Source organism: Zalophus californianus, chromosome 3 (genome assembly GCF_009762305.2).
Source record: "Zalophus californianus isolate mZalCal1 chromosome 3, mZalCal1.pri.v2, whole genome shotgun sequence".
NCBI classification, from domain to species: domain Eukaryota; kingdom Metazoa; phylum Chordata; class Mammalia; order Carnivora; family Otariidae; genus Zalophus; species Zalophus californianus.
The window spans coordinates 90,047,778-90,119,866 of record NC_045597.1 but is presented as its reverse complement, the minus strand read 5'-3'; the positions used below and the strand labels follow the sequence as shown (position 1 = coordinate 90,119,866).

The following is a 72,089-nucleotide window of genomic DNA, read 5'->3' as shown; positions in this document are numbered from 1 at the left end:
GAGATTAAACAAAACAAAACGATTTCCAAAAATTTGAGTACCTTTTAAAATTTTTGTATTTTCTTTCAAAAAAAACACAGAAAGAAAACATGCTCTTAAAAATGTTGAGTGAGGATATTATCTTAATATTTAGCAAGGAAATAGTTGTTCAAGTGAGTTTTAGGGTTTTATGAGGATTACCCAACCCCTATCAGTGTTTTCTAATAATCATGACTACATATCTAAATGGATTGATCTAGATGTTTTAAAAACTGAGCTAAACATTTATGTTTTTGTTTTCTATATAATACCAAATAATTTATTTGACTATAACTGATCATTTACAACCTATTTGTCTCCTCTTGGTCATCATGTAGAAATGTCTCAACAAACCTTAAACTAAGTCTGTGCTACTTTGTGTCACATCAAAATCTGTCTTTCCAGAAGGGAGGGAACATAAGCTATTATTCTTAGGCAATCTTCACAGCCTGTTTCAGTGGTCACTATGTTTAAAAATAAAGAAAGGAAGTAGAAAAAGGAGAACAATGGTAAAAAAAAAATAATGAGAGGATAGACTTCACAGAACTTAGAAATAGGATCCAACTATCTTCTGGATCCAATTTCCTAAACTTGACACAAGTATTTGCTCCATTCCTTCCCCTGATGGTGCCCCTGTAAATCATGCTCCCTCCTTGGCGCTGGCACTTTTCAAATGCCATATGTTGTTTTCATTACTGTAACTTGCCTGGGGCTGTTATGACAAGTGCCAGATACATGCAGAAATGGAAGCGAATAAGAATGCTTAAAGATACTTTACCCCCAGCTACTGCTAGGTCATAATAAACATGTTAATTCTTTCAATTTTACTTCATAAACTCCATCCTTCCAGCTTCCACTCAATCATTTTTTGGTATGAGTGATCATCAATGCCATTAACATCCAGAAGCACTTACTGGATGTATGCATGTAAATGCAATTTGTTATTCAAAGCAACTTATACAGCCTGGATTCATTCACCTTGCATTCTAATGTTAGGAGGGAGGCTAAGGGCAGGAATGTGCATCTTCCAAGCCCTCTTCCATGTCAAAAGAAAGAAGGACTGTGAGACGGTACAAGTTAAGTTGATGGACTTGTGTCTCACTTTCTGCCCTTTAGGTTCATAGCTGAGATAGTATAAAGTTGTATGAGGAATCCTTTGTAATTTTAAACAGGGGCTGGAGTAGTGGAGTAAATTGATTGATTTACTGAGCTTTTTTTTTTTTTTTTACTTAGAACTGCAGCCACACTGTAAAAGGCCCAGAGAAAACGTCCTTCCCTCAAAAACTGTACTGTATAAGTGGAATGTAACATACACTCATGAACACACAGATAAACCCTATGTCACCTCTTCAACATAATCCACATGCCATCCATATGCTTTCCCCATTTTGGAGGTGAGAAATTTAGGCTTGGAAAGCAAATTAGAAGTGGAATTACAATGTAGCAAAAATCTTGGGGTTTTGAATTATGTTTCTTCTTATTGTCTCTGCACAAAAGATAGTTCTAGATGGCAAATACCTAAGTCTTTAAAGGAGGAGAGCCGACTTTACAAATGATGTTGGAAATCAAAGGAGGGAGAAATCACAGAAGGACAAAAGAGCTAAGAAGAGAAAACAGAACCTGAGAAGTACTGAAGTTGTAGGGTTTAGGATGATTTATTTGGAGGGAGAAGCCACAGGATTCCAGATTGAGAAACTAGCCCACACAAACCCACGTATCAGAAGGAACAGGTCCCTAAGGGGGGAAAAATGTGTGTGTGTATTTCAATCTGTTCTGTTTGAAGAAAAATGGTAATGACAAATAAATACGATTTTTTTTTTTTTTTTTGCCAAGGAAGACCAGCCCTTTGAACACTGTAAACCCTTGTTTACAGCTTGAAACAAGAAGTTGTTGCTGTCTGCGAAGCTCATGGAACAGAAAGTGGATGTTGGAATTTCACGTGTCCTAAATCACTTTAGGATTGACGTTCGTGGCTTCCACTCTGCTCACAAAATGAGGAAGATTAATCCACAGCAATTCTCTTCCTACCACCCAGATGTTATCTCACTTTGTGGGAAACTCAACTATCTCTCAGTTTACCTAAGAGCTGCACAATTTTGGGTGTATGTTTCTGAGTCTGACATGATGTAGGATTGGAAGCCCATAAAGCTTCCTTTACCGATCAGGAAAGAAAATGAGAACAATGCACTGAGCAGATCTCAGATGATGAAGACTAAGTCCACACATCAGCCGCCAGACCAGAGTGCTGGCTTCCACAATCAGGCTGCCCTCCACCATCAGGCTGCCGGTCCTCTGCCTTTCAGCATTACACAGGGTTTTAAACTGCTACCTGTTTCTTCTTCTTCTTCTTCTTCTTCTTCTTCTTCTTCTTCTTCTTCTTCTTCTTCTTCTTCTTCTTCTTCTTCTTCTTCTTCTTTGTATGAAAGAGATAGCTCAATTAAAACTTGGATGGACTTAACACTACTTTGGAAAACAAAATAAATATTGAGGCCCTTTTGGCAAAATCATGTCACTGAGCATGGCTTCTGTTTAGCTAGCAAATGACCTGTGGGCCCAGGGACTTACAATTCATGACAATGTGGTAATTACAGAGAAGGAGTCTCTCTTCTGGAAGCAGTGCTCACTACAGCACCACCTGGTTAGCTGTCATCATCTGCTGTTGCTCATATAGATTCAAGTCTCAGGGGCTTTGAATTTTATCTAACAAATCCTTCTTACTCATCTGCTCCTTCCAATCTTGGTTTACTTCTCTGACTTTCAGATGACATAGCATGATCTAGGGGCACTGGGTAAGGCATGAGTGGTTTATAGACTGCCATTGATTAGCTGTACGTCACTTCTAATTTCTTTACCCCTCGAGTCCTCTGTGGGTTTAAGTTTCCTTCCCTGTATAATTCTGTGAGACCAATTCAGTTTTGAGATCCTGTGAACTAAAACTTTAGGTCCTAATCTACTGAATGAAAACAAAATGTCTAGAGGTAAGACATTTAGTTTTATAGAGGTAATGCATTATTATCAAAAATGATGTTAAATTTAGATAGTACTTTCTCCACAATCAATCATTTTTCTCTACCAAAATGTTGATTACCAGAACCATTGACCAATCTGAGTGATGTCTTTCCTCTTCCCAGGCCTAAAAAATTTTGAAAAACTCCTAGGATAGCAAATAGCTGGAGAGAGAGAGAAAGAGAGAGAGAGATATGAACACATAGCTATCCATTTCTGAAGACTTCTTGTGGGCCACTGTTTTACCATGTTATCAACAAGTACTGCAATATAGCCAGAAGTATCCCTAACTTTTAAATAAGCTGTTAGAATGCAGAAACCATATTTGAATTTGGAATCCTAGTGCCCCAATGCTGGCATATGCCAGTATTCAAAAATATTGTTTTTTGAATAAGGGATGGAGGGAGGGAGAGAGAAGAATGAGTCATTAAGTTGCTTTCTCTAGGCTAACAGGACTAGAGTCGGTGTATCCAAAATGCTCAGTCTTTAACCAGAGCCTTCGAAGTGTGGGGTTGTCCTGTCAGTCTTTACTCAGAGCTAGCTGGTAAAGCTAAGCCTCATCCTAAACAAAAGACAAAACAAAACTATGCCGTCTTCAACCTTTTAAACATACTCCATAACCAAGCATCCTATTCACTAAAAAACAGCTGGAACTAGAGGGTATTATGCTAAGCGAAATAAGTCAATCAGAGAAAGACAAGTATCATATGATCTCACTGATATGAGGAATTTGAGAAACAAGACAGAGGATCATAGGGGAAGGCAGGGGAAAATGAAACAAGATGAAACCAGAGAGGGAGACAAACCATAAGAGACTCTTCATCTCAGGAAACAAACTGAAGGTTGCTGGAGTGGAGGGGGATGGGAGGGATGGGGTGGCTGGGTGATGGACATTGGGGAAGGTATGCGCTATGATGAGTGCTGTGAATTGTGTTAGACTGATGAATCGCAGACCTGTACCCCTGAAACAAATAATACATTGTATGTTAAAAAAAAAATCTCAGGCCACACTGTTTTTGCTGACAGCAGACCAAGTGAAAAAAAAGACATATGAGGTGCATACAAACAATTCCTAATATCTCAGCTCAGTGTGGTCATATTGATATATTTTTCAGTGAACTCTACTGAAATTGAAACTCAATTATTTAAAATGCACTGCATTTTAATGGAGACCGTTGTTCTGCAGGGTATTTGGAGAGACAAATGACCTTCTGGGTAGTGCTGATGGTTTCAGGTAGAAAAATCCCATTAATATCAGCTGGCCATTTGTCCTAAAGAAATATCTTCTGTGCGAAAGTTATTGCTAATATAAGCTACTTTTAAAACTATAAACACATGGATGATTCAGGGACTTACTGGTGTATAAATTGGGTTTTTAGAGCAGGCAACATGTTGATGAGCCCGTTGTAAAGTTTGGTAATTAATATCATCCAAATGACTCAAGAATCCTCAAGTGGGGTGACCTTTGCCAACACTCACAAAGGCATTGCTTCTGCTCATGTTTTCTCACAGCTGAGAAAATCACAAGGTCTCCCATTACAGTAAACCCATGCACTTACTCATTCTGTCACTCATTTATTTTTTTCTTTTGCTTGTTTCCTTTCAACAATGAACGTCTTTTAAATATCAACTATTTTTAAAAACTTAGGGATTCAAAGATGAGAAAGGTATAATTATTTTCCCTAAAGACTCAATGCGGACAGGGAAAAAGTGATATAAACAAAAATGTATGATACAATATGGTACATTCACTGATAGAGCTTATAAATAAGATCATAGAAGATCACAGAACAGGGACAGGGACACTGAGCTCAGCTGGACTCCTATGTGTGTAGGGTGTGTGTGTGTGTGTGAGTGGGGGGAATAGCAGAGGGAATGGCTGAATGGCACAATATTCCATTTGAGCACTTCCTGGAAGCAGTGACATGTGGATGAGCTTTCAAATATATATGAAGTTGATGTAGCTGAAGGGAAAATGAAAGGTAGGATTGGCAGTCCCGATAAAGCCAATCAAAGGAAGGGACAAAAAGTTTGGTATTTCCTTGGAAATATAAGGAGTAAACTCACACAGGGGAAAACAAGGGGATTCTTACTGCTAGAATATAAAATTCAAAGCAAGAACAGGTCAAAGATAATTCTGGCTCAGTAAGATGGGATCAAAGCACAGACAATCTTTTGTACCATTTTACAAGTTTTGATTATCCATCATGCAGTAATTGGGAAGCATCCGTTGAAATACCAGAAGCAGGGGAGTGGCAGGGTCATGTGAGGTTTGTAGAAAAACAAATCTAAAATACCTTCTTATTTGTTTTTCAAAGTCAAAAAATAATATTTTTTTAAAATCTGAAAAACATTTGCTGCTAACTCATTTTATGATAACACCTGACCTGAAATGATGCAAGCTATTTATAGTCCTTATTTATTCCACATAGAATGCATGGTAATTTGTTTTGCTGGAGAAATATTAACAGGTTATAATATGAGAGGCTTCTCCAGAACTTACCAGCTTGTTATAAAATTAACGATATAACACTGCTTTGTAAACTACTAAAGATTCTGAATTCTGAAATTATCTGGCCCATGAGTATGGGATAAAGGATGTATAAGTGGACCACCCTGGAAGCTGTGTAGCTTGTGGGAAGCAAAATAGTCAGCAGTTAATAACATCTAAAAGGATTGTTCTTTCGCAAAATGATTCAGCAAATTATCGACCAAACCTTATGGAATATTAAATAAATAAAAAAACAGGTGAGTTGGCACTAATAAAACTGTGGAGTACTTTTGGAAAGGAGAATCTCATTATAAATGATACAATCCTCAATACATGGTCAGGACATTTGGAGAAGAATGGGTCATGGAGAACTTTTTTGTAATTCTTCTTGTCCTATGTGAGACAATCATATCAGAGCAATGCCCATACTTATAAAGACACTAATTTCTATTTGGTTCCTATTTTTTAAATACTTAATAATAATTAAATTTTGCTCAAATGGCCCAAAGGGGTGAGATTTCTATATGCATATTGTACCCACTGAAACTGAACTTGACCCAAGTCTGATGCACACAAATACCTGAAAATCAAAGGCAGATGACAGTGATCTGTACTGTTTTATCCATTTTCTCTGTTGGAGACCTAATTTAGAATGCATCAGGATTATTTAAACTCTCTCCTAACTGGACTTTTTACCTCCAGTATGGCTTGCCTCCAAATAATTCTTTTAGTTACAGGCAGATTTGGTGAAGCAGTGCTGTGAGTATTATGCTTTGACTTGATTGTTTTTTTCTTGTGGTCTTTTTGCTCAATCCCCTTTTTGGCAATATCTTTACATGGGTCCCATGCTGATCCATTTCTTTTTATTATACGTCTTGGGAACCTTTTATGCCCCACTCATTTAATGACAGGCAGTGAAGAAGAAAGGCCAAGGGAATGAATTGGGCCCAGAGATTATTGGATTCTGTTGCACTGTCTCTGAACCCTGTCACTAAGACTCAGCTCCATGAGCTTGGCTCCTCTCTGAGCCAACAGGAAATTACTTGGGTAGAAATGATACCTTATATGTCACAGGTCCTTTATGACACCACTTGGCATTTATTTCTCTTTGGCAAAGTAAGATCCTCAACTGATTGCTATCTTCTATTCTGACAACTTTCTTTTGCACAAATGGAGTTCTTGCCTGTTTCTTTACTCAGCTGTACCTTCCACGCTACTCAACCATGTCCAGAGATTGCTGTGGAATGCTCTGGAAACTTTTTCACTCACCTAGAGCCTGTTGATCTTCACGATGGATTCTTAATAAGCATATAAACTTTGGAGATCTGTGTTGTCCATGCCTCTATGGCATGAATTTGTCTTCAACGTCCTTACATGAACAATTTTCACTACAGTTGGCAGAACTTTATCGATTATGGTTTGCAATTGGATAGTTTTACATAGTTTTCATAGATGACATTTTCCATGTCTTATTCTTTTGATTTTGATTTGATTGCAGAGAGAAGGTCTTAGCTACCATTTACTTGTAGCCCACTTGAAACAAAATCCTGATTCCATTGTTTAAAATCCTTCAGTGACTCTACTATCTTCAGGGCTCATCTAAAGTCCTTACATTGACTTTCAGTAGCCTTCATGATCTGATCCCTGCCAACTCTCCAGCATTATTGTAAAAATTCTCCTTTCATATTCCAGGCTCAAGACATCCTGAGTCATAACCACTCAAAATTTCCTTCAAATATCCCAATTCTGTTGACCTCTAGGTCTCTGTCATTTGTCTGGAATTTCCTTTAAAGTGAGACAGACAATTTTAAGTTGCTTGTGGGTAGAATGCTGAGATAATTATTCCAAATAGTAATTTCTTTTTATAATGACATGCAAGATAGAATGAACATATTTTTATTCTCCAGGGACGTAGTTTTAAAAATTGGATTCATTTCCATTTCAAAAGGCAAAATATTATAAAAAGAATTAAGGTCCATCTACTTGTTCATTTTCCCAGTAATGTGTTAATAATAGGATGAACAGTGATACTTCGAAACAGCTGATATAAAAATTATTCCATCTTCATTTGATTTTGTATTAATTAGAGTACCAGCAACTAGCCAATAATCAAACCAACAATTTTCAAAAGTTTATTTCTTTCTTATGTATTTGTCCATTGTTGGTGTTTCCTAGTGACTAGGGCCATTTACCATCATATGGTGATTCAGGGACCCAGGGTGCCTCCATTTCAAAGCTTTGAAATCTTTTAGTCCTTAGAGTTTTCCACATCCAGATGGCAGATTAAGAAAAAAAGATTAGAGATAGCACAAACTTTTGTTAGAAGCCCTGACCACAGAGCATATATAATTTGGGATATATTCATTGGCAAGATCTAGTTACAAAGTCAAGGAAAATAGTTACTTGCAAGGAAGGGGTTGGGAAATTGATCTCATGACTGAGAATCTTCTTAGGGGCAACTTAGTAAATACTACGGAAGAGGAAACATGACTGTAATCATTTCTGGCATAGTTACATACTTGTCATATATATCTTATAACTTCATTTTTCAATAGATTTCTCCTTGAAAGTTTATGTCACCAAATTAACACTTTGCTTTATCCATCAATGTCAAAAAGTTATTTGAAAAGAAAAAAAAAAGTGTGATTATAGGGAGGAATTTTTTTTTTTTTTTTTTTTTTTTTTTTTTTTTTTTTTTTTTTACTTTTCAACCTAGCAAATCAGTGTGCCAATGTTCCTTCTCTCAAGCCAGGCTGGGGTAGTCATAGCCTTCTCCAGTCTGCAGGTGTAGGCCCTAACTGGCTTAAGCCAACTGGCATGTCCCATATTCCAGGCAATTGCAATTGACCAAGAATGGTCATATGCACCATTTTAGATCAATGAGAGCCAGGCATGGACTTTTTTTTTTTTTTTATGGATAGTCAAAGCTTGTCTTTTTTCTTTGATCTTGAGGATGAGAAGCTATATGGTGTGGAACTGATGTCCATTTTCCTGTCTGAAGGAAAAAATTAATCTAAAAGTAAAGTCAATATAGAGGAGGTGGAGCTGAGGGAAAGAGAAGGCAAGAGAAAGAGGGAGGGAGAGAGAAACTGGATCTTCTTAACATTTTGGGGGGCATCCTAATCAATTACTCCTGAAGTCTACCACTAGGATTTTTTTTTCTGAGAAAATGAATTTCATTTTACTAATGTTTATTTTTTATCCTTTTTTTCTATCATTTGAAATGGAATTGAGTGATACACATACCAAATAAATATTGTAGAGTTTAAAAGATCTGGCTTGTATTCTGAAATCTAATTAAGAAATACAAGTTACGAACAAAAACCCAAAGAAATGCCAACAAACTATTAACATTCCAGATAAGATTGCTTATGGACTTTTATTCATTGATAAAGATCGTCCATCTGAATAAGATATTGATTAAGTTGTCCAATATCTGATAAAAAAATGGGTGGAAAGAAAATAATGAATCCTAATCTATTCAAATTTGAAAGGAATGAAGGGATATTTGATCACTGTTTTCTGGTCGCAAAAAAAAAAGCTGGATAATATCTATAAATTTCTTACTTAATCCTACTTTTGTCTAGACAAGGACTTGCAGGCACACAATTAATTGGAACAAGATCAAATAAGGAATTGCATTGCAATTATGCAAGATATCAGGATATGAATTTTGTATGTCTGTATGCATTACATATTTACATATTATATATTATATATAATATATATTTTATATATGTGTGCATATATATACATATATGTGTGTATATGTGTACATATGAACAGGTGAGAGTCTTCTATATCAGTCAATAATATACATGCCAACATGCTACAATCTTTGTTGACTCACATCTGGTGTGGAAAAAAGAAGTTGATAGACAATATGAAAACACTACAAAGTATTAAATACATGACAATTATTATTACCATGGCTATGATTATGCAAGAAAAAAATTAACATCCACCAAAATTCAAGTGTGGGAATACTAATAACATTTTAAACAGACTAAAGAAAAGGAAGTCATTTCTGTAAAACCATTGAAAACAAACATTCAAATTCTTTAAAAATGAAATTGTTTGCCTTACATGCAAAGACAAGATTTCAAGATGCACTTAAACCTATAAAAGAAATTTACCAAAAAGCATTATCTTGTAGACCCTGAGAATCGTAAATGTGAATATATAATTGCATAATTAACATTATAATGTATTTTTAAAAATCGCTAAGCGTTTATGCAAAACACTCCAAAAATGACATAAAATCATACAGAAGATATGATGCTGCTGAACCACTGCAGGAATTAGAAAGAATCAAAACTTGTAAAAGGATCACTGATTAAGAGGTACTTTAATATATTTAAACAAACTGTAAAGCAGAAGAAAACAGTGTTGAAACATCTTAGATTGCCTCCCTGTGATTCACATTATGTGTGAGACTTTTCAGTCATCTTTGGTTAGCACCGGCTTCTGAGTTTCTTTTATTTCAAACCTTTATGCTGTAAGTAAGGCAATTCGGCGAACAGTTTTAAAGGTGGTTGCAACATATCCTGTTAAATTGTCTTGTTTTTTTCCCCCACAAAACACTTAAATAGCACAAATACTTTGTCAGATCAATAGTAAAATACTCTTTAAATGAAAGACTGAAAACCATTAATCAAACCTAAATCAAAGTGAATGGCTTAACTTTGCTCTATTTGGAGATTAAATGTAAGCATTTAAATACACACACCATAAAAAATACATGGTTTTCAATATTTTCCATCCATTGACTTTCTATATGACAGTAATAGTGCCAAATTTGAAGCTTTATTTTATTCAAGAACTGTCTTACAAATTACTTTGCAAAATATTTTATATACTTTAATAGTGGAGAACCAGAGTTAAAAAGTAATTCTAGAAGAGGTAGGAATTGAAATCTAGAAAGTTGAGGGCAGTAAGTCAAAATCAAACTGAGGTGGTATGTGTTTGTGGCTTTAGGGATTCCTCAGCTTCTAGACCCTCCATCTGCATGGGAACTGCATAATTCACTGTTTTGCTTTTAGTGTTTTTTTTTTTTTTTTCCCCATGCTCATAGGGCCACCTCACATAAAATTAGGTCCTCTTCAATAAAGGCCCAACAAAGAAAACTCTGGCCCAGAAACCCACCATATGTTTTTCTTGATTTGGACCCTGTATTCCTCTCCTTTCTGTGTAGTTTAGGGCTATTTGGCACCTGCCCTCCCCTTTTTTTCCAGACCTTTTGGTTTTGTCATCCCTTTCTGACTACATTCTGTTTACTTAGCTGAGAAAGGATTGATTATCCCTCCCAGTGCCTAGAGTTTTTTGTTTTTTGTTTTTTTTTTTTTTTTCTCGCTCTGACTTTAGTCATACTCTTCTCTGTATGGATCCATCTAGTTCGGGGCTAATTCCCAGTCTGATTTGCCAGAGCTTGTTATACAATACCTGCTCCCCTGTTCCTTTTATTTAAAATCAACAGCCTAGAAAGAGGTCCTCAGAGTAAACCCTTCCCAACAGTATAGAGACATCTTCACTTTCTACTAAAGATTAAAGCATGTTTGCCATTTTTTATTTACTCAAACTGAAAGAAGGCCAAACAACAAATAGATCTTTTACTTAAAAATAAAATAATATCTACAATCATTTTATTCAAATAAAGACTTATTCCCAAAAATTGTGTTACAAACTTTCTTAATGATGTTTCTAGTTATTATATAAAAGGTTATCAGCCTGAAACTAAGATCTAACTTTTAATTGAAATATATATAAGTAGATTATGGTGAAGTTAAAAATAGTACATAAGACCTATGATGAGTTTCTATCTAGTAAGCAGTAAAGCTAAATTCAAACTGGGAAGAATTTTTCTTTAGCTAGGGTTGGGGCCAGCTTGACGTAGATCTTTTGGTAACAAAAATGTCAAACACGTATTCCCATACTCATTGTTATTGAAGAAAAATTGAAGTAATCCTGAATGTGTGTTGTTGACTGAGGAGTCCAATGTGGTTTGATAAGGTACATAATTTGATATCTGCTTTAGCTGTCACAGGTAAGTCTTGGTCTACTTGGTAGAGATTTTTGTTTGTTTTTGTCTGATGGCTATATATAGTGTGCAATGTGACCTATACAGTACTGCAGGATCTTTAAACGTGTGTGCTCTTATTTGAGCAGTTACTCCTCGGAAATGAGAAGCTGAGGTAGAAATTGCTGGAGAGGGCCATGAGAGATGCTTCTCTCTTCCTGCAAGAGGAAAGGTTGTGACAAGGAGCTCAAAAGGGTTTGCCATGATTGAACCTGGGTTGGAATTTGAATACCCTACACATGGCATTATTAAGGAAAGTGATGATGTTGGACTATGCATTTTGCTGTTATTGTATTGGGACAGTGTAGGAGAACATGACTTATGGGTGAGGTTTTCTCTGAAGGAGACTGATGTTTCCAACAGAAGTATCCTGAGATGAGACTTAACTTTGGATGGGAGGTGAGAAATGGGGAAGCCAACCATAGATTAAATGGAGAGAGAAAATACTTCCCCTTTTAGGAATTTAAAGGTGGTTGAACTCCTAGAGGGTGAGTATTCTTAAAAGGATTCACTTTGGTGGGCAATAGCTGATTCTCCAAAAACTGGAAATAACTTGTTCTAAACGATTCCAGATACTTTTTGCTCCAAAAGTTAATTGGGAACAATGGCAATTAGTCCTTCCAGTTGCTTAGGCCAAAAGCTTGAAGGCACCCTGGATCCCTTTCTTTTGCTCACATCACACATTTAATCTTCAGGAAGCCATTCTGGCTTTAATATATCCAAAGTATAGACACTTCACATTTTCACTGGTACTACCTGGGCTTGATTGCATGATTATTACAATAGCTTGCTAAATGCTTCCATCTTACTCATGGACAGTCTATTATATTCACATGTCATTCAGTGTATTACTGCTAATTTTAACTCGGTTCATGTGACTATGCAGCCTGTACACCGTGGTGGCTCCCCATTTCTCTCAAAGTAAAAAACCATGTCCCTTATGGTTTAAATTGTCTAAAATGTCCTATATTATCTTATTAACTGGCTCCCCATTACCTCTCTAAACTTAAATCCCATTTTTCTCCTTTTTATTCATTCTGTTTTTACCACTTTTTGTACCTTTTTTTTTTTTTTTTTTTTTTTTTTTTTAATGCCAGGCTAGGAATGCTGTATTCAAAAGGGTGGATTGAGGAACATCAGGCCCTTGTTCTCCCATGGAGACATAAAATAAAGACCTAGACAGTGACTAACATTATAGGAGTTTTGGGCATGATTAAAAGAACTACAGCAACCAAGAGAATGCCCAGTTAAAAACAAAATTCAAATGGTAGGAAGTTTTGTTGTTTTTACTTGCCCTTGTTCCACCTCTTCTCTGGCATAGCATGGCACAGTTTGGAGATAGCAGTGGGCTGGTCCCTAGTTCCCATCCATGAGCAACAGAGAACAGAACGAATAGAATTTGCAAATATATACCTTGTGCACAGGCTGCCTGAGTGATTTGTCTCTATATCACCTAACTCAGAGCTCAAGTGGCCAAGACCTGTGATTAGCAGTGGGCCTGTGTTGTGAAAGCCAAAATGGGACTACAGACCTGCAGACACAGGGAGAAGGAAATTACACTTCATCCAACAAAGGCAGAATACACAGTTTTCTCAAGTGAATATGGAAGATTATCCAGGAGAGACCACATTTTAGGCCACACACAGAAACGAATCTTAACAAATTTATAAGGATTCAAATCGTACAAAGTATCTTTTCCAATCACAGTGGAATGAAACTTGAAATCACTAGCAGCAGGAAAACTGGGAAATCCACAAATATGTGGAAATAAACAAAACCCTTTTTTTTTTTTTTTTTAGTATTACCATTTGTTGGTGACGAACACTAAGTTTTACTTACATTCTATGGGGAGAAAAAATTCCAGCGCAAACAATGAATCAAAGCGGTACTTAACTTGCAAGGCTATGGTGCTTTTCATCTGGACCTTATGCAGGACCTTAACTGCACAGGATTCTGTGCACAGTAACACAACATCAAAAGCAACAGTTTCAGAGATAAACATGGGTCATTCTTTTCAGCCCTACAGGGAGATGTAATCAAGTACAAAGCTCTCAAGGAAATCCATCTGTGGTTTTATATGTACTACATGGAGACCATATCCTGTAGTGTAGTGAAAGCTACGTGTCCTCAAGAGCCATATGTATGTACACATGATTTTTTTAAATAATCTTTAAAACAAAGATCAAAGTTCATTTGTTTAAGTTCTGTTGCATTAACAAAAATAAAATAGAAAAGGAACCAAATGATCATTAAAGTTTAAAATTCCTAAATTGTCCTATTTATACAACTGTGGGAGACTTCATCAAGGACTCTGAGAAGTCCAGGACTGTTTCAGCTAAACCAGAGGGCACATAGTTTGCATCACTGAAATGGTCCTGGGTTAGTCCAATAAAATCAAAACGTGTAACCACATACACATGGATGTGATCTTTGCTGATTAGATTACTGATAGAGTCAGTCTCAGAGAAGGTTCTAAACTGTGCTATGTAACTAGACACAATTGAGAAACTCTCAGATGAAAATTTATATAGTGTCATTTCAGTCAAAAGAAAATAATAAAACTAAGAACATCTATCTCTTTTGGGAGAGAAAGCAGTGGTGATGACAGTGTTGGTGCCATGGGAGGTGGGGGCCAGAGCACACTAGAATAGTTAGTTGGTACTGAGTAGGAAGCATTTGATTTTCTCTGGTGCTTTCGGCTCTGGGGCTGATCTACGGCCCCGCTCCCCGGTGAGAGTGTCCAGGGTGTGTCCCAAGCGTTTGAGTGAGCCACTCTGAGAAAGGGTTGTGCTCTGTTCCCGGTTTCCTTCACACAGCCTAAAGAGCAGCGGCCACAGCAAAGCACGGAGGGGTCCGGGGCCACTTGGCAGACCCCACTGTGCCCCCCAAGCAGCTGCCTGTGTGTGAGGACAAAACAGCACCTGCGAGCGCAGCCGAGACCGCCTCCTTGTGTTACCGGCTTCGTCACCACTGCCGCCTCTGTTCTTTACCCAGCATGTCTCTCAGCCCACTGGAGGTATCAGAAATTCCAAATTCTCAAAGCTAAAGTTTCAGTATTTTCAGTATATATGTTGGGGTTTTACAATTGTTTGTGGCCAGAAAAGGTTCAGCACCACCCACACACAGACATTAGCCCATTTCCTGTTCTTGGCATCTCTGTACTCGGTTGGTCCAACTCAGACAGCAACTTTAAGATGTTCAGTGCAGCCATGTCATGGCAGGACTCTACATCCTTTCCAATACGGTGGCTGATCAGAGGTGGCTGAAAGGAGCAATTGATAAGAGATACAAATTCGTTCTTGTTGTTTTTGGGGAAGTCTTTGTATTCAACCTGGAATCCCTGGACTCTGGAAAGATAGTCCAGCTGCTCAGAGGGTCTTGTAAGAGGTCCATGGGGTACTTGGCCTGAAGAGATGTTATTCTTTAAAATGGTATCGGCTGTGGGCAAGGTGCCCCCATACAACAACTCACAGGCTATCATGGCAGTTACCCTGGCCTTGGCAGGATTTGGAGCTGCCCTGGTGAAATCTTTGGCGTGGTGTCCTTAACTGATTCCTACGGCCTGGGCAACCTCGAGCACCGTGGGAAGAATCCCCGCGGGCAGCTGCTGATGACTAAAATAAGGCATCCTGAACTCATCCTCTTTATTGCTAATTCCATTTTCATCCCCAGAGCCAGGTTCAAAAAAGGTTACTTTTCTTCCATCCCCTGGTTTTTTTATTGGTGTCTTCTCCTCTGATTTGAGGGCTGGTTTGGTGGGCTGAGCCTGTGGGACTTTGAAACCAAAGATCTCCAGCATGTTCTCAGCTGTGTTGCATTTAGCCACCTTCTTGTTGGCGCCTGTTCCTTCTGTGGTATGGTTTCCCACCTTCACCTGCATCACAAACTCTCTGCAGCGCGGGAGGCCTCGCTCTGTGAGGATCATGTATTCTGGCTCCTTCTCCTTTTTCGCCTGCTGGATCTGGGCCAGTCTGCTGATTGGTTCATCCCCTGGCCGCAGTCTGTGCTGCTCTGTAGCCTGACTATGGATTTTATTTTCTTTTTGATTCTGGGCTTCACTCGCTCGACCGTAGGCAGCGGTGGTAGTTTCTTCAGCTCCTCGAGGACGGCGATAGTAGCGTTTTTCTTTGAAATCTTCTTGCTCTTCCCTTCACCGTCCCCCACAAACTCCCCAACTTGTCACATAGCTCTTCAAATGGGGGTGGTCCACTCTCCCTGGCAACCTCAAAATTCACAGGCAAGTTCCGTTTTAGTGCAATCTCAAGCATTTGACTTATTTCCGATTTACCGAGATTTTCTTCTTCTGATTCTCTTCCATTCACCTGCTCGCCTGGCTGCCTTCCCTCCCGCCTCTCCGGCAGGGGCAGACGGGGGCTCATTCTGCAGGGTCTGCATAGCTTTTGCAGCGGTGTCTTGTCTCGCGACCTGCCTCGTCTTGCCTTTCCCGTTAAACTGCTCTCCTCCCACAGAAAGCTCAACTTGAAAAAGTAAAGGAGGTACTGGAAATGGGTAAAAGTACCTTGGGGGATAAGCACCTCCTCTCATGTAGTTATAGGTGGACTGCATCCTAGAGTAAGGGTCAACAGGCTTCTACATTGTCTTGTTTTTTTTTTTTTCCAAGTTTCATGCACAGTGCATTTAGTTCTACAGTAGGGGTTATGCTTTCTTAAAAAGCGGTGTTCCGGGAATAATGCTGTTTTGGTTCAGTTCTGAGAGGTTATGTGGTTAGGAAACTCCTGGCTGTTGCCCTGGGCTTGTCCCCCAGCCGGCGGTCCTAGGCAGTGGAGGTAGCGGCGGGGGCAGCTAGGGTGGCGAGGAGGAGAGGGAGGAAGGAAAAAGGGAGAGGAGGAAGGGAATGGCGGAAGGAAGAAGCGGAATGGCCATGGAGGAGGCGGGCGCCGCGGGGCAGAGGGGTCGGAGGAAGGGGGAGCTGAGCTAGACGCAGCTACAGCTGGCGCAAACGCTAAGCGTAAACAAAACACTTTTAATCAGTGGGTCGAAGAAACAATAAAGGAAACTTTAAAATATCTTGGAAAAAATGAAAACACAACACATCGAAACTTACGGGATGCAACGAAGACAGTGGTAAGAGGGAAATTTATAGCTGTAATGTTTACATTAAATAAAATATAAAGGAAAGGAGACCTAACTCAAATCAACAACCTGAATTTACACCTTGAGGAGGTAGAAAAAGAAGTTAGAGCCAAAGCTAGTGGAGGAAGGAAAATAAAAACAAAAATAGAGATAAATGAAATATAAAATAGATAAAATCAATAATCAAGTTGGTTCGTTGACAATAACAACAAAATTGACAAACCTTTAGCTAGACTGACACAGAAATAGAGGACTCAAGCAAATAACATCAGAAATGAAGTGGGGACATTACTACCAATTTTACAGAAATTTCACTATGATAGCTATAGCCTCACAAAATGCATTTTTTAAAAGTAATAAGACATGAAGGTCAAAATTATTGCTTGATACATGGGCTTTGGAAATGATGTTGCATTAGCAGCCATGAAAACAACATCAGTCTCCTTGTACATCTCCATCAGAGCTCTTGAGTGACTTGGTACATTGTCAATGGGCAGTCATATTTTTTTCTGAATAGTAGGTCTGGAAAGATCTCTGCACCTCTATATTTATTGTGTGTTATTCCCAAGGGCCAAGATATTGAAGCAATCGAAGTATTCATCCATAAATGATTGGAAAAAGAATGGGTTATTACTCAGCCATAAAAAAGGATGATATCTTGTCATTTGCAGTAACATAAATGGACTTAGAAGGTATAATGCAAAGTGAAATAAGTCCATCAGAGAAAGACAAATACCTTATGATTTCACTCATATGTGGAATTTAAGAAAAAAAAAGACACAGATGAAAAAGGGAAAAAAAGGGACAAACAAACAAACAAAAAACAGATTCTTAAAAACAGAACACAAATGAGTGGTTGCCAGAGGGGAGGTGGGCAGGGGGAATGGGTGAAATAGGTGAAGGGAATAAGAGTACACTTATCTGGATGAGCACTGAAAAATGTATAGAATTGTTGAATCATTATACTGTATACCTGGAACTATATAACACTGTATGTTCATTATTCTTCAATAAAATATAAACCCCACTGAATTGCATACCTAAGAATGAACTAAATTGAAGATTTTATGTTATACATACTTTGCCACAATAAAAACAATGCTTTAAATGTAAAAAACAAAAGGGGTATCTGGCTGGCTCATTCAGTAAAACATATGACTCTTGATCTTGGGGTTGAGAGTTCAAGCCCCACGTTGGGCATAAATGGGCAAGCCCCACTTAAAAAAAATATTTAAAAAATGCAAAAAAAAAAAAATCCAGCATGATTTCCACTCAGTCTTTGCACTGCCTGTTTCCTCTGCATAGAACATTTTGTCCCAATTTATCTACAGAATTAATTTTCTTAGCCCTTCCAATCTACACTCAAATGCCATTTTTAAGTGAATCTATCCTTGAGCATCCCATAAAAATTATCCTACCCAGAAACTCCCAAACTACCTGAACCCAGTCTACTTTTTAATAAGTACATGTATGTTGTCATGCCTTGACCCATGAGTATTGAGACATATTAACGTTAACTATAAGCTACTGTGTAGGTTTTACTTTTCATTATCACTGAGTCATATCAAAGGTCCACCATGACCTCAAATGATATATTTGGGAAAGAGACAAACAGTGTCCATCTAAGCTTTGAAATACTATGGGAAAAAAATACCCTAGGGAAAATTTCAGCGTAGAACTCATACATATGGTCACAACAAAGCAAACAGGAATGCCAAGAGGAAAGAGATCAGTCCTGAGTCAGATGAATGATCAAGGTGTGAAGAATAACTAGATTTTACTTATGGTTATCCCCAGGGTGTACCCAGAAATATCTGGTGTTATAGAAACTAGTGAAAAACTGGTTTCCAACAGTCAAGAAGGATGGGATCCCAAAGCCACTGTGTTTTGTAATATTACCAGAAGTATTACTTCATAACCTGGTGAAGGGGTGCCTGGATGGCTCAGTAGGTTATGGGTCTGTCTTCAGCTCAGGTCATGGTCCTAGGGTCCTGGGATCAAACCCTATGTCAGGCTCTCTACTCACCTGGAAGTCTGCTTCTGTCTTCCACTCTGCCTACTTGTGCTCGTGCTCTCTCTCTCTGTCAAATAAATAAATAAAATCTTAATAAATAAATAAATAAATAAATAAACGTGGCACTTCATTTAAAAAAAAAAGAATAGTCCACTAATCTCATAATGATGCTACTGTAAAATAGGTGTTAATATATTTTAATTTTATAAATGGAAAACCTAAAGCCCAGAAATATCCTACAACTTTTTAAATTACATTGTACTTCCATTTATCTGATTTCATCATAAAACATTCCCAGGAGCAAGAAAGAAGTTTTCTGTTTTAATTTTTCTTTCTTTCTTTTTTTTTTTGCATCTGATTTTTTTTAATTTAATATAATTTTACTATGTTATGTTAGTCACCATACAGTACATCATTAGTTTTTGATGTAGTGTTCCATGATTCATTGTTTGCATACAACACCCAGTGCTCCTTGCAATATGTGTCCTCCTTAATACCCATCACGGGGCTAACCTATCCCCTCCACCCCCCTCCCCTCTAAAACCCTCAGTTTGTTTCTCAGAGTCTATAGTCTCTCATGGTTTGTCTCCCCCTCCGATTTCCCCTCCTTCATTTTTCCCTTCCTTCTTCTAATGTCCTCCATGCTATACCTTATGTTCCACAAATAAGTAAAATCATATGCTAATTGACTTTCTCTGCTTGACTTATTTCACTTAGCATAATCTCCTCCAGCCCCATCCATGTTGAGGTAAAAGTTGGGTATTCATGCTTTCTGATGGTTGAGTAATATTCCATTGTATATATGGACCACATCTTCTTTATCCATTCATCTGTTGAAGGGCATCTCAGCTCTTTCCACAGTTTGGCTATTGTGGACATTGCTATCGTGAACATTGGGTGCATATGGTCCTTCATTTCAGTACATCTCTGTCTTTGGGGTAAATACCCAGAAGTGCAATTGCTGGGTCATAGGGTAGCCCTATTTTTAATTTTTTGAGGAACTGCCACACACTTTCCCAAATGGCTGCACCAACTTGCATTCCCACCAACAGTGTTAGAGGGTTCCCCTTTCTCTACAACCTCTCCAACATTTGTTGTTTCTTGCCTTGTCAATTTTTGCCATTCTAACTGGTGTAAGGTGGTATCTCAATGTGGTTTTGATTTGAATTTCCCTGATGGCTAATGATGATGAACATTTTTTCATGTGTCTGTTGGCCACTTGTATGTCTTTTTTTATTTATTTTTTATTATTATGTTATGTTAACCACCACACATTACATCATTAGTTTTTGATGTAGTGTTCCATGATTCATTGTTTGCATATAACACCCAGTGCTCCGTGCAGAACATGCCCTCTTTAATACCAGGCTAACCCATCCCCCCACCCCCTCCCCTCTAGAATCCTCAGTTTGTTTCTCAGAGTCCATAGTCTCTCATGGTTCATCTCCCCCTCCACTTGTATGTCTTCTTTAGAGAAGTGTCTATTCATGTCTTCTGCCCAATTTTGACTTGCTTACTTGTTTTTCGGGGGTTGAGTTTGAGTTCTATATAGATCTTGGATACCAGCCCTTTATCTGTAGTGTCATTTGCAAATATCTTCTCCCATTCCATGAGTTGACTGTTTCCTTTGCTGTGAAGAAGCTTTTTATCTTGATGAAGTCCCAAAACTTCATTTTGCTTTTGTTTCACTTGCCTTTGGAGATGTATCTTGAAAGAAGTTGCTCTGGCTGATGTTGAAGAGGTTACTGCCTATGTTCTCCTCTAGGATTTTGATGGATTCCTGTCTCACATTGGGGTCTTTCAACCATTTTGAGTTTATCTTTGTGTATGATGGTAGAGAATGGTTGAGTTTCATTCTTTTGTATATAGCTGTCCAATTCTCCCAGCACAATTTATTGAAGAGACTATCTTTTTTCCATTGCATATTTTTTCCTGCTTTGTCGAAGATTATTGGACCATAGAGTTGAGGGTCCTTATCTGGGCTCTTTATTCTGTTCCATTGGTCTATATGTCTGTTTTTGTGCCAGTGCCATGCTGTCTTGGTGATCACAGCTTTGTAATACATCTTGAAATCAGGCAACGTGATGTCCCCAGCTTTGTTTTTCTTTCTCAACATTTCCTTGGTGATTCAGGGTCCTTTCTGATTCCATACAAATTTTAAGATTGTTTGTTCCAGTACTTTGAGAAATGTCATTGGAATTTTGATCGGGATGGCAATTTGAATACTTTTATTTCTTTTTGTTGTCTGATTCCTGTTGCTAGGACTTCTAGTACTATGTTGAACAATAGTGGCAAGAGTGGGCTTCCTTGTCCTGTTCCTGATGTTACGGGAATGGCTCTCAGCTTTTCCCTATTGAGAATGATATTCACTGTGGGTTTTTCATAGATGGATTTTATGAAAATAATGAATGTTTCCTCTATCCTTGTACTCTGAAGAGTTTTAATCAGGAAAGGATGCTGTATTTTGTCAAATGCTTTTTCTGCATCAATTGAGAGGATCATATGGTTCTTCTCTCTCCTCTTATTAATGTGTTCTATCACATTGATTGATTTGCAATTGTTGAACCACCCTTGCATAACAGGGATAAATACCACTTGGTCGTGGTGGATGATCTTTTTAATGTATTGTTGGATCCTATTACCTACGATTTTGTTGAGAATTTTGGAATCCATATTCATCAGGGATATCAGTCTGAAATTCTCCCTTTTGATGGGGTCTTTGCCTGTTTTGGGGATTAAGGTAATGCTGGCCTCATAGAATGAGTCTGGAAGTTTTCCTTCTCTTTCTATTTTTTGAAACAGCTTCAGGAGAATAGGTATTATTTCTTCTTTGAATGTTTGGTAGAATTCCCCAGGGAATCCATCAGACCCTTTTGTTTTTTTGGAGGTTTTTGATCACTGCTTCAATCTCGCTACTGGTTATTGGCCTATTCAGGTTGTCAATTTCTTCCTGTTTCAGCCTTGGTACTTTATAGGTTTCCAGGAAGGCATTCATTTCTTCCAGGTTGCTTAATACATTGGCATATAGTTGTTGATAATAATTTCTAATAATTGTTTCTATTTCATTGGTGTTAGTGTGATCTCTCCCCTTTCATTCATAATTTTATTAATTTGAGTCCTCTTTTCTTTTGGATAAGTCTGGCCAGTGGTTTCTCGATCTTATTAATTCTTTCAAAAAACCAGCTTCTAGTTTCATTGATCTGATATACTGTGTTTCTGGTTTCTAATTCATTGATCTCTGCTCTAATCTTAATTACTCTTCTAATGCATGGCTTAGACATCACTTGTTGCTTTTTCTGCAGTTCTTTAAGGTGTAAAGTTAGTTGGTGAATTTGGGATTTTTCTTTTCTTTTCTTTCTTTTTTTTTTTTTTTTTTGAGTGAGGCTTGGATGGCTATGTATTTCCCCCTTAGGACCAACTTTGTAGTATCCCATAGGTTTTGGACCAATGTGTTTTCATTCTCATTGTTTTCCATGAATTGTTTAAGTTCTTCTGTGATTTCCTGGTTGACCCAAACATTCCTGAACGGAGTGGTCTTTAGCTTCAAAGTGTTTGAATTTCTTCCAAATTTTTTCTTGTGATTGAGTGCCAGTTTTAAAGCATTATGGTCTGAGAATATGAGGGAATAATCTCAATCTTTTGGTATTGGTTGAGACCTGATTGGTGACCCAGTATGTGGTCTATTCTGGAGAAAGTTCCATGTGTGCTCAAGAAGAATAAATATTCTGTTGTTTTAGGGTGGAATGTTCTGTATATATCTATGAGGTCTGTGTGTCACTCAAAGCTCTTGTTTCTTTATTGATTTTCTGCTTAGATGATCTGTCAATTGGTGAAGGTGGAGTATTGAGGTTTCCTACAATTAATGTATTATTATCAATATGACTCTTTATTTGGTTAACAGTTGGCTTATGTAGTTAGCTGCTCCCAAGTTGGGGGCCTATATATCTACAATTGTTGGATTTCTTGTTGGATAGATGCTTTAAAAATGATATAGAGGCTTTTTGTGTCTCTAACTACAGTCTTTAGCTTAAAATCTAATTTTTCTGAAATAAGAATTTTTACCCCAGCTTTCTTTTGAGGTCTGTTGGCGTGGAAGATCCATCTACATCACTTCACATTCAGTCTGGATGTATCTTTACGTTCAAAATGAGTCTCTTGTAGACAGAATATGGATGGGTCCTGTCTTTTTTTTATTATTACGTTAATCACTATACATTAAATTATTAGTTTCTGATGTAGTGATCCATGATTCATTGTTTGTGTATAACACCCAGTGCTCCATTCAGTATGTGCCCTCTTTACCAAGAATATTTATTTATTTATTTATTTATTTATTTATTTATTTATTTATTTATTATATTATGTTAATCACCATACATTACATCATTAGTTTTTGATGTAGTGTTCCATGATTCATTGTTTGCGTATAACACCCAGTTCTCCATGCAGTACATGCTCTCTGTAATACCCGTTACCAGGATAACCCATGCACCCACCACTCACCTCTAGACCCTCACTTTGTTTCTCAGAGTCCATTGTCTCTCATGGATCATCTCCCCCTCTGAGGTCCCCCCCATCATTTTTCCCTTCCTACTATCTTCTTCTTTTTTTTTTTTTTAACATACAATGTATTATTTGTTTCAGAGGTACAGGTCTGTGATTCAACAGTGTTAGACATTAAAAAAAAAAAGCAGAAAACAATGTTAGACATGTAATAGCGCTCAACGTAGTACATACCCTCCCTAATATCTATCACCCAGGCACCCCATCCCTCCCACCCCCCACCATTCCAGCAACCTCAGTTTGTTTCCTGATATTAAGAATTCCTCATATCAGTGAGATCTTATGATACATGTCTTTCTCTGATTGACTTATTTCGCTCAGCATAATACCCTCCATTTCCATCCACATCGTTGCAAATGGCAAGATTTTATTCCTTTTGATGGCTGCATAATATTCCATTATATATATATATATATATATATATATATATATATATATACCACATCTTCTTTATCCATTCATCTATCGATGGACATCTTGGCTCTTTCCATAATTTGGCTATTGTGGACATTGGTGCTAAAAATTTCAGGTTGCACATACCCCTTTGGATCCCTACATTTGTATCCTTGGGGTAAACACCCAGTAGTGCAATTGCTGGGTCATATGGTAGCTCTAATTGCAACTATTTGAAGAACCTCCATACTGTTTTCCAGAGTGGCTGCACCAGCTTGCATTCCCACCAACAGTGTAGGAGGGTTCCCCTTTCTCCGCATGCCTGCCAAAATCTGTCGTTTCCTGACTTGTTAATTTTAGCCATTCTGACTGGTGTGAGGTGGTATCTCATTGAGGTTTTGATTTGCATTTCCCTGATGCTGAGCGATGTTGAGCACTTTTTCATTTGTCTGTTAGCCATTTGGATGTCTTCTTTGGAAAAATGTCTGTTCATGTCTTCTGCCCATTTCTTGATTGGATTATTTGTTCTTTGGGTGTTGAGTTTGATAAGTTCATTATAGATTTTGGATACTAGAGTTTCACAAGTTCTTTATAGATTTTGGATACCTTTATCTGATATGTCATTTGCAAATATCTTCTCCCATTCTGTCGGTTGTCTTTTGCTTTTGTTGAATCTTTCTTTTGCTGTACAAAAGCTTTTTATCTTGATGAAGTCCCAATAGTTCATTTTTGCCCTTGCTTCCCTTGCCTTTGGCAATGTTTCTAGGAAGAAGCTGCTGTGGCTGAGCTCGAAGAGGTTGCTGCCTGTGTTCTCCTTTAGGATTTTGGTCGACTCCTGTCTCACATTTGGGTCTTTCAACCGTTTGAGTCTATTTTTGTGTGTGGTGTAAGGAAATGGTCCAGTTTCATTCTTCTGCATGTGGCTGTCCAATTTTCCCAACACCATTTTTTGAGGAGACTGTCTTTTTTCCACTGGACATTCTTTCCTGCTTTGTCGAAGATTAGTTGACCATAGAGTTGAGGGTCCATTTCTGGGGTCTCTATTCTGTTCCATTGATCTATGTGTCTGTTTTTCTGTCAATACCATACTGTCTTGATGATGAAAGCTTTGTAATAGAGTTTGAAGTCCGGAATTGTGACGCCACCAGCTTTGCTTTTCTTTATCAACATTCCTCTGGCTATTCAGGGTCTTTTCTGGTTCCATACAAATTTAAGGATTATTCCATTTCTTTGAAAAAAGTGGATAGTATTTTGATAGGGATTGCATTAAATGTGTAGATATCTCTAAGTAGCATCGACAACTTCACAATATTTGTTCTTCCAATCTAAGAGGATAGAATATTTTTCCATTTCTTTGTGTCTTCCTCAATTTCTTTCATGAGTATTTTATAGTTTTCTGAGTATAGATTCTTTGCCTCTTCGGTTAGATTTATTCCTAGGTATCTTCTGATTTTAGGTGGAATTGTAAAAGGGATCGACTCCTTAATTTCCCTTTCTTCTGTCTTGTTGTTGGGGTATAGGAATGCCACTGATTTCTGTACATTCGTTTTATATCCTGCCACTTCCCTGAATTCCTGTATGAGTTCTAGCAGTTTTTGGATGGAGTCTTTTGGGTTTTCCACATGAAGTATCATATCATCTGCAAAGAGTGAGAGTTTGACTTCTTCTTTGCTGATTCAGATGCCTTTTATTTCTTTTTGTTGTCTGAATGTTGTGGCTGGGATTTCTAATACTATATTGAATAGCAGTGGTGATAGTGGACAATCCCTTCCATGTTCCTGACTTTAGGGGGAAAGCTCTCAGTTTTTCCCCATTGAGAATGATATTCACTGTGGGTTTTTCATAGATGGCTTTTATGATATTGTGCTATGTACCCTCTATCCCTATGCTCTGAATAGTTTTGGTCAAGAAACGATGCTATACTTTGTCAAATACTTTTTCTGCATCTATTGAGAGGATTATATGGTTCTTGTTCTTTCTTTTATTAATGTATTGTATCACATTGATGGATTTGCGGATGTTGAACCAACCCTGTGGCTCAGGGATAAATCCCACTTGGTTGGGGTGAATAATCCTTTTAATGTATTGTTGGATCCTATTGGCTAGTATTTTGGTGAGAATTTTTGCATCCATGTTCATCAAGGATATTAGCCTCTAATTCTCCTTTTTGATGGGGACTTTGTCTGGTTTGGGGATCAAGGTAATGGTGGCCTCCTAAAACGAGTTTGGAAGTTTTCCTTCAATTTCTATCTTTTGGAAAATTTCAGAAAACTAGGTGTCAATTCTTCTTTAAATGTTTGGTAGAATTCCCCTGCAAAACCGTCTGCCCTGGGTTGTTGTTGTTGGGAGATTTTTGATGACTGCTTCAATTTCCTTAGTGGTTATAGGTCTTTCAGGTTTGCTATTTCTTACTGGTTCAGTTTTGGTAGTTGATACATCTCTAGGAATGCATCCATTTCTTCCAGATTATCTAATTTGCTGGCATATAGTTGCTCATAATATGTTCTTATAATTGTTTGTATTTCTTTGGTGTTGGTTGTGATCTCTCCTCTTTCATTCATGATTTTGTTGATTTGGGACATTTCTCTTTTCTTTTTGATCAGTCTGGCCAGGGGTTTATCAATCTTGTTAATTCTTCCAAAGAACCAGCTTCTAGTTTCATTGATCTGTTCTACTATTCTTTTGGTTTAAATTTCATTGATTTCCTCTCCGATCTTTACTAATTCTTTTCTCCTGCTGAGTTTAGGCTTTATTTGCTGTTCTTTCTCCAGCTCCTTTAGCTGTAAGGTTAGGTTGTGTATTTGAGACCTTTCTTGTTTCTTGAGAAAGGCTTTTATTGCTATATACTTTCCTCTTAGGACCGCCTTTGCTGCATCCCAGTTTTTGAACAATTGTGTTTTCATTTTCATTTGTTTCCATGAATTTTTTTTTAATTCTTCTTTGTTTTCCTGGTTGCCTCATTCATTCTTTAGTAGGATACTCTTTAGCCTCCATGTATTTGAGTTCTTTCCGACATTCCTCTTGTGATCGAGTCCTAGTTTCAAAGCATTGTGTTCTGAAAATATGCAGGGAATAATCCCAATCTTTGGTAGTGTTTGAGACCATATTTGTGACCTGGGATGGGATCTATTCTGGAGAATGTTCCATGGGCACTAGAGAAGAATGTGTATTCCGTTGCTTTGGGATGGAATGTTCTGAATATGTCTGTGAAGTCCATTTGGTCCAGTGTGTCGTTTAAAGTCTTTATTTCCTTGTTGATCTTTTGCTTAGATGATCTGTCCATTTCAGTGAGGGGATGTTAATATCCCCCACTATTATTGTATTGTTGTCAGTGTGTTTCTTTGCTTTTGTTATTAATTGGCTTATATAATTGCCTGCTCCCATGTTAGGGGCATAGATATTTACAATTGTTAGATATTCTTGTTGGATAGACCCTTTAAGTAGGATATAGTGTCCTTCCGCATCTCTTATTACAGTCTTTGTTTTAAAATCTAATCTGTCTGATATAAGGATTGCCACCCCAGCTTTCTTTTGGTGTCCATTAGCATGGGGAATGGTTTTCCACCCTCTCACTTTCAATCTGGTGTTGTCTTTGGGTCTAAAATGGGTCTCTTGCAGACATTATATTGATGGGTCTTGTTTTTTTATCCAATCTGATAGCCTGTGTCTTTTGATTGGGGCATTTAGCCCATTTACATTCAGGGTAACTATTGAAAGTTAGGAATGTCATGCCATTGTTTTGCCTGTAAGGTGACTGTTACTATATATTGTCTGTGTTCCTTTCTGGTCTATGTTACTTTTCAACTCCCTCTTTGCTTAGAGGACCCCTTTCAATATTTCTTGTAAGCCTGGTTCCATGTTTGCAAGTTCCTTTAGTTTTTGTTTGTCTTGGAAGCTTTTTATCTCCCCTTCTATTTTCAATGACAGCCTAGCTGGATATAGTATTCTTGGCTGCATATTTTTCTCATTAATGCTCTGAATATTTCACGGCAGTCCTTTCTGGCCTGCAGGTCTCTTTGGATAGGTCTGTTGCCAATCTAATGTTTCTGCCATTTTAAGTTTCAGATCTCTTCTCCTGAGCTGCTCTCAGGATTTTCTCTTTGACTCTGAGACTCGAAAGATTTACTTTTAGATGTTGGGGTGTTGACCTATTTTTATTGATTTTGAAGGGGGTTCTCTGTGCCTCCTGGATTTTGATGCCTGTTTCCTTCCCCAAATTAGAGAAGTTCTCTGCTATAATTTGCTCCAATATACCTTCCTCCCCCCTCTCTCTCTTTCTTCTTCTTCTGGGATCCCAATTATTCTAAATTTGTTTCATCATATGCTATCACTTATCTCTTAAATTCTGCCCCTGTGATCCAGTAGTTGTTTATCTCTCTTTTTCTCACCTTCTTCATTTTCTGTCATTTGGTTTTCTATATCACTAATTCTCTTTTCTGCCCCATTTATCCTAGCAGGTAGAGCCTCCACTTTTTATTGCACCTCATTAATAGCCTTTTTGATTTTGACTTGGTTAGATTTTAGTTCTTTTATTTCTCCAGAAAGGGTTTCTCTAATAACTTCCATGCTTTTTTCAAGCCCAGCTAGTATCTTTAAAATTGTCTTTCTGAACTATAGTTCTGACATCTTACTAATGTCCTTATTGATTAGGTCGCTGGCAGTCGGTACTGCCTCTTGTTCTTTTTTGAGGTGATTTTTTCCATCTTGTCATTTTGTCCAGAGGAGAATAGATGAATGAGAGAACAAAATACTAACAGGGGTATAGCAACCCCAGAAAAATATACACTAAACAAATCAGAAGAGACCTGAAACTGGGGGAAAGGAAAGGGAAAGAAAGAAAAAAGAAAAATAAAAATATTAAAATAAAACAGAATATGATCCAAATGATCAGACTGGTGCATAGATCAGTGTTACACACTAGATTTTGGGTGTATTTTTGTCTGTTAGAAGAAAGTGCCTCCCAAAATTTTGAAGAAATAAAAACTTATATATGTACAAAAATATGGGTAAATATGATGAAGGGATGGAATATGAATGCAATGATGAAAATTATGAAAGATTTTATAAGAGGAATTGATAAGATAAGAAGTTGGTTGAAAAAAGAAAGAATAGGAATTTAAAAAAAAAGGGGGACAGAATGTGATCAGGCAGGAGACTAGAACAAAGCCATACACTAGAGATTTAGGGTATATTTTGATCTGTTAGAAGAAACTGTATCCCAAATTTTAAACTGAGAGCAACTTATATATATATATACCCAAAATAAGGTTAACTACTACGTAGGGATAGAATATGACTCTAAAAATGAAAAACAAAAAAGATTTTTTAAAAAACGATTGATAAGATGTTGGTTGAAAGGGGAAAAAGAAAAAAAAATTAAAAAAGAAAACAATAGAATAAGAAAATTTTAAAAATTAACTTTGAAAGTCTGAAGATTCAAGGGGAAAAAAGCCATGAATTTTATGTGCTGTATTCCCCTAGTGCTGTCATTTTGCCGTTCTCATTGATCGGTAAACTTGGTCTTGGCTGCGTGTTCTTGCTGATATTCTGGTGAGTGGCCTGTTGCAGTGATTCTCAAATATCTTTGCTGGAGGCGGAATTGCCCTACCCTTGCCAGGGGCCGGGCTAAGTAATCTGTTCGGGTTTGCTCTAGGTAGCCTTTGTTCCCTGCATGCTTTCCCTACAGCTTTGGAGGACTAGAGTGAAAGTGGCGGCCTCTCAATCTCCCCCCTAGAGGAGTCCAGAACTCAGGGCCCCACTACTCAGTGCTCCCTCGGGAAAAAGCAATCAATCACACCTGTCTTCCCCATCTCCAGCCGCACTCTGTGCTCACCCAGCCTGTGACCAAGCTTTTCTATATCTGGCACACGACCCTGTTTGGAGTCTTCAAACCCAGCAGATTCCTGCAGTGTGCTCCCGTGCTGCTCCTCCCAGGTGAGGAAGGGGAGTCTCCCCGGATCTGCCGCTTGTTGGGTCCCTGCTGGAAGAGCAGTGGCCCGAATATGCCGCGGATCATGGTTTATGGCAACCCGGAGCTAAGAGCCCACTCCTGGGCTCCTTCTTTGTAGCCGGGTTCCCTGCTCCGATACCTGAGAGCTCTGCCACACTCAGACACCCTGGTCTTTCTGTGACCCCAAGGGTCCTGAGACCACACTATCCCAGTGAGGGTTCCCCCCCACCCCACTTAGTCAATGGAGGGACGTCCCTCAGCATAGCTGACTTCTAAAAGTTCCGATTTTGTGCTCTGCTGCTCTATCACTTGCCAGTTGCGGCTGACGGAGGCCCCGTCCCCTGCCATCTATCTTCCTGAATATTGCCTCGTTTTCACTTCTCCACCCGTTCTACTTTCCAGAAAGTGGTCACTTTTCTGTTCAGAGAGTTGCTGCTATTCTTTTCTTCGATCTCCTGTTGAGCTCGTAGGTATTTAGAATGATTTGATCCCTATCCAGCTGAATTCCTGGGACCAGATGAAATCCAGTTTTCCTACTCCTCTGCCATCTTTCTCCTCCCCTCCTAACTCTGGGTCCTGTCTTTTTATACAATCTGCATCCCTGTGCTGTTTTACAGAAGAATTTAGGCCATTCAGATTGAGAGTGATTATTGAAAGATATGAATTTATTTTTATGATGTTGCCTGTGAAGTCCCTGTTGCTATAGATTGTCTCTGTAAATTTCTGTTCTATATCACTCTTGGGGTCTTTCTCCTTTTAAAGAACCCCCTTTAATATTTCTTGCAAGGCAATTTTAGTGGTCATATATTCTTTCAATTTCTACCAATCTTGGAAGCTCTGCATCTCTCCATCCATTCTAAATGACAGCTTTACCAAATAAAGTATTCTTGGCTGCATGTTCTTCTCATTTAGTACCCTGAATATGTCTTGCCAGCCCTTTCTGGCTTGCCAGGTCTTTGTGGATAGGTTTGACGTTATTGTAATGTTCCTTATTCTGTACGTAAGTAATTTCTTCCCCCTAAGTGCCCTTGAGATGGTTTCCTTGGTTCTAAGATTTGTGAGTTTTATTATTATATGCAGGTCATTGGTATGTTTCCTTGATCTTGGGAGGGGTCTTCTCTGATCCTCGGACACAAATGTTTTTTTCATCCCCCAGATTAGGGAAGTTCTCAGCTACAGTTTGCTCAAACATATCTTCTAGTCCTTTCACTCTCTCCACTCCCTCAGGGATCCCAGTAATTCTGACATTGAATGTTTCATGGTGTCACTTATTTCTCCAATTCTGTTTCATGGATTTTGAGCTGTTTTTCCCAGGCCTCCTCTTTTTCCTTATTTTATTATCAATCGGTCTTCTAGATCACTAATTTGTTCTTCTGCCTCCTTTACCTAGCTGTTAGAGTATCTAGATTAGATTGGATCTCATTGATAGCATTTTTAAGTTCTGCCAGTTCAGCTTTCATTTCTGGCCTTAGAAACTCTATGTTGCCATTAATCGATTTCTTCATTCTAGCTATCATCTTCATAACTGCTACCTTGAAGTCTATTTCTGACATCTTGGTTATATCTGTATCCATTTGTAAATCTATGGCAGAAGTTACAGTCTCTGAGTCTTTCTTATTTTGGGGGTTTCTCCTCCTAGTCATTCGGTTGAGGGGTGGTTGAGGGAGTATGGAGTCCAAATTATTGACGACAACCCAAGCAAGATGCACCTGTTTTATAGGGACCTTTGAGTTGTCGGCCTCTTGTTCTCCCAGCCTGTCTTCTGGGGGAAGGGCCTGCTGCACTGTTACTCAGGCAACCCTGTCTAGGCAGAGTTGCCCTGCCCCCTGTGTGGGGGACAGGCTCAGTGAAAACCAGTTTTGGGGGGCTTTTGTTCTCTGGCGGCATTCCCTGGTGGCTTTCCACATCTCTTCTGAGAGTCAGAGAAGAGACCATTTCCAACCCTGTGCCTCTGAGCAGAGAGATCACAATCTATTCCTCAGTGAGCTCTCCAGGCCACACTATCTCCGTTTCTGTCTGTGCTGCTAAAAACTGCAACATCCTGGGTTGTGTGCCCCACAGCAGCACTCCAGAGTTGCTGGACAGTTCCCACTCAGACAGAACAGTTCCCAGTACTCTCCTCCAGGTTGGGGCACATCTCTGCCTTTTGTGCTTCTAAAACCACCAGCTGCCCCCAGTTTGCATTCACAGCCCCACTGCTCCAGGTTTCAGTGTGTGGTAGGGGAGGGCTGCCCTAAAGTCCTTTCCCCACTGCTACCGGTCTGCGAGTCTATGCCCCGTACCCAGCGCAGGAGGCTTTTGTGCACAGGCTGTGCAGGATCCCCATGGCTCCCTCCCCCTTCCGTTTATCTACTGATATCTGCCTGCAGAATCACGGCTCCCCGCTTCATACCTCAAAACCAACTACCAATGATATTCTGTTTGTAGAGATCCAGATATATCTTCTTTTTTTAAATTTTTTATTGTTATGTTAATCACCTTATATTACATCATTAGTTTTTGATGCAGTGTTCCATGATTCATTGTTTGTTCATAACACCCAGTGCTCCATGCAGAACGTGCCCTCCTCAATACCCATCACCAGGCTAACCCATCCCCCTATCCCCCTCCCCTCTAGAACCCTCAGTTTGTTTTTCAGAGTCCATCATCTCTCATGGTTCGTCTCCCCCTCTGACATACTCCCCTTTTTTTCCTCTCCTGTTATCTTCTTCTTTTTCTTTTTTCTTAAAATATGTTGTGTTATTTGTTTCAGAAGTACAGATCTGTGATTCAACAGTCTTGCACAATTCACAGCGCTCACCATAGCACATACCCTCCCCAATGTCTATCACCCAGCCACCCCATCCCTCCCACCCCCAACCACTCCAGTAACACTCAGTAGGTTTCCTGAGATTAAGAATTCCTCATATCAGTGAGGTCATGTGATACATGTCTTTCTCTGATTGACTTATTTCACTCAGCATAACACCCTCCAGTTCCATCCATGTCGTTGCAAATGGCAAGATCTCATTCCTTTTGATGGCTGCATAATATTCCATTGTGTATATATACCACTAATTCTTTATCCATTCATCTGTCGATGGGCATCTTGGCTCTTTCCACAGTTTGGCTATTGTGGACATTGCTGCTATAAACATTGGGGTGCATGTACCCCTTTGGGTCCCTACATTTGTATCTTTGTGGTAAATACCCAGTAGTGCAATTGCTGGATCGAATGGTAGCTCTAATTTCAACTGTTTGAGGAACCTCCATACTGTTTTCCAGAGTGGTTGCACCAGCTTGCATTCCCACCAACAGTGTAGGAGGGTTCCCCTTTCTCCACATCCCTGCCAACATCTGTCGTTCCCTGACTTGTTAATTTTAGCCATTCTGACGGGTGTGAGGTGGTATCTTATTGAGGTTTTGATTTGGATTTCCCTGATGCCGAGCGATGTTGAGCACTTTTTCATGTGCCTGTTGGCCATTTGGATGTCTTCTTTGGAGAAATGTCTGTTCATGTCTTCTGCCCATTTCTTGATTGGATTATTTGTTCTTTGGGTGTTGAGTTTGATAAGTTCTTTATAGATTTTGGATACTAGCCCTTTATCTGATATGTCATTTGCAAATATTTTCTCCCATTCTGTTGGTTGTCTTTTGGTTTTGTGGACTGTTTCTTTTGCTGTGCAAAAGCTTTTTATCTTGATGAAATCCCAATAGTTCATTTTTGCCCTGGCTTCCCGTGCCTTTGGCAATGTTTCTAGGAAGAAGTTGCTGCGGCTAAGGTCGAAAAGGTTGCTACCTGTGTTCTCCTTTAGGATTTGGATGGACTCCTGTCTCACGTTTAGGTCTTTCAACCATTTGGAGTCTATTTTTGTGTGTGGTGTAAGGAAATGGTCCAGGTTCATTCTTCTGCATGTGGCTGTCCAATTTTCCCAGCACCATTTGTTGAAGAGACTGTCTTTTTGCCATTGGACATTCTTTCCTGCTTTGTCAAAAATAAGTTGACCATAGAGTTGAGGGTCCATTTCTGGGCTCTCGATTCTGTTCCATTGATCTATGTGTCTGTTTTTGTGCCAGTACCATACTGTCTTGATGATGACAGCTTTGTAATAGACCTGGAAGTCTGGAATTGTGATGCCGCCAGTTTTGCTTTTCTTTTTCAGTATTCCTCTGGCTATTCGGGGTCTCTTCTGGTTCCATACAAATTTTAGGATTATTTGTTCCATTTCTTTGAAAAAAGTGGATGGTATTTTGATGGGGATTGCATTGAATGTGTAGATTGCTCTAGGTAGCATTGACATCTTCACAATGTTGATTCTTCTAATCCATGAGCATGGAACGTTTTTCCATTTCTTTGTGTCTTCTTCAATTTCTTTCATGAGTATTTTATAGTTTTCTGAGTACAGATCCTTTGCCTCTTTGGTTAGATTTATTCCTAGGTATCTAATGGTTTTGGGTGCAATTGTAAATGGGATAGACTCCTTGATTTGTCTCTCTTCTGTCTTGTTGTTGGTGTATAGGAATGCCACTGATTTTTGTGCATTGATTTTATATCCTGCTACTTTGCTGAATTCCTGTATGAGTTCTAACAGTTTTGGGGTGGAGTCTTTTGGGTTTTCCACGTACAGTATCATATCATCTGCAAAGAGTGAGAGTTTGACTTCCTCTTTGCCGATTTGGATGCCTTTGATTTCTTTTTGTTGTCTGATTGCTGTGGCTAGGACTTCTAATACTATGTTGAATAGCAGTGATGAGAGTGGACATCCCTGCCGCATTCCTGACCTTAGGGGAAAAGCTCTCAGCCTTTCCCCATTGAGAATGATATTCGCTGTAGGTTTTCCATAGATGGCTTTTATGATATTGAGGTATGTACCCTCTATCCCTATACTCTGAAGAGTTTTGATCAGGAAAGGATGTTGTACTTTGTCAAATGCTTTTTCTGCATCTATTGAGAGGATCATATGATTCTTGTTCTTTCTTTTGTTAATGTATTGTATCACGTTGATTGATTTGTGGATGTTGAACCAGCCTTGCAGCCCAGGAATAAATCCCACTTGGTCCTGGTGATTAATCCTTTTAATGTACTGTTGGATCCTATTGGCTACTATCTTGGTGAGAATTTTTGCATCCATGTTCATCAAGGATATTGGTCTGTAATTCTCTTTTTTGATGGGGTCTTTGTCTGGTTTTGGGATCAAGGTAATGCTGGCCTCATAAAATGAGTTTGGAAGTTCCCTTCCATTTCTATTTTTTGGAACAGTTTCTGGAGAATAGGTATTAATTCTTCTTGAAATGTCTGATAGAATTCCCCTGGGAAGCCATCTGGCCCTGGGCTTTTGTTTCTTGGGAGATTTTTGATGACTGTTTCAATTTCCTTAGTGGTTATAGGTCTGTTCAGCTTTTCTATTTCTTCCTGGTTCAATTTTGGTAGTTGATACATCTCTAGGAATGCACCCATTTCTTCCAGGTTATCTAATTTGCTGGCATAGAGTTGCTCATAAGATGTTCTTATAATTGTTTGTATTTCTTTGGTGTTGGTTGTGATCTCTCCTCTTTCATTCATAATTTTGTTGATTTGGGTCATTTCTCTTTTCTTTTTGATCAGTCTGGCCAGGGGTTTATCAATCTTGTTAATTCTTTCAAAGAACCAGCTCCTAGTTTCGTTGATCTGTTCTACTGTTCTTTTGGTTTCTAGTTCATTGATTTCTGCTCTGATCTTTATGATTTCTCTTCTCCTGCTGGGTTTAGGCTTCATTTGCTGTTCTTTCTCCAGCTCCTTTAGGTGTCGGGTTAGGTTGTGTATTTGAGACCTTTCTTGTTTCTTGAGAAAGGCTTGTATTGCTATATACTTTCCTCTCAGGCCTGCCTTTGCTGTATCCCAAAGATTTTGAACAGTTGTGTTTTCATTTTCATTGGTTTCCATGAATTTTTTTAATTCTTCTTTAATTTCTTGGTTGACCCATTCATTCTTTAGTAGGATGCTCTTTAGCCTCCATGTATTTGAGTTCTTTCCAACTTTCCTCTTGTGGTTGAGTTCTAGTTTCAAAGCATTGTGGTCTGAAAATATGCAGGGAATGATCCCAATCTTTTGGTACTGATTGAGACCTCATTTGTGACCTAGGATGTGATCAATTCTGGAGAATGTTCCATGGGCACTAGAGAAGAATGTGTATTCCGTTGCTTTGGGATGGAATGTTCTGAATATATCTGTGAAGTCCATTTGGTCCAGTGTGTCATTTAAGGTCTTTATTTCCTTGTTGATCTTTTGCTTAGATGATCTGTCCATTTCAGTCAGGGGGGTGTTAAACTCCCCCACTATTATTGTATTGTTGTCAATGTGTTTCTTTGCTTTTGTTATTAATTGCCTTATATAATTGGTTGCTCCCATGTTCGGGGCATAGATATTTACAATTGTTAGATCTTCTTGTTGGATAGACCCTTTAAGTAGGATATAGTGTCCTTCCTCATCTCTTATTACAGTCTTTGTTTAAAAATCTAATTTGTCTGATATAAGGATTGCCACCCCAGCTTTCTTTTGGTGTCCATTAGCATGGTAAATGGTTTTCCACCCCCTCACTTTCAATCTGGGGGTGTCTTTGGGTCTAAAATGAGTCTCTTGCAGACAGCATATGGATGGGTCTTGTTTTTTAATCCAATCTGATAGCCTGTGTCTTTTGATTGGGGCATTTAGCCCATTTACATTCAGGGTAACTATTGAAAGGTATGAATTTAGTGCCATTGTATTACCTGTAAGGTGACTGTTAACTGTCTGTTGTCTGTGTTCGTTTCTGCTCTTTGCTGCTTTTAGGTTCTCTCTTTGCTTAGAGGACCCCTCTCAATATTTCTTGGAGGGCTGGTTTCGTGTTTGCAAATTCCTTTAGTTTTTGTTTGTTCTGGAAGCTTTTTATCTCTCCTTCTATTTTCAATGATAGCCTAGCTGGATATAGTATTCTTGGCTGCATATTTTTCTCGTTTAGTGCTCTGAAGATATCTTGCCAGTCCTTTCTGGCCTGCCAGGTCTCTGTGGATAGGTCTGTTGCCAATCTAATGTTTCTACCATTGTAGGTTACATATCTTTTCTCCCGAACTGCTTTCAGGATTTTCTCTTTGTCTCTGAGACTCGTAAGTTTTACTATTAGATGACAGGTTGTTGACCTATTATTATTGATTTTGAGAGGGGTTCTCTGTGCCTCCTGGATTTTAATGCCTGTTTCCTTCCTCACATTAGGGAAGTTCTCTGCTATAATTTGCTCCAATAATACCTTCTGCCCCTCTCTCTCTCTCTTCTTCTTCTGGGATCCCAATTATTCTAATGTTGTTTCGTCTTATCGTATCACTTATCTCTCGAATTCTGTCCTCGTGGTCCTGTAGTTGTTTCTCTCTCTTTTTCTCAGCCTCTTTATTTTCCATCATTTGGTCTTCTATATCGCTGATTCTCTCTTCTGCCTCATTTATCCTAGCATTTAGTGCCCCCATTTTTGGTTGCACCTCATCAATAGCCTTTTTGATTTCGATTTGGTTAGATTTTAGTTCTTTTATTTCTCCAGAAAGCGTTTCTCTAATAACTTCCACGCTTTTTTCAAGCCCAGCTAGTATCTTTAAAGTCATGATTCTGAACTCTAGGTCCGACATTGTACTAATGTCCGTATTGAGTAGGTCCCTGGCTGACGGTACTACCTCTTGTTCTTTTTGCTGAGGTGATTTCTTTTGTCTTGTCATTTTGTCCAGAGGAGAATAGATGAATGAGAGAACAAAATGCTAACAGGTTTACAACGTCCCCAGCAAATATACTGTATACAAATCAGAAAAGACCTGAAACCAGGGGAAAAGAAAGGGAAAGAAAGAAAAAAGAAAGAGAAAAAAAAAAAGAAAAAAAAAGATAAAAACAAAACAAAACAATACAAAAAAAGCAGAATATGCTCAAATATGATTAGGCTAGTGCATAGATCAGTGCCACACACTAGATTTTGGGCGTATTTTGGTCTGTTAGAAAAAAGTGCCTCCTAAAATTTTAAAGGAAGAAAGACATATATGTACAAAATAAGGGTTGATACAATGAAGGGACGGAAGATGAGTGTAAAGATGAAAATCATAAAATATTTTATAAAAGGACTTGATAAGATAAGTTGTTTGAAAAAAGAAAGTAGATTTAAGAAAAATAAAAAAAGGAAAAAGGGAGAGAATGTGATCAGGCAGGAGACTAGAACAAAGCCATACACTAGTGATTTAGGGTATATTTTGATCTGTTAGAAGAAACTGTACCTCAAAATTTTAAAGAGAGAACAACTTATATATATATGCCAAAAATAAGGGTAACTACTATGAAGGGATAAAATATGACTCTAAAAATGAAAAATAAAAAATGTTTTTTTTTTAAAAGGGATTGATAAGATGTTGGTTGAAAAAGGGAAAAATAGAAATAAAAAAAAAAACAGTCAACAAAAATTAACTTTGATGAAATAATGAATCATGGTAAAAAAAAAACAAAGCCATGAATCTATGAGCAGTATTTCCCTAGCGCTGGAGTTCTCCTATTCTCCTTGATCGATCAACTTGGTCTTGGCTTGCTGGCTGTTTGTGCTGATCTTCTGGGGGAGGGGCCTGTTGCTGTGGTTTCCAAATGTCTTTGCCGGAGGCGGAATTGCCTCGCCCTGTCGGTCCGGGCTAAGGAAGCTTCTCCGGTTTGCTCTCAGGAGCTTTTGTTCCCTGCAAGCTCTCGGTACAGCTTTGGAGGACCAGGGCAGAAATGGTGGCCTCCCAATCTCCACCCGAGGAGCTGAGAACTCGGGGCCCCGCTCCTCAGTGTGCCCCCAGAGAAAAGCAGTCACTTCCGTGTCCCCGGTCTCCGGCCGCACTCCGTGCTCACAGGGCCTGTGATCGAGCGTTGCTATCTCTGGCACCGGACCCCGTGTGGAGTCTCCAAACCCAGCAGATCCCTGCAGTGCGTTCCCGCACCGCTCCTCCCCGGGAAGGAAGGGGAGTCTCCCCGGATCTGCTGCTTGTTGGGTCCCTGCTGGAGGAGCCGTGCCCCGACTGGGCCGCGGATCACAGTTTATGGCAACCCCGAGCTGAGAGCCTGCGCCTCGGCTCTGTCTCTGCAGCCGGCTTCCCCGCTCTGATACCTGGGAGCTCTGGCGCACTCAGGCACCCCCGGTCTCTCTGTGACCCCAAGGGTCCTGAGACCACACTGTCCCGGGAGGATTCCACCCCACGCTTAGCCACTGCAGCGACGTCCCTCCGCCGAGCCAACTTCTAAAAGGTCCGATTTTGTGCTCCGCGGCTCTATCACTTGCCAGAAGCGGGCCGGCGGAGGCCCCTCCCCCACCGTCTATCCTCCCGAATATTACCTCGGATTCACTTCTCCGCACGCCCTACCTTCCAGTAAGTGGTCGCTTCTCTGTTCAGAGAGTAATACAATTTAGTTCTAAAATTTAATTTTACTTTTAAGGTAGCTAAGAATTAAAGAGAAAATTATGACATGAGTCAAAACTTTTCTGATGAACCAGTTATATACTCTTCCATACTGAAAGTGTAAATGTGGAAACAAAACAGCCAAGAAAATAGAATAATGCATAAAAATATGTAAAAAGACATAAAAAGGACATAGAAAACAAGTCACATAATTCATGAGTTAGATCTTTCAAAATATATATTTTAATGAACATCTTTTGAAGATCATCATGTAATTTTTCTAAAGCATTTTCCATTTGAAATTGCAATAAACTTTTGGAGATAATGTCACCAAATACCTATTTCAGCTGCAGAACACAATGCATTTGGGTATAACTTAATGGTTTACATATTAATTTTCTCATCTCACTCTGATGAGCAGAAAAATGCTTTAATATAAGTGCAGTTAAGTTTGTCATTTTATATCTACTCAACATTGTTCCCCAAATTTATTATGGGTATCTTCAAATTATTCCTAGCAATTTCAAAGCATTCGGGGAAGAAAAATGTGTCAAGTTGAAAACAAGTAGACCTTTCCTCAACATAATTAATGTCCATCTTTATTTTTATTTTGTGATCAATTATTTTAAAAGGTTACAAGATAATGCAATAAAATTTTGATTGATACACATAACCAATATCTTAGCACTTCAGGAGGTAAAACAAATTTCAATAAAACCTATCATAATAAATTCTACCAGAAAAGAGAAAATAACTAGTTCAACTGAGATTTCTCACTGGGCTTAAAAATGTATGAAATTAAGGGCAGAGGAAAAAGCATTACAATCTATGGCTATAGGATGCCCCAAAATGTGATTGATTTACTTTGTTTCAGGACAAATTTTCAAGCCTATTACTTCACCTTGTGTTACACAAAGCGATGATTTTATTTGAAGGTTTCTTGTGATTGTCTGATTGTATATAAATGTGCCTCTTCTGGCTAAAGACTCACCCTAGGCTCAGGTATAAAAACTGTAGGCAAATCTTAACTCAGTCCTGATTCAAGTGCTTGTTTGTAGTTCTGCTCTTATAAATAAGACTTTGCTGACTTAATCTGAGATCCTGGGCATTCCTAGATATACTAATTTTTAAAAATCCTGTCATGTTTTAAGCAGTTAGATGTGCAGAATCCATGTATAATTGTGTATCTGTATACATAAATACTTTAAGTATCCCTGACAGTCCACCAAACCTGATTCAAATAATAAAAGGCTTCCTGTTTTACAATTTTTTAAAAAAGTACAAAACTATGTACATTAATTACAAAACATAATAAATAAATAATTTTCTGAACACTTTAGGCCATTTGCTAGGCCCTGGAGAATAATGTCCAGTGGCAATAATCAGAAATGTTGGGAAAATGTCCTATGGGAGGCAGTCTTGTATATTAAGGGGATGGCAGGAGTTCACTGTTTTAGAGCAAAGGTCAGGGCTAGAAGGTAATGGTTATGATTCCTAGTAAAGTCATTGAAAATTAAAATGGCATAGCATACACAGGGAACTGATAATGTGGTTATGAATTGCTGGCCAATAAAATGTAAGGCAGGAGAAAGACAAGAAAGGAAATGTAGGAAGGAACCAGAGAATTGGAACTATAGAGGGAGCTTGAATTATATCCTGTGGGTAATGCAGAGCCACTGAAAGATTTTAACCAAGGAAATTACATCATTGGACATAAAGAATAAATTTTGTTAGGTGAAAGGAAACAACTAAGGACCAAAGATTCCTAAAATAACTATTATGAAATATTAGGGACACGTTTTTTGGGGGTGGACATATTTTATACTCTAACTTTATGATTCTTAGGAATTTTTTTCTTTTAAACATCTATTGCTGTTATTATGTAACTATAATTGATAGCTGTCATCAACCAAATCATCATGGAATCAGGAAAAGATCTATGAAGTACTTAAGATCTCAACAGTACCTTAAAATCTGCACAGCATAAAATCTTCACAAGCTCATGGAGGACTACAATGAGGTTTAACTGAATGTATATTCATCAACCACTTATCCATCCAATCTTTCATCCACCCATCCATGCACCCATCCATCCACCCATCCACACCCATCCATCCACCCATCCATCATTTGTCTATTGCTTAATTCATTTAAATTTATTCATTCCTTTCTCCTCATCTTCTTGCCCTGCACATGCTTTCCCTTCCTAATGTGTTTGATTCTGAGTTATAAGTCATTTCAGGCTCATCTAATACATTTCTTGGTCCAGACCTGGAATTGGCCATTTATCTAAGAGTTCCTGGTTCCTTTAGGTACAATATTATATTATCTGGGTGCAAGAGATGCTCTTTGTTACTGACTCAGTCATTTTGTGTAGGACTTGTCAGTGCACAGAGCTTATATATATATATATATATATATATATATATTCAAAGAGAAAACACATCATGAATCCATAGTGATATTTTAAAATGTTAATGTTGATTAAAATATATAAATATACACGTAACATGACGCCATTTCTATATAACCCAAGAACATGCAAAACTAAATACTTTCCTTAGTGGATGCATAAGGTGGCAAAACAAGGCAAGTAAGTGATTTACTTTCCAGGCAGGATATGGTTACCTCCAGAAGAGGAGAGGTTGTGATCCAGAAGGGGTGTTCAGAACCTTCTGCGAGTGCTGACAATGCCTTTTCCCTTGATGGAGGTAGTTATATAAAGTGTCTGTTAACTTTAGAGTAGTTTGCTAGGTTATACATATGTTCATATAATTTACTGTATGTATTAAAATTCACAGTATAAAGTTAATTTTTAAAAAAGTTGCTGTGGCCTGCTCTTTTCAACTTTTCATAAGCATCACTGATTTTACTCTCCCAACTTTCTTTTCCCAACTATTTCAGTGCTATTTTTGAATATTCCATGCTTTAAAAATTTCATGCAAAACATTTGGAGCTTTTTGGAGGAATGACACCAAAGACTTCTAATAAATATGCCTGGCTTGTTAGATTAGCTTTATTAGGACTTTTTTTTTTTTCTTGCCTTGCACTATTGGTCCACACATAGGTACTAAATAATTCCATTTTCTTTCATTAACTGAATTGTCAAGGCCCACCATCCTGGTCTCTATATCTTTCATTTGTGCTTAATGTATTTTATTTATTTATTTATTTATTTTTTAAAGATTTTATTTATTTATTTGACAGAGACAGAGACAGCGAGAGCAGGAACACAAGCAGTGGGAGTGGGAGAGGGAGAGCAGGCCTCCCACCAAGGAGGGAGCCCGATGTGGGACTCGATCCCAGGACCTCGGGATCATGACCTGAGCCAAAGGCAGACGCTTAATGACTGAGCCACCCAGGCGCCCTGTGCTTAATGTATTTTAAACCAAAAACATTAGCTGGGCATTTTGTAGTTGTACAGAACTGTGCCACACACCTCGCAAGCAGTATTTACCCCATCCTTGAAAACATTTGCATTATGTTGATGAAATATGGTTGGAAAATTAAATTATTGGGAATTGCTTTTCTACTCAAAATCTATAATTGGGTAAAAAAACAAGTGCTATTTTTATTTGTTCAGATTTAAAATTATAAGAAATAAATCTGGTTCCTGACATATGTTGTATTTATAATAAGTGCATGGTATTATAAAGGAAAGGCAAATATTATTTTTTATTCACTTTAAATAGGCTCAGAGGAGAAGAATGGTTTCATATTTTTGTGGTTTTGTTTGTTTTGTTGTTATTGTTTAGAAATAATTGGTAATTGGTGGAGCTGGGATTTGAACCCTAGTCATAGTTCTCTTACTTTATTCCAAGATTTTATTCCAACTTCCTCTATCAAACATACTTGATGCATCAGTCCTACTAATTACCACAAACATGATCCAATCCTATTTGCAAGCCAAGGTTTCATTACATCTATTTGGTGTCTCTGAATCTTCTAAATCCCAGAACACTGGGCAAATTGGGCTCTCATTTGGATGGATACAAACCAACATACTGACTAAACCTGAAAATATCACTTACTTATAAAACTTGGAAGATTTTAGAGAAGACTTTGTTGCCATTAAAAATGGGATAAAAGCTAAATTCAGTGATTTTTGAGGCATACTGAGCAGTAGATAGAATCTTGGTTTAGAAGCTGGAAAACATGAATTTTTATCCAGTCTCTGTTGTTTATGTGAGGTAGTAGTAGGCAGACAAACTGACAGCTCCCTATTGTTTTACAGCTCCAAATCCCACTACACTCTTTCTCTAACCTAGCTTTCCAGGCTCAACACCTCAGTGCTCTCTTTCTCCCTTCCTTTTTGTCCAGTGCGTGCACACACACACACACACACACACACACACACACACACACACACACACATACACACATACACTCACACATATCCTAGTCATTCTGAGTTTTGCACTGAGCATACTATGAATCTTTCAGTCTCACTGCTAACATATGGGCGGTTCCCAGGAACTGTTTGATTTCTTCCTGAATCAGCAAAGCAGTGTTCTTTTGTCTTTGTCAAGGTTACACACACATGAAATAAACTGACCTAAATAAAAATGGGAACATATTATGTAAGGGCTTTCAAAGGAACAAAACACAGCTGAACCTTTTGAGAACATTGGCTGAAGGCATCAGATACTGAGGTAGGATCTCATCCCTGAGGTAATGCTGGGGTGGAAAAATCTAAACTATAATTTGCTGGAAGCTTAGTGTGTATGAATCTGGGAGTTAAAAGTTCCAGAGGGGGTTTACCTCCTAGAGCTCTATAGGGTTCTCACATTGAAGATCAGAGAAAAATCCCCTCATGCTTCTGGCGGGGAAAAGGGAAAAGTGGCCATTTTGAAATATGCTGGAGTAGTCTGTTGTTTTTAACAAGGTCTGCCCTTAAAAGAAACTATTTACCAGTGCCTAACCTATAGGGGTATTGTCAGATCCTAACTGACCTAGCGGAAGGGAAATACCCAACTCCAGCCCATTCTGGCTTTCCACATAGGGAACAAAACTACAACTCCCTCCAGTCATCCTGTTCCATCAGAGGGAGTAGGAAAAAACAGAGAGTCACTTGTAAGTTTCACAGCTAAGAGGCGGAGGCTCATTAAGAGAATGTGCCTAATCATAGGAGTACAGAACAGTTCCCCTCTCCACACACCTAACCACATAGCCAAAGACATCTATTTACCAGAGTTACTTTTGCCTATGACATTCTATTGAGCTTTCAACAAGATAACACAAGACATAATAAAAGGAAAAATACACAGTTTGACGAGTCAGGACAAGCATCAGAATCAGACTCAGATACGGCAGCGATTTTTGTATTATCAGACAAGGAATTTTAAAAAGCTATGATTAATAGACTAAGAGCTCTAACATAAAAACAGGTAACATGCACAAACATGGATAATGAAAAACAGAGAGACTGAAATTCTAAGAAAGAACCAAAAAAAAAGGGGGGGGGGCTAGAGATCAAAAACAGTGGTGGAAATGAAGAATGCCTTAGATGAGCTCATTAGTATACTGGATGTGGCTGAGCAAAGGATCTCTGAACTTAAGAATATATACATAGAGTTCTAGCAGTTTTGAGGTGGAGTCTTTTGGGTTTTCCACATACAGTATCATATCATCTGCAAAGAGTGAGAGTTTGACTTCCTCTTTGCCAATTTGGATGCCTTTGATTTCTTTTTGTTGTCTGATTGCTATGGCTAGGACTTCTAATACTATGTTGAATAGCAATGGTGATAGTGGACATCCCTGCCACATTCCTGACCTTAGAGGGGAAGTGCAAGACTGTTGAATCACAAATCTGTACCTCTGAAACAAATAATGCAATATATATTTAAAAAAAAAGAAGAAGATAGCAGGAGGGGAAGAATGAAGGGGAGTAAGTCGGATGGGGAGACGAACCATGAGAGACGATGGACTCTGAAAAACAAACTGAGGGTTCTAGAAGGGAGGGGGTGGGGGGATGAGTTAGCCGGGTGATGGGTATTAAAGAGGGCACGTTCTGCGTGGAGCACTGGGTGTTATGCACAAACAATGAATCATGGAACACTACATCAAAAACAAATGATGTAATGTATGGTGATTAACATAACAATAAAAAATTTAAAGAAAAAAAAAGAATATATACATAGAAACCTCCAAAACTGAAAAGAAAGAGAAACATACTAAAAAAGAAAAGAAAAGGAAAGAAAAGAAAAAGCAAAAGAAAATCCTAGAAATGAGGGACAACTATCTAAGATGCTTGTAATGGGAACACCAGAAGAATAAGGGGAAGGAGAAGGAGGAAGGGGAGGGGAAGGATGAGAAGGGGGAGGGAGAAGGTAGAAGGAGAAGGAAAAACAGATAAATATTTGAAACTATAATTACAGTGAATTTCCCCTAATTCAATGTCAGAAACCAAACCAGAAATCCAGAAAGCCCAGTGACCATCAAACAAGACAAATTCAAAAAAAAAAAAAAGAAAGAAGAAAGAAACCAAAACAAACAAACAAACAACAGGAAACTACACACCTAGGTGTGTCATATTCAAATTGCAGAACAATGAAGATAGAGAAAAAAAAGTTCTGTAAGAAACCATTGGTAAAAGATGACTTTATCTATACAGGAGTATAGATAAGAATTACATCTGACTTCTCCTCAGAAACCATACAAGCAAGAAAAGACTGGAGATAAAATTGTTGAAATAAAAATTCACCAACCTAGGATTCTGTACACTGCAAAATTATCCTTCAAAAGTAATTGAGGGGCCACCTGGCAGGCTCAGTCGGTAGAGCATTCAACTCTTGATCTCAGGGTTGTGATTTGAAGACCTACCTTGGGTGTACAGTTTATTAAAAAAAAAAAAGTAAATGAGAAATATAAGAATTTCTCAAACATTGAAAGAATGTGTTGCACGTAGATCCACCTTGCATAAAGTGTTAAAAAGAAATTCTTTAGAGAGAAGGAAGTTAATATAAGTGAGAAATTCAGAACTACGTAAAGAAAGGAAGAATACTAGAGAAAAAATATGTGCTTTTCTTTTTTTTAATGATTTTATTTATTTAACTGACAGAGAGAGAGAGAGAGAGAGCGCGCATAAGCAGGGGGAGTGGGAGAGGGAGAAACAGACTTCCCACCGAGCAGGGAACCTGATGCAGGGCTCATTCCCAGGACCCTGGGACCATGACCTGAGCTGAAGGCAGACAATGACTGAGCCACCCAGGTAGCCCTGTTTTTCTTTTTCTCAATTGATCTAACAGAAGAGAATTTGTTTAAAATATTTATAACCTTATATGTATGTTAATGTTTGTTTATATACCGTAAAGTATATATATGTTATATATATAAAGCATATATATATATATATATATTTACTTACATAAGTATAAATTAAATCAATGACAGCAGTGGTACAAGGGATGGGAGAGAGGAATTGGAATATTGTATTATTATAAAGTACTTGCATTATCCATGGAGTGGTTATAGTGTTATCTGAAAGTGAATGACTAGGCAAAGCCCAGAGGATTTTTAGGGCACTAAAATTATTCTATATGATGCTATAATGTGGATACATACCATTATACACTTGTCAAAACCCATAGAATGTATAACACCAGGAGTAAACCTTAATGTAAATTATGGCATTTCAGTGATAATGATGTGCCAAAGTAGGTTCATCAATTATAACAAGTGTACCACTCTGGTGGTGAGGGAGGCTTTGCATGTATGGGGGCACGGGGCATATGGGAACTCTGCAGCTCTGCTCAGTTTTACTGCTTTTGTGCTAAAACTGCCCTAAAAAATAAAGTCTATATAAAAAGGAAAAGATTAAGGAAGAACAACCATGGGGCTTTTCACTTTGGATGAAATGTCAGTCCAGTTGCCTGCCACTACTGCTAGAGCTCTGGCTGGGATCTAATCTGATCTTTTCTGATCCAATCATTGGAGCTACAATCAATGATGAGATTTGAAGATTATTTAGTTCTCTTTAGTTGTAAGAATAATAAGAGTAAAGATTAATCCTTCAGGTTAAGGCTAGGTGCCTGGGCTAGCTTGACTTAAGACCCAAATCTGATGGGCAGGTTCATTAGAGCAAATGACCATTGACTCATTCTTTCATTCCTTCAAGCAAATTTATTTGGTGCCTATGTATCAGACTCTGCTTTGGGGAAAAACAGGACACATGGGTTATTACTGCCTTCTAGGGCTAATCTCTTCAACTTTAGACACACCCCTTTCTTTCTCTGGGTGCTGACACAGGACCTACACTACTTAGATTCAAATTCTAGTTTTGCTTCTGTCTATTATGTGATTGTGTGAAAGTTAATTTGATCTCCCTGAGCCTCAGTTGACTCATCTGTAAAATGGAGATAATATAACCCATTTCCTTAGGTTGCGTTGAGGCTAAAATTAAAATAACCACTGACAGATAGTTTCAAACTAGGGTAGTTATGAATGATTGATTGATCTTGCTGACTCTCTGGCCCCAGAGTGGGGCAGCCAGCCCAGGGACCATTGATAAGTATTAATTAAGGCATGACTAAGAGAGCTTTGCAGAGGTGCAGGGAATATGTGGTTAGGATTTGTTTTTTTTTTTTTTTTTTTAAAGATTTTATTTATTTGAGAGAGAGAGAGAATGAGAGATAGAAAGCACGAGAGGGAAGAGGGTCAGAGGGAGAAGCAGACTCCCCGCTGAGCAGGAAGCCCGATGCGGGACTCGATCCCGGGACTCCAGGATCGTGACCTGAGCCGAAGGCAGTCGCTTAACCAACTGAGCCACCCAGGCGCCCTGTGGTTAGGATTTGTAAGTCCAGAGTCTGGTTCGGGTGTTTCCTTCAGTCTTGGATGACAAACTGGAAAGTTGTTCCACCAATAAGTGTGTCTGCCCAAAGGCCAGCAAGGAGCCGGCAGGGCCAAGCGGAATGGTTCCCAGTGGCATGTGCACCCAGGCACAGGTGTGAAGCCCACATGAGGCCAGGAGCACCTCAGTCTCCACCGAGGATTCATGGAAAGCAGAACTGCGATCATAGGACTGCTCTAGCCCACTTCCATTGAGGAGGCACTGCTGGAACAGTCATAGTGCTGCCCACAGGGTTGGCACTCCAAATTGTGGAGCCTACGGCCCGGTTGTGAACTTGAACCCTAAGAAGCAATGGGAATATTTAAAGAAACTCTCCATCTTGCCTATTAGAGTAGCCATTGTTGTGGAGAGCAGTCATGAGAACAGTAAATAGTTTGCGAAAATGTGAACATATTGGAAGTTTTACCAGGGACTTAGTGACCCAGTGGAAAAAGTTGGTTTCTGCATAACAGAACACTGAGACTGATAAAAAGGACTTGAAAAAGAGCAATTATTGAAAGTGTCCCAGGGAGGAGCTTCAGAAGGAGGAGAAAATGAAGGACTACCAAGAAAATTGGAAAGCCTCCAGAAGCTGATCCACATCTTTGACCACAGACAAGGGAAAAAACAAAATTTAGAAAACCCAGAGCTGGAGAGACCTCACAAAGTGTCTCACAGTTGTGAGAGGAGAGATGAGGGAAAGAGGCATCCCAGAGTTTCACCAGCTTATTCTTATTCCTCAGACCAGGAATCTGCTGATGACTACCATGTTCAGACACCTTTATCATCTGCCTGTCCTCATGAGATATCTATGGACCATTACAGATCTCCAGTGGAGGACCACCAGCCCACTCTTCCACACCAGAAGCCTGGCCACATAATGGATCCCAGGACAGACTGGGACTCAGTCAATAATGGCACCTGGGTGAGCCCCGGAGGAAAGGGGCTGTGCCCACAAGGAGAAACTTTTGGAGGATACCAAGGTGGTGAGAATTCCCCTGCTTTGATCATCAAGAAATCACACAAGGTGGTCTCCAAAGAGGAAAGCCAAAGGCAACTCTCAGGGATAGAACAAAGGAGAAATCACTCCCTAGTGGTGTCAAGAAAGGGAAGGAAAGAAAGGCATCAGCATCAAGAAGTTTTTACTCCCCTTGGAGATTTAGACAACCATCTTAAAAAGGCAAATTATAGTATCAGAGAAAACCAAATCAAACCAAACAAGCAAACTCCAGAGTAAAAACACAGGAAAGGATTCCAGGGAAAAGAGGTTTCTGATAACCTAAAAACTTAAGAAGGGAAACTAAAAACTTCTAATTTGAATAAAAAGTCAGTGGGCTTCCTCCCTGAAGTTGAAGAGGAAGATATGGATGATGAATTCAAGAAGCCCATCATGTCTTTGGAGTCAGACCTTAGCTATGACCAGCCCTGGAAGAAAAAGAAAATTTCATTTTTGTGAAAACTTTAATCACTGCACTTGGAGGGGAAAAAAAAAAAGGACTTACAAAGAAAAAAAAATTCCAAAAGCACTAGTTAAAAAAACATGGACCCCATTCAGAAATTATCTACAGTGAAGGAAAACAAGTCAGAGAAGGTACAGCCAAGTGGAATTGATTCTGCTAAGCTTGGAAAGGTCTCTGCTGATGCATTACCAGTGTTATCAGACCTCCTATTACCCAGATTAGAGATCCATCACCATCCACTTCCTGTCCTTGAATTGATGTTCTCCTTCCAACAATGCACAAAGCACTGTCTTCACCCCAGGAAAAAGAAGCTGACTTAATCAAATCAGACTGAATTCTAAGATGCAGGTATATTCTGATTCTAAGAATGCCTATCTCCCCCCCAAAAATAAGAGCAACAATAGAAATAAATTTGAATTAAACAAGTAAGTAAAGAAAACTATAGCTTTGTATATCTGTTAGTGGAATAAGATTCATACCAGTTAGAGAGAGTTGCGGGTGACTTTCTTGTGTCTTCCCTTGACAGCCAGATCATCAACATTTATGGAGTCCCTGTTTTTAATGAGCATGGTATTAGTAACTGCAAAATGAAATTCCACATTTCCTTTAAACCTGGAAATCTATTCAGGAAGGCAGTTTACATGCTAATGAAAAGACTTAGAAGTGTGATTCTTCAGTCATAACTTTTCAAGGATATTTTGGAAAAAGTGCTTCTTGGGTCCGAATTTACTTTTAATTAGCAATTTTTTTTAATACCATTGCTTTAAATGACATTTCCTACACATCATTTGTAGGTTCAGCAGCACATACATACAAAACAATCAGTAAGTGTTCTTGAATTAGTTTTCTTTTTACATTTAAGGAATCATAGGTACATTTTAGCTTAGTTCTTAGTAAAGAAGAGAGGTTTTAAAATTACTAAAGTTTCAAAACATTTATTTAAATAAAAACTCGAAGTCCTTCAGTCAAACCAGACTACAATAAAATGATAAGAATGTCCATTCTTATAGCTGATAACCCACCTGTGTTTGAAAACAGTCTGAAAATAAAATATATTTTAATAAGCCTCGAAAATAGTAGGCATGAAAAATGACTACTGAATAAAAAAAAGAACAGATATTAATAAAAATGAGTTAATATTAAGAAACATATTTAAGAATTGAAGTGTTGCAGAGATTTAATAAATGGACTTGCCTCAGAATCATAGGCAAGTGCAAATAATTTCTCACTTGCAAGTGCCAACACATATAGTGTTCTCCTCCAGCCTAATACTTGAATATACATCACAGTAAAAACTGGAAGGAACTTAGAATGGAAGAAATTACATAAAAAGTAATATACAAAGAATGTTTAGAATAATGTGTGGCACATAATAAGTATTTTATGCTTTAATTATTATTATTATTATTATTACTGCTATTAATACTATTAATAATACTATAACTTCAGATAAAATAGAAACGTGAAATATCAACAATTTAAAGTTAAAACTGTCAAAATTTACTTGGAGTGTTTAGTTCCATATAAGATGGTTGGGTACCTGGCTGGCTCAGTCAATAAAACATGCAACTCTTCATCTCAAGTTCCTGAATTTGAGCCCCATATTGGCTATGGAGAGTACTTAAACAAACAAACAAATTAAATAATAACAATATAACATGATTATGTTTCTAGAAAAAACTATACAAATACCCTAAGAACTAATAAGCAAGTGTAGCAAGGTCACTAGATACAAATTTAGTATACAAAATCCAATTACTTTCCTATAAGCCAGAAATGAATATTTTGGATTAGAATTTAAAAAATAATAATATTTATAATAGTACCAAAAATTGAAGTTCATGGATAAATATTACAAAACATATATGGAATCTGCATGCTGAAAACTACAAAACACTGATGGAAGATCACAAATCAAAGAAAGGGAAAGATTTTGTTCCCATTGATTGGAAGATTCAATATCATTAAGATAATCAATTCCTCTCAACTTAATTTATAGATTCAGTGCAATCTCAAGGAGGACAAAAGTAACTCTACTCATTGCTCATGAATGTTTAAAATGGTACAACCACTTTGGAAGAAACTGCAAAAGTTTCTGTTCCACTTTGGAAGAAAGATTAATAGTATTTGAAAGAAAGGAAGAAAGATGAATAGTATTGCCATAAGAACCAGCAATCATGCTCCTAGTTATATACCCAACGATTTGAAAACATCTGTTTATATAAAAACTGCATGCAAATTTTTATAACAGCATTATTCATAATAGCCAGAAAATAAAAGCAATGAAGACGTCATTCAACAGTTGAATAGAAAACCAAACTTGTATATCTGTACAAGGGAATACTACTCAGTGATAAAGAGGAATATCTCATTAAGCCATACAAATATGTGGATGATTTTTAAATGCATATTGCTAAATATCAATGTAAAAGATGTAATCTTCTACTCCAATATCATGAAACTAGGCTTCTACTATCTGCCATTTATTACATACCTTTTAATTTCCATTATAAATGAATTGTGATTTTAGAATTGTTGACCCAATATTTGGGAAATTCTAAAGAATCAAGTCTGAAGTCTACATAATGTATGATTCCATTTATATGGCATTCTGTAAATGCCAAAATTAAAAGAGATAATTACACAGATCAACATTTAACACACTTTTGGCAAGAGTGAGGTTTAAATAGGGGACATACAGAGAAATTTTTAAGATGGTAAAATTATTATTTGTGGTATATAGTTGCAAAAATTTTCAACAAACTATTAGTAAACCAAATTCAACAATACATTAAAAAAGATCATATACCATGATCAAGTGGGATTTATTCCAGGATGCAAGGATGGTTCAATATCTACAAATAAATCAATGTGCTACACCACATTAACAAAATAAAGCTCAAAAACCTTATGATCATCTAAATAGATACAGAAGAAGCATTTGAAAAAAAAAAAACTCAACATGTACTTATGATAAAAACTCTCAAAAAGTAGGTATAGACAGAATGTATTTCAACATGATAAAGGCCATATATGACAGCTAACACAATACTTAATGGTGAAAGAGAGTACTTTTCTTTTTTCTTTTTTTTTTTTTAGATTTCATTTATTTTTTTTTGAGAAAGACACAGCGAGAGAGGGAACACAAGCAGGGAGAGTGGGAGAAGAAGAAGCAGGTTTCCCACAGAGCAAGGAACCCGACGCGGGGCTCAATTCCAGGACCCTGGGATCATGACCTGAGCCAAAGGCAAATGCTTAAGGACTGAGCCACCCAGGCGCCCCATTTTTTTTTAAGATAGTACTTTTCCTCTGAGATCAGAAATAAGACAAGAATGCTCTCTCACCACTTTTATTCAACATAGTATTGGAAGGCCTAGCCAGAGCAATTAGGTAGAATAAATAAATAAAAAAGTATACAAATAGGAAAGGAAGAAGTAAAACTATTTGCAGACACATGAGTTTATTTATAGAAAACCCTGAAGACCCTGCCCCAAAACTGTTAGAACTAGTAAACAAACTAATTCAGTAAATTTGTAGGGTACAAAATCAATATACAAAACTCAGTTGCATTCTTTTACACTGACATGATCTATCAGAAAGAGAAATTGAGAAAACAACCACATTTACAATTGCATCAAAAAACTCAAAAAAAATGAAAAAAAAACTAGGAATAAATTTAACAAACTGGATGAAAGATCTACACTGAAAACTATAACATTGATAAAAGAAACTGAGGAAGACACTCATAAATGGAAAAATATTTTTTGCTCATGGCATAGAAGAATTAATATTGTTAAAATGTCCATACTACCCAAAGCAATCTGCAGATTCAATGAAATCCCTATCAAAATTCCAATGGAATCTTTCAAACAAATAGAACAAATAATCCTAAAATTTGTATGGAACCACAAAAGATCCTCAAGAGTCAAGCCAGTCTTGAGAAAAAAGAATGAACCTGAAGACATCACACTCCCTGATTGCAAACTACACTATAAAGCTATAATAATCAAAAATAATATGGCTTTGTCATAAAAATGACACATTAATCAACGGAACAGAGTAAAGAGCCCAGAAATAAACCCACATGTATATGGTTAATTCATTTATGACAAAGGAGGCAAGACTATGCAATGGGGAAAAATAGTTTCTTCAATAAAGAATGTTGGGAAAAGTAGACAGTCCTATGCAAAATAATGAAACTGGACCACTATCTTATACCATACACAAAAATTAACTCAAAATGGACACCTCCCCCCCCAAAAATGGACCAAACATTGAATGTAAGACCTGAAATGATAAAACTCTTGGAAGAAAAGTTAAGGAGTAAGCTTATTGACATCAGTCTTGACAATGACGTTTTGAATCTGACTCCAAAAGCAAGGACAACAAAAGCAAAAAATAAAATATAAAATAAAATAAAATAAAATAAAATAAAATAAAATAAATATATATACATACTGAATGGGGTCCTGCAACAGAAAAGATAGTAGTTAAAAAATAAATAAATCTAAATAAGGTATAGATTTCAGTTAAAATAATAAGTCAATATTAATTTCCTAACTGTAACAAATAATACTATGCTAATATAAGATGTTAATAATAGTGGAAACTGGACATGGGTTAAATAGGAACTCTCCACATCTTTCTTAAAAATCAAAAACTATTCTAAAATAACAAAGAGTTTATCTAAAAATACAACCAGAAGTTTGACTGAGTGATTTTGTAAAAACAAATTTATCAATTCACACAAAAAGATAAAAGTGGGAAAGTGAGGAAAGAAAATGAAAATGGGTATATTTGGAACATCCAGTATGTGCAAGGTGTTCTAGACACATTGCATATTCAGTGTAATTTACTTACTTTATGTCTCATAAAAGCATGTAGGAGGACATTGTTATTTCCAATTTTTAAATGGATAAAATAAGAAAGTTTAAATGACCTAATATAAAAAATTCAACAAAGAATGTTGAGAGTTTAAACCTAGACTTGTTTATTTGTCTAAATATTTTATTGTTATTTGTGTGTGTGTGTGTGTGTGTGTGTGTGTGTTTCCATTTTAACCAATTTTTAAGTGAACGATTCCAGGACATTAATTACAATCAATGCTCTGTTAACTTCACCACTAATTCCAAACCTTTCATCCTTCCAAACATAAACTCTGTATATATTGTTCCCATTTCACCAGCTCCAGGTAACCTCTAATCTCTATGAATTTCTGTATTCCATATATTTTATTTAAATGAATTCACACAATATATATTCTTTTGTGAATGGCTTATTTTATTTAGAATAATGTTTTTAAGGTTTATGTGATAACATGTATCAGAACTTCATTAATTTGTATAGCTGAATAATATCCATTGAATATATATTCTTTGTCAATTGATATACACTTGGTTTGTAATTTCATGAGAATTTAAAGAATTCCTGTGTTTCCATTTTTAAAAAAAAATAAATGGCTGTGTCAAAGCTGTAGATACCACTTTAGGTAGTTTTGGCATCTCTAAAATATTAAATCTTCTTAGCTGTGAACAGTGGACTAGCTATCAACTAATTTTAGGTCTTCCCTGATTTTTTCAAAATGTTTTATAGTTTTCATTGTACATGTATTTCAGTTTGTAGTTATATTGATTCCTCAATATTTTATTATTTTTTCTTTACTAGATTTTATTTATTTGACAGAGAGAGAGAGAGCAGCAGAGGGAGAGGGAGAAGCAGACTCCCTGCTGAGCAGGAAGCCTGTCCCAGGACTCAATCTCAAGACCCTGGGATCATGACCTGAACCAAAAGCAGACACTTAACAGACTGAGCCACTCAGCCACTCCTTGATATTTTGTTCTATTATATGCTATTATAAATGGAATTGCTTTTAAATTTCCTTTTATGAGTGTTCATTGTGCGAGTATAGAAGCACAACTTTTTTTTTTTTTCATTTTGATCTTATATCACTCCACTTTGCTGTATTTATTTAATAGCTCTAGTAGCTTTGGTGGGGGTTCTTGGGGGTTTTCTATATTTAGGATCATGACATCTGTGAATTGAGATAGCTTTACTTTTTTCTTTCCAATTTGGATGCTTTTATTTTGTCTGTTTTTTAACTGCCCTGGTTAGAACTTCCAGGACAGTGTTGAATAGCAATGATGAAAGTGGGTATCCCTGGCTTGTTCCTAATCTTAGCAGAGAAGATTGCAGTCTTTTACCAATGAGCATAATGCTAGTTGTAGGGTTTTCATTAATGCTTCTTATCATATTGTGAAAGTTCACTTCTATTCCTTGTTGTTGAAGTGTTTTTATCATAAAAGGGTGTTCACTTTATCAAATGCATTTTCCACATCAGTTGAGGTCATCATGAGTGTTTGTGTGTTTTCATTAATTCCGTTTAAAATAGTGTGTTATATTGATTGATTTTCTTGTTTTGAACCCCCTTGCTCCTTGGGATAAATTCCACCTGGCCATGATATACAATTCTGTTAATATACTGCTGGATTCATTTTGCTAGTCATTTTTAAGGATTTGTGCATCTATATTTATAAGGGATATTGGTCTGGGGCACATGGTATTAGAAGGTAGAAGGGGGTCAGTAATGTATCTTCCCAACTGAGAAGACACTTCAATGCTGAAAAATGAAGCAAGCCACTCCATGCCATTTGCACAGAGTTTTATTCAGGGTAACTTACTGACAGGGGCAATCAGGCAGACAGACAGTATACCAGCATTCTCTGCCCCTATTCTCCACCCCTATCCAGAACTTAATCCCCAGCTTTTATGGAATGAGCGGAATGGTGGTGAGGTCACAGAGTAGTGATCTAAACTGGGGCCATCGGTGCTCCAGAGGCTCCCTTCTAGTTATATAAAGTAGCACCGCCTGTAGGCAGAGAGGAGAATAAGATGGAAGACCAAAGATGGAGTCCGTGTTGTCAGCACTCCAAACATGGTAAAGTACTGAGGTCTGTCAGGAGGCAGAGAGGGGCAAGAACCATGGGTCAGACGATTTATTTTGGTTTCTGCAGGAAAGAAAGGGAAAGCAGGATAAAGAGGTTTAGGATTGGTTAGTTTAAATCATTTCAGTGGGCTCTAGGGCACAGAGGCTGTCCCTCGTTGTTTAGAACCAGACCCCTGGGTGGTTAGAGCAAGTGAATAGTGGCCCAGAAGTGTGAAAGCCTGATCCAGATGGTGGTAAGAGTGTGGGCTCTGGATTGGTTAGTTTGTATTTGACAATTTCACTTTCAGGAGAATAAGAGGATTGTTTATTAGCTGTAGGAATCTGCTAACTGGTTGTTTTCCTGTTGTTGAATTTTAAGAGTTCTTTACATATTTTTAATAACAGTTCTTAGTCAAATACCTCTTCTATAAATACTTCCTCACAGTCTGTGGCTTATTGTGTAATTCTTACAGTCCTTCACAGAACAGATTTTAAAAATTTTAATGAAGTGCAACTTATCAATCATGTCTTTCATAGATTGTGCCTTTAGCATGATATCTAAAAAAATCATCCGTGGGGCACCTGGGTGGCTCAGTTGGTTAAACGTCTGCCTGCCTTCCTTCCTGCCTGCCTTCCTTCTTTCCTTCATTCCTTCATGATCCTGGGGTCCCGGGATTGAGCCCCACATTGGACTTCCTGCTCAGTGGGGAGTCTGCTTCTCCCTCTCCCTCTGACCCTCCCCACTGCTTGTGCTCTTGCTTTCTCTCTCTCTCAAATGAATAAATAAAAAACCTTTAAAAATATAAAAATTAAATAAATAAAAAATAAAGTCATCCTTGCACCCAAGATCATCTTAATTTTCTCTTATCTTCTCCTCTAGGGATTTTGTGTTTTATATTTAAGTGTATGATCTATTCTGTGTCTCTCTTTTTTTAATTTTTTTTTTTGGTCAGGAATGAAAGGCCTGGGCCTAGAGTTTTTTTGTTTTTTTTTTAGATGTTGATATTCAGTTGTTCCAACATCATGCGTTGAAAAGACAGTCTTTGCCCCACTGTATTTTTTTAATCATTTTTCAAAGATCAGTTGATTGTATTTATTTGGTCCTACTTTTGGACTCCATTCTTTATAACTTAGCTATTTGTCTATTTTTTCACCGGTGCTACACTGTCTCGATTACTATGCCTTTATAGCAAGTCTTAAGGTCAGGTTCTCTCAGTACTCTTTCTTCTCTCTCAGTACTGTGGTGGCTATTATCGGTCTTTTGCCTCTCCATTTAAGCTTTAGAATCAGTTTATGGATATGTACAAAATAACTTGGTGAGGTCGGAGTTGAGATTATGTTGAATCTATAGATCAAGTTGGAAATAACTGACATCTTGACTATATTGAGTTTTCCAATTCATGAACATGGAACATTTCTCCATTTATTTAGTTCTTTTTTATTTATTTCATCATAGTTTTGTAGAAACTAGATCTTTATCTAGATATTGCACATTTTTTTTAGATTTATATATAAATATTTTATTTGGGAGGTGCTAATATAAATGGCATTACATTTAAAAATGTAATTTCAAATTCTACTTGCTGGTATATAGGAAAGTGATTGATTTTTGTATAGTAACCTTTTATTCTAAAATCTTGCTGTAATTACTTATTAGTTCTAAGAGTTTATTTCTTTAGAACTATTTTGGATTTTCTACATAAGCAATCATGTCATCTGTGAAAAAATTTACTTTTTGTTTCCCAATCTGTGCACATTGTTTCCTTTCTTTTTCTCTTCCTCTCACTATTCTCCTTCTTTTCTGTCCCTTCCTTCCCTTCCTTTCCCCTCCCTTCCCTCCATTTCCCTTTCCCTCCCCTCCCCTCTCCTATTTTCCCCTCCCTTCCTCCTTCTCTTCCCTTCCTTCCCCCACTTCCCTTCCTTCCCCCACTTCCCTTCCTTTCCCCTCCCTTCCCTCCATTTCCCTTCCCTTCCCATTCCTTTGTGCTTTAGCTAGGACTTCCAGTACAATACTCTTATATTCACAGGGCACATTTTGCCTTGTTCCTGATTTTGATGGGAGAACCTCTACTCTCTTACCATCAGTTTTGATATTACCAATGGCTTTTTGTAGGTTTTCTTTATCAAATTGAGGAAGTTCCCTTCTATTCTTAGTTTACTAAGAGTTTTTATTTTGAATAGATGTTGGATTTTTGTCACATGCTTTTTCTGCATTCATTGAGATGATATTTTAATTTTTTTCTTCTATTGATTTGACAGATTACATTAATGACTTTCAAAAATTTAACCAGCTTTGCATACCTTAAATAAATCTCACTTGGTTGTGGTAAATAATTCTCATCATTGGACTCAATTTGCTAATATGTATAGGATGTTTCATCTATGTTTGTGAAGGATACTGGTTTGTGATTTTTGGTTTTGTTTTGTTTGTAATGTCTTTGTCTGGTTTTAGCGTTAGGGTAATGCTGGCTTCATAGAAGGAGTTAGGGAGTATTCTCTCTGCTTCTATCTTTCCAAAAGAGATTAGAGAGAATTTGTATAATTTCTTCCTTAAATATTTGATTGATTTCATCAATAAACCCAGTTGAGTCTGATGTTTTCTGGTTTGGGAAGGTTATTTATTGAATTTCTTTAGTAGATATAAGCCTCTTTGATGTATTTCTTCTTATGTGAGTTTTGGCAGATTGTGTCTTTCAAGGAATTTATTAGTTTCATCTGGGCTATCAACATCGTGGGCATAGGGTTAATAATATTCCTTTATTATCATTATAATGTCCACAGGCTCTTTAGTGGTATCCCTCTTTCATTTCTGATATTAGTAATATGTGTCTTCTCTCTTCATCCTGTTAAGAGATTTTTCAATATATTGATCTTTTCAAGGAACTAACTTTGGGTTTTATTGATCTTCCCTATTGACTTTCTGTTTTAAATTTCATTTATCTGTTCTAATTTTAACCATTTCTTTAGCCTACTCTGGATTTAATTCACTTTTGTTTGTCTAGTTTCCTAGGATAAAAGTTTAAGTTGCTGATTTTAGATCTTTCTTTCTAACATAAGCATTCAGTGCTATAAATTTCCCTCTAAGCTCTGCTTTTGCTGCATCCTACAAATTTTGATAAGTAATGTTTTCATTTTCATTTAGTCCAAATATTTTTAAAATTTCTCTTTAGAGTTCATTTTAGACTCATGCTTTATTTAGAACAAATTGGTTAACCCACGTATTTTGAGATTTTCCAACTCTGTTATTGATTTCAAAATGGCTACATCTCCATCACTCTGCCAGAAGCATAGGAATTTTTTTTCAAATCTCCAATGTGAGAACCTATTAGGATAACTAGATGTTAAACTCACGAAAGTGTCAAGGCTCCCAATTATTAGGTCACCCCATGTTTTTTTTAACTCATATTTGTTCATGCCAAGCCTCCAACAATTCCTTAATTATAGTTCAGGGTTTCCTTCCATCTTATGGGATCCCATGAGGTTTCTCCTCATACATATTTGCTCCAGGAAGTCATCATTCTCTTTATTCCCCTGTCTCTATTTTTTGTGGCAGTTGTTTGCCCTGTGACCTCACTTTTCTGATGAATCTAAGAAGTATTGTTGATTTTTCAGTCATTCTGATTTTATTTCTTAGGTTAGAGTAGCAAATTCCATACTCCTGATATGCTGGACCAGAAACTGGCAATCTCTGCCTTTTGAATGGAGAAGTAATACATTTACATTTAAAGAAATTACTGATAAAAGAGGACTTACCTCTCTATTTAGATTTTTTTAAATATTTTTTTCTGTATGTATCTAGATCTTGCACATATTTGTGTTTCTTATTTTCTCTATTATTGACTTCTTTTGTATTAATTTGATTTTTTTTTTTTAGTAGGGAATTCTTATGTTTTCCTTATTTACTTCATGTATATTTTTTAGGGTATTTTCTTTATGGTTACCATGGGAGTTACACTTAGCATCTTAGATCCATAGCAGTCTAGTTCAAATTGACATCAACTTAATTTCAGCAGCATACAAAAACTCTACTCCTATACATTTTTACCATCTCCCACAAATATTGTTGTCACAAATTATATCTTTAAATATGGTGTGCCCAATAACATATTATGATTATTTTTATACATTTGTCTTTTAAATCCTATAGGAAATAAAGGGTAGTTACAATCCAAAAATACAACACTGACTTTTATACTTGCCTATTTATTTATATTTACTGGAGATCTTTATTTCTTCATGTGGCTTTTAGTATCTTCATGTGGCTAGATTCACTGCATTTCAGTTTGAAGGACTCTTTTTTCATGTTTTTTGTAGGGCAAGTATAGTGATAACTAACTCCCTTATCTTTTATTCATCTGTGAATGTCTTAATTTCTCTTTCATTTTTAAAGGATAGTTTTTCAGGTTATAGATTTCTTAGTTTTTTTTTTCCTCCCAGCACTTTATATATTTCATTCCATTCACTTCTATCCTTCAAGTTTTCTGATGAGAAATCAGCTGCTATTAATCTTATTGAGAATCTCATGTACATGATGAGCTGCTTCTCTTTTGCTGTTTTGAAAGATTTCTAAAACATCCCCCCATTTTTTTAAGATTTTATTTATTTATTTGACAGAGAGAGACACAGCGAGAGAGGGAACACAAGCAGGGGGAGTGGGAGAGGGAGAAGCAGGCTTCCCACAGAGCGGGGATCCCAATACAGGGCTCGATCCCAGGACCCTGGGTTCATGACCTGAGCTGAAGGCAGACGCTTAATGACTGAGCCACCCAGGTGCCCCCAAAATCCCCTAATTTTCAAAACTAAATAACATGTTTCTAAATTATCCACAGGACAAAAAATAAATCAAAGGGAAATTAAAATATATTTTAAATTGAATCAAAATGAAAATGCATTGCATGATATCAAAAATTAATGGGTCACTGCTGAAGCAATTCATAGGAGAATTTTACATTACAGAATGGAAATATTAGAACAGAAAAAAGGTCCCAAAATTAGAACATCACCTAATTAAACTGAAAGAAAGCAGAAGAAATCACAGGAAAAATCACAGGAAATTATTGAAACAAAAAAGTAAAATTATAAGAACGTCAATGAAACAAAACCTAGGTCTTTGAGAAGATTAATAAAATTGATAAATCTCTAGGCAGGATGATCAGGAAAAAGAGATGACACAATTGACGAATATCAGGAATGAAAGAGGTGATACTGTAGATTTTAAAGTTATTAAAAGATAATGAATCAATGTTATTAACAAATTCATGCTAAGAAACAAGGAAGTTAGATAAAATGTTCAAATTCCTTTTTAAAAACAAACTACCAGACTTACTCGAGAAGAAATTAATAAATTGAATGGCCCTAAGTTTATTAAAAATGCTAAATTTGTAATTTAAAATTTTGTTACAAAAATACCAGTGAAGTATATCAAACAATTAAGCAAGAAATATCAATACTATACAAATTCTTCTAAAAAATGAAGAGAATATTTCCTATCCCATTCTTTGAGATCAGAATTACCCTAAAACCAATATTGAATAAAGAAAAATAGAGATCAGTATTCCTCATAAACATGTAAAAATCCTAAATAAAATTTCAGCAAATCAAATCCAACACTATATTAAAGAGATAAGATATAACAACCATGTGCCATTTATTTCAGGAACATAAGATTGATTTGCCATTTGAAAATCAATCCACATATCACAATATTAATAAATATGAGAAAGATAAAACCCTATGCCTATCCCAATATGCAGAAAAACCATTTGTCACTACCTAGCACATTTCCCCAATAACAACTTTCAGCAAATTGAAACAGATTAAGACAGAGATTAAGACAGAGATTTTGGCTCCTGCATTGGTAATATAAAAGATCATTGTGTAGTTAGAAATGAAGAGAAGGTTCAAACCTGGCCTGTTTAAATCTATAACAGGACCCCTCTCTGTCAGGCCAGGTATAGCAAGCTCTGAAGCTGACACAGAGATCTCTCCTGTGATTCACACTTTAAAAAATTTTTGGGAGTGTGAATTATGCAGGAACAAGTTTTCAGTGGCCAAACATAATTACACATTATTTCAAGCTCTTTGTATTTCTCAGACTTCATGAGCAGGGAGGATATGCACTCACTCATTCTCCCCATGCCCCCCCCCCCCTTTTTTTCAGGTTTTGTTGATTTACATGAGATCAGGCTTCTCTGTTTCTGTGCCACCCCTCCTTCCCTCTTCTGTCCAGCTCTGTAGGGGTGAGATACTGTGAATGTGTATGTTTAATATTTGTGTGTGTGTGTTTATGTACTGATACAGAGAGAGCAGGAACCAGACACACTTAATGGCCTAGAATAAATGGCTGATCGATCAGAACAGCTAAGTATCTGCTCTCTGTATATACTTATGGTGTATATTCGGTGTCTAACCATATACTTACTTATATAATTCTATAATTGTATCATGTGTATATGACTTTATTATTGATACAGACTTTGAAATATATTTTATTGTGATAAAGATGCATAACATAAAATTTATCATCTTAACAATTTCTAAGGGTATAGTTCAATAGTGTTAAACATATTCACATTGTTGTACAACCAGTCTCCAGAACTTTTTTATCTTACAAAACAAACTCTATACCAACTAACAATAGCTCCCCAATTCCCTCCACCCCCAACTCTTGGCTACTATCATTCACCTTTCTGTTGCTATGAGTTTGACTGTTCTAGATATCTCATATAAAAGGCATCACATAGTTTTTTTGTGATTGGCTTATTTCACTTACCATAATGTCATCAAGTTTCATCTATGTTGTAGCATGTATCACAATTTCTTTCCTTTTAATACCAAATAATATCCTGTTGTGTGTATATAGCACATTTTGTTATCCATTCCACTCTAGATGGACAATCTGGTTACTTCTACCTTTTGACTATTGTGAATAATGCTGCTACAAATATGGTTATACAAATATCTTTTTGAGGGGCGCCTGGGTGGCTCAGTCGTTAAGCGTCTGCCTTCAGCTCAGGTCATGATCCCAGGGTCCTGGGATTGAGCCCCACATCAGGCTCCCTGCTCACCGGGAAGCCTGCTTCTCCCTCTCCCACTCCCCCTGCTTGTGTTCTCTCTCTCGCTGTCTCTCTCTGTCAAATAAATAATAAAATCTTAAAAAAAAAAAATCTCTCTTTGAGATCCTGCTTCAATTATTCTGAATATATATTTAATAAGGAAAATCTATGTCCTAAGATGGCCAACCAAGCCAGCGAGAGAGTCCCAGTCCCTGCTCCAGGGCTCTTCCTAGTTCTTCTCCCTGCTCTGCTTCCCACACGCACCAATCCGGATTCTTCTCCCTGTCCCGCTTCGCGCACGCACCAAAAGTGCCAAATATGCGGAAGTAAAAGTGTATAAATTGTCCCCTTTGTTTGTGCTCAGGGCTCAGACCTTTGGAGATCACTCTCCTCTGAGCCTGCCAGCATTAAATAAACCTCTTGTCCTCCAAGATCTCTGGGTGCCACTTGGTTCTTTCATCGGGTGATCCAGTCCTGGTTCTATAACTTTTGGATTCCTGACCGGGAAACCCAACCGCAATGACCCATTGTTGCCACCAGTTTGGGGGCAATGGCAGGTGGTGATGGAACGAGGGGTCATAACAGAAAAGGCGCACCCTGCCTAATTTTTGGCAGTCTCCCACCCTGGTTACCTCAGGCCGGCCCTGCTCCACTGTTTCCGCCAGATGTGAGGGGACTTGGCAGGTGAGGACCTGGTCCCGACGTCATATTCCAGTAAGGCCCAGATAGGCCCACTCCCATTGGGGTGGAAGGGAAACCTGATCACCTCCCAGAGACCTCTTAGAGGTCTCATAGGTAGGGATTCCCAGGGAGGGAATGTAATAACTTCTGGAGTGTGAATGTGTGAATGAATGTGCAGTCCGACCTGGCTTGTTCAAGCGGACTGATTCTATGACTCCACAGGTGGGCACCCTTAATGTCCCCAGAAGCCTACAGAGTCTGAGTGGGCCCATCTGTGATTCCTTGATGTATGGCATACAGTCTATGGTGGCTTTGGAATAGTTTCTGATCATAAGTCACAACACAGAGACCACTACAGCTAAGCCTCACCTAAGCTCCTTCAGGACATAGCCAAATGGCATCCTCACCTCAGGAGGCACCCCCCCCTTTGTCTGTCTCTGCGCCACCGCACACGGGGACATCACCATGGGGTCAGGGCAGAGTAAACCTATGGTTCTAGAGACCATGATCAAAAATTTCAAGGAGGGGTTTTGGGAGACTATGGAGTCAGGATTAACCCTGGCGAGTTGAGAACCCTATGTGAATTGGAATGGCCCATCTTTGATGTCAGGTGGCCTTCAGAAGGGAGATTGGATGTCCCAATGATTCATCAAGTATGGCGAATCATAACAGGAGAACCAGGACACCCTGACCAGTTTTTGTACCTTGACTCCTGGCTAAGAATTGCTCAGATCCTTCCCCCCTGGGTGCAATTTGCTTGCAATAGGCAGGGACAGGCCAGGGTCTTAATTGCCTCATCCAAGTGACCTAAAGAAAATCAGCAAAAGCCCCAGTCTCCACAAATCCTAGTTGGAGATCTCGAGGACGAACTGACCCTGCCCCCACTCTATGTACACAAGACTGTCTACACCTGGCCCTTCAGCTCCAGACACTCTGCTACCATTGGTTTCACTGGTGCCCCCAGGCCCAGAGGATCCACCAGCGCCCCCAGGCCCAAAAGATTCACTTTTTCCAGGACAGCAGCCAGGCTGTGCCGCAGGCCAGGTGCAGGCACCCTCCAAATGCCTGTATGAGAGACGTGGGAACGCGAGAAGCACGATGAAGACAGGATGGTCCAACCCGGCCGTTCCATGTTGTATTATCAGCCCTTCTCTACCACCAACCTTCTCAATTGGAAACATAACACCCCATCCTACTCTGAAGAAACTGCAGGATTGTAGACCTCATAGAATCCCTCTTCCAGACTCATCAGCCAACCTGGGAAGACTGCCAACAGTTACTCCGCACCTTGTTTAACACAGAGGAAAGGAGGAGAATAATGAAAGGTGCACAGCAGTACCCGGAAGAGCATGCACCAGCGGGAGTCACCCACCCTAATGCCTGGGTTAATACAGCCACACCCAAAGAGCACCCAGCATGAGACTTCACCACAACTGAGGGACAGGCCCACATCCGCTGGTAGCAGGAGGCCCTCCTCCAGGGAATCCGGGCAGGAGCTAAGAAACCCATAAATATGACTAAGGTATCCTCGGTCACTCAACAACCAGGGGAGTCCCCCAGGGACTACTACAAAAGACTATGTGAAGCCTATAGGATATACACTCCATTCTACCTCAAGGCACAAGAAAGCCAACAGATGGTAAACACCTCCCTCGTGGCTCAGGCCACCCCAAACATCAGAAAAAAAACTTCAGAAACTAGAAGGTTTTGCCGGGATGAACATCACCCAACTAATAGAGATTGCCAATAAGGTCTACATGAACAGGGAGGTTGCAGCTGAATGGGAAGCCAACAAAAAGATGAAAAAGTCAGCCTCCTCACCACTGCCTTGAGAGAAAAGGGCAACACAAAGACAGGGAGACCCCAACCACCAAAGGTGATTGAACCAGAACCCCCTTGGGAAAGGATCAATGAGTCTACTGTAAAGAGAAAGGGCATTAGAAAAATGAACGTCCCAGCCAGGGAAAGACTCAAAAGCTCAGCCACTACAAGAAAGAACCCTGAGAGGAGGACCTCATAGGCCTTGCGGGAATGGACTCAGACTGAGGGGGACCAGGCTCTTTCCTCCTTGGCCCCCATGAACCCATGGTCAAAATGAAGGTGGGGGCCAACCAGTGACTTTTATGGTTGATACTGGGGCTGAGCACTCTGTTGTCACATCCCCAGGGGCACCTTTCAGCAAAAGGATTGCGACCATCCTCAGGGACACCGGGATGTGGGCGATACAATAGCACTTTTGTCAGGCTTGCCAGTGCTACCCTGGGGGCCACAAGGTCCAACATGAATTCCTTTATCTGCCTGATTGCCCCATCCCTCTCCTGGGCCAAGACATACTCTCCAAGCTTAGGGCTCAGATAGCATTTGAGCCCACAGGACACACTAGCCTCCGATTGAACCCAAGGCAAGAGGAGATGGGGTCTCCAATACTAGCAATTAACCACACCAAGGGAAGAAGAATGGAGGTTATTCTATGCCCAGGGCCAACCAAGCAGCCCGCCAGAGTTCAGACTCGCCTTCCCTTCAGTATGGGCTGAAAACAACCCACCTGGACTAGCCCGGAATCGGGCTCCTATCATTGTTAAACTGATCCCAGGAGCTCAACCTCAGAGGCAAAGGCAATACCCCCTTCCACAAGAAGCTAAGATCGGCATCCAAGAACATCTGACCAAACTCAAAGGAGCGGGTGTTCTAGTCAAGTGCCAGTTCGCCTGAAATACCCCACTCCTGCCAATCAAGAAGCCAGGAGGGGGATACTGACCAGTCCAAGACCTGCAGGCCATCAGTAAGGTGATCATCTCTCTGCACCCAGTGGTCCCAAATCCATACATCCTCCTCAGCCAAATCCCAGGGTCGACTAGATGGTTCACTTGCCTTGATTTGAAGGATGCCTTCTTCTGCCTCCACTTAGCACCTCAGAGCCAGCCACTGTTTGCCTTTGAATGGTCTGAACCTGATACAGGGCGCCAAAAGCAAAAGACTTAGACACGCCTCCCACAGAGGTTTAAAAACTCACCAACCCTCTTTGGGAAGCACTGGCTGCAGACCTCACCAGCTTACCGAGAGGCCACACGATGCACCCTCCTCCAGTATGTGGATGACCTCCTCCTCACCAGTGACACAGAAGAAGATTGCACAAAAGGAACAAAGGCCCTCCTACAGCTCCTGTCAGACTCGGGATACCGAGCCTCATGGAAGAAGGCACAAATCTGCCAACAACAAGTCTAATACCTTGGTTTCCTCCTCACTGAAGGGAAAAGAAAACTAGGGCCAGAGAGGAAAAGGGTTATCATCTCCTTGCCACAGCCCCAGACAAAAAGGGGCCTACAAGAATTCCTGGGGGCTGCAGGATTCTGCCACATCTGGATCCCTGGGTTCTCAGCAATATCAAGACCCCTTTATGATATCTTAGGGAGACCAGATCAAGAACCGCCTACCTGGACTGAGGAAGCAGAAGCCGCTTTCACAGAGATAAAGACTGCCCTGGGGTAGGCTCCAGCCCTGGGCCTACCAGATGTAGAAAAGCCCTTCAGTCTCTTTGTGCATGAAAAGGAAAAAATGGCACTCGGAGTACTCACCCAGACTGTTGGATCCTGGCAAAGGCCAGTTGCTTACCTGTCAAAGAAGCTGGACCCCGTGGCAGTGGGATGGCCACCGTGCCTCAGGGATCTGGCAGCCACAGTCCTACTCATCAAGGAGGCAGACAAACTTACCCTGGGGCAAGAACTTAACATCAAGGTCCCTCATGAAGTTGTGTCCCTCATGAACACACAGGGACACCACTTCCTTTCCAACTCTCAGCTAGCACAATACCAAGGGCTCCTCTGTGAAAACCCGTGGGTCACCCTCAAGACAGTAAGGACATTAAATCCAGCAACGTTTCTCCTCACAGAAGAGAGGGAATGAGACCATGACTGCTCTGAGGTGACTGATGAAATCTATGTGAGCTGTCCAGATCTGTAGGATCAAGCATAAAGAATCCAGAGCTCACGCTGTTCAGCGATGGCAGCAGTTACCTACAAGAGGGTGGCCGGAAAGTGGGTTATGCAGTAACCACAACCACTGAAGTCCTAGAAGCTAAGGCATTACCAGCTGGATGGTCAGCTTAATGGGCTGAATTATATGCATTAGTCTGAGCCCTCACCCTTGGTGAGAAGTCAACATCTATACTGACTCTTGGTATGCCTTTGCTACTGTACATATACATGGGGCCAACTACAAGGAAAGGGGCCTCCTAATTGCAGCAGGCAAAGCTATCAAGAACAAGGAGGAGATACTGAGACTCCTCGAAGCCATCTGGCTTCCAAAGGAAGCAGCAATCCTGCACTGTAAGGGACACCAGAAAGGAGACGACCCCATAGCGTGGGGAAATCATCTAGCAGATGAGGCAGCCAAGACTGCAGCCAGTGAGGATGTGGACAGAGCCACTTCCCTCACCATGGCCCTAACACCCCTGGAAGAAGTCCCTCCACCTAGTTATACTAAAAAGGTAAAGGAATGGGCCATGGCTGAGGGAGCCACCCTGACTGAAAAGGGATGGTGGATAATGCCAGACAGGCACATCTTTGTTCCAACAACTGGAGGGCATCTAGTCAAGGAATACCACCAACTCACTCATCTGAGAAAAACTGCATTAGAAGCCCTTCTCAAGAAGCACTACTACATCAGTCAGCTGCCAGTACTATGCCGAGTAACGAGTGAACGATGCATAACATGTGCTAAATATAATGCTCGGTCTGCACCACCCCGCCAGGTGTCCAGAGGATGGGAGCAACACCCTTTGAAGATCTAGAGGTAGACTTCACAGATGTGCAGCTGAGCAGGAGGTTCAGATATCTTCTAGTAATAGTATGCACAAACTCTGGGTGGGTTGAAGCCTTCCCAACCAGGACGGAGCAAAGCCATGAAGTAGCTAAAGTCCTCTTGTGGGAGATCATGCCCCAGTTTGGCCTGCCATTAACAATCCATAGTGACAATGGACCTGCATTTGTGGCAGACATTATACAGGTCTTGACCAAATCTCTCAACATCACCTGGAGACTCCACACTGCTTAGCAGCCCCAAAGTTCAGGGAAAGTAGAGTGAATGAATCACTCCCTCAAGGGAACCTTAGCAGAGTTTTGTCAAGAGACTAACCTCTCATGGCCGGATCTGCTACCCCTAGCTCTCCTGCGTGCTTGCTGCACCCCCAGGACATCAGGTTTCTCCCCATTTGAATTAATATATAGACAGCCTCCCTTGTGCTTGGGAAGACTTCCAGGAAACTTGCAGCATGTTGGAGATAAAGGGATAAAGGAGCAGCTTCAGGCCCTGGGGGCCACCCTAAATAAATTACAAAAGTACACCATTGAGAGGGCCCCAATCTCCTCAGGGTCTCAGGTACACTTCTTCCAGACAGGGGACTCAGTTTGGAACAAAGATTGGAAGAAAGACCCCCTCAAACTGCAGTGGACAGGGCCCCACACTGTTGTTCTAACTGCCCCTACTGCCCTCAAGGTCTCAGGTGTCATCCCGTGGGTCCACTACTCCAGGGTGAAGAAAGCTCATCATTCAGATGAGGAGCCATGCCAGTGGAGAGTCCAGCCAGACTTCACAAACCCACTCTGGCTTCATCTTTGACAAGACCCCACTGACTGATGGATCCCTGCTTACTGTGGTCCCTGGCTTTCATCAGCATGATTTCCCTCATCTTTGGAGTAGGACTCTACACTGTTGCCCCTCCTGACTGGACTTCTCCCCAGAGGCTTACTATTGTCATTCCTTATTGGGTGTCCCTAGGGTGTACTACTGCACTTACTTGTCCACAGGTTTCATCTGCTGACAGGTTAGTCATGATGTCTCCCTCTACCTAAGGTCATAGATCCCACTTTTACTGGCCCTCTGCTGTCTACTCCTGGGCACATTTCACCATGGTTTTCCTTGCCCCAGTCAATCCTGGTCTTCTGCTACCTGGTGTGCTGTTCCTCCTCACGGCCTCTAGCTTGCCTGACCAAACAAGGGGGGCAAACTCTCGTATCACCATTACTGGCAAATGGACTTTCCAGCTTATCCCCCTCAATCCCGCACCAGCACCCCCACTGACTTCTTCCACCTGGGATGGGCACACACCAAATGTTACCCTCCATTTTGATGGATGGCAGCTTCTTGATACCTCCTGGGAACCTCATAGACGGTTCTCCTACCATGGCCCTCACTCAGGTTACCGGTTGGTAGATATCTACATCTGTGGGGTCCCTACACCTCAACAGCCAAACACCTGCCCTTGGTTCTGCTCGAAAGCCTGGGGATGTGAGTCATGGCTGGAGACTTGGCCAGGAATGGAATGACGGTCCACCAGGTGGCGCCTCAAACAACGCAGTGACATCCAGATTTCCTTGTTACAAAACGCCATCCCATCCTCTTGCCCTAACAATCACTGTGTACCACTCACCCTCTCAGTCTTAGAACCCAGTGCCACATCATGGGCTACAGGAATCATTCTCCTGTTGGGCCAATATCACCCTATGGGGACCGACCCCATGGCCAAATTTATGATTAAGTCCATGTTCACTCCAAGCCTTACAGTCAACCAGAGTCAGACAGAAAATAACTTGCCCTGGCACACCCCTGGGTCCCCCATCCACACACAGCAAGCATCTACAGCGCAACTGTTAGTTATGATTAATGCCTCCTACCAAGCCCTTAACCACTCAAATCCACCCCTAGTGTCTGACTGTTGGATCTGTATGAAGCCCTGTCCCATCCAATACCTAGGTGTCATCCTCAACCAAATCTACTGTGTCTCCTCACACCTTGGCTCAACCAAATCTACTGTGTCACCTCACACCTCGGGACCAGGGACATCAGATTATCCCTTTCTGGCTCCAGTACCTCTGTATGGCAACTCTTCCTCTCCCAACATGGGCCACAGTCGGGTCTGTGCACCTAACAAAACTTTTCTGGCTTGTGATCAAGGTGTATACATCTGCATCACCCCGCTGGATCAATCGTGCATGCTTGTCAGTCTCTTACCCCATCTTTCAGTCCTTCCTGGGAGCGGTGCCCCACTCATATGGAGACCTCCTAGCTGCCCTTGACACTTCTCCATGGCCATCCCTCTTATCATGAGTCTCCTGGTCACATCAGGTGTTGCCCTCGGTGCCACTGGCATCAGGATGTCTCAGGTTCACTACCAGGGGTTAACTAAACAACTCACAGCAGATTTTTCTGCCCTCACTCAATTGGCCCTGGCCTTGTAGCAACACCTCGATTCAATGCCCTCAGTGGTCCTTCAAAACAGGTGCGGGCTCGACTTGCTCACAGCCACACAAGGGGGAGCTCTGCCTCTTCTTACAGGAGGAATGTTGTTTCTATGCTAATGAGTCAGGGGTGGTCCAAGAAACTCTGACCCAATTACAGGAACGAGTACATCGCCAGTGGGAAACACTCCAGTGGACAACTTGGTGGGATACCCTCTCAGAGGTTCCCTTGGTTCGTGCCCCTCATCAGCCCACTCCTATTGCTTTTCCTCATGGTAGCATTTGGTCCTTGTATTCCTAATGCCCTTACTAGGTTTATCACTACTCAATTTGCTAAAATCAGACTCCAGTTACTCCTTACTTGTTATCACCCCATAGAAGATGAAAATGATGCCCTCTAAACTAGGTGTTTTAAGGGGCATCAAAAGGGGGGATGATAAGGAAAATCTGTGTCCTGACATGGCCGACCAAGCCAGTGAGAGAGTCCCAGTCCTTGCCCTGGGGCTCTTCCGGGTTCTTCTCCCTGCCCTGCCTCACGTACACGCCAAAAGTGCCAAGTATGCAGAAGTACAAGTGTATAAATTGCCCCCTTTATTTGTGTTTGGAGCTCAGACCTTTGGAGATCACCCTCCTCTGAGCCCACCAGTGTTAAATAAACCTCCTATCCTCCGAGATTTCCGGGTGTTGCTTGGTCCTTCCATCTGGTGATCCAGTCCAGGTTCCATAACATACTAAGAAGTGCAATTGCTGTATTATGTTATAATTCTATTTTTAATTTTTTGAGTGACTTCCATACCATTTCCTTCAGCAGCTACACCATATTACATTCCCACCACCAGTGCACAGAATTCTAATTTCTCCAAATCCTCATTGACACTTGTTATATTCCCTTTTTTTTTGAGAATAGCCATCCT

The 72,089-nt window shown here is 39.1% G+C and overlaps 2 pseudogenes; one reads left to right on the top strand and one right to left on the bottom strand.

The window, feature by feature from the left end:
* Positions 1-14,697: 14,697 nt before the first annotated feature.
* On the bottom strand, positions 14,698-31,158 carry LOC113920399 (annotated as a pseudogene).
* A 10,457-nt stretch (positions 31,159-41,615) lies between these two features.
* LOC113920400 lies at positions 41,616-64,261 on the top strand (annotated as a pseudogene).
* The last annotated feature ends 7,828 nt before the right edge of the window (positions 64,262-72,089 follow it).